Source organism: Rhamphochromis sp. 'chilingali', assembly GCF_963969265.1.
Source record: "Rhamphochromis sp. 'chilingali' genome assembly, chromosome: 2".
In the NCBI taxonomy this organism is placed as follows: domain Eukaryota; kingdom Metazoa; phylum Chordata; class Actinopteri; order Cichliformes; family Cichlidae; genus Rhamphochromis; species Rhamphochromis sp. 'chilingali'.
Genome location: NC_137930.1, coordinates 13,898,328 through 13,958,428, shown reverse-complemented (window position 1 = coordinate 13,958,428; position 60,101 = coordinate 13,898,328). Strand labels below are relative to the sequence as shown.

The 60,101-nt window shown below is 39.8% G+C and overlaps 6 protein-coding genes and 1 pseudogene across 9 annotated transcripts; 1 reads left to right on the top strand and 6 right to left on the bottom strand.

Annotated features, from left to right (window-relative positions):
* The first annotated feature begins 1,720 nt into the window (after window positions 1–1,720).
* Window positions 1,721–3,007, top strand: LOC308392100 (uncharacterized protein). 3 transcript variants are annotated; one of them, XM_080874969.1, is made up of 4 exons: window positions 1,721–2,097; window positions 2,184–2,301; window positions 2,433–2,470; window positions 2,907–2,972. In XM_080874969.1, the coding sequence occupies exons 1-4, from the start codon at window positions 1,996–1,998 to the stop codon at window positions 2,907–2,909; spliced, it is 261 nt and encodes an 86-aa protein (XP_080731095.1). In that variant the 5' UTR covers window positions 1,721–1,995; the 3' UTR covers window positions 2,910–2,972. The 3 variants fall into 3 exon arrangements, with proteins under 3 accessions (XP_080731095.1, XP_080731094.1, XP_080731093.1); XM_080874968.1 differs by having other exon boundaries at window positions 2,910–2,970; XM_080874967.1 differs by having other exon boundaries at window positions 2,433–3,007.
* Window positions 3,008–9,946: 6,939 nt separating this feature from the next.
* On the bottom strand, window positions 9,947–12,645 carry f2rl1.2 (coagulation factor II (thrombin) receptor-like 1, tandem duplicate 2). The gene is made up of 2 exons (XM_080875840.1): window positions 12,088–12,645; window positions 9,947–11,569 (listed from the first exon to the last, which is right to left on the bottom strand). The coding sequence occupies exons 1-2, from the start codon at window positions 12,146–12,148 to the stop codon at window positions 10,479–10,481; spliced, it is 1,152 nt and encodes a 383-aa protein (XP_080731966.1). The 5' UTR covers window positions 12,149–12,645; the 3' UTR covers window positions 9,947–10,478.
* A 2,299-nt stretch (window positions 12,646–14,944) lies between these two features.
* LOC308392675 (proteinase-activated receptor 2-like) lies at window positions 14,945–17,504 on the bottom strand. Its single transcript, XM_080875841.1, has 2 exons — window positions 17,183–17,504; window positions 14,945–16,821 (listed from the first exon to the last, which is right to left on the bottom strand). The coding sequence occupies exons 1-2, from the start codon at window positions 17,256–17,258 to the stop codon at window positions 15,764–15,766; spliced, it is 1,134 nt and encodes a 377-aa protein (XP_080731967.1). The 5' UTR covers window positions 17,259–17,504; the 3' UTR covers window positions 14,945–15,763.
* Window positions 17,505–17,965: 461 nt separating this feature from the next.
* Window positions 17,966–21,884, bottom strand: LOC308392676 (proteinase-activated receptor 1-like). Its single transcript, XM_080875842.1, has 2 exons — window positions 21,771–21,884; window positions 17,966–20,242 (listed from the first exon to the last, which is right to left on the bottom strand). The coding sequence occupies exons 1-2, from the start codon at window positions 21,838–21,840 to the stop codon at window positions 19,212–19,214; spliced, it is 1,101 nt and encodes a 366-aa protein (XP_080731968.1). The 5' UTR covers window positions 21,841–21,884; the 3' UTR covers window positions 17,966–19,211.
* A 7,797-nt stretch (window positions 21,885–29,681) lies between these two features.
* On the bottom strand, window positions 29,682–32,167 carry LOC308391839 (proteinase-activated receptor 1-like; annotated as a pseudogene). Its single transcript has 2 exons — window positions 32,101–32,167; window positions 29,682–30,810 (listed from the first exon to the last, which is right to left on the bottom strand). The product of its transcript is annotated as a proteinase-activated receptor 1-like (transcript).
* A 2,194-nt stretch (window positions 32,168–34,361) lies between these two features.
* On the bottom strand, window positions 34,362–35,522 carry LOC308392756 (general transcription factor II-I repeat domain-containing protein 2A-like; the record flags this gene model as incomplete). The annotated part of the gene is made up of 1 exon (XM_080875957.1): window positions 34,362–35,522. The coding sequence occupies one exon, from the start codon at window positions 35,520–35,522 to the stop codon at window positions 34,362–34,364; it is 1,161 nt and encodes a 386-aa protein (XP_080732083.1).
* Window positions 35,523–48,600: 13,078 nt separating this feature from the next.
* Window positions 48,601–51,121, bottom strand: LOC308391841 (proteinase-activated receptor 1-like; the record flags this gene model as incomplete). Its single annotated transcript, XM_080874595.1, has 2 exons — window positions 51,003–51,121; window positions 48,601–49,835 (listed from the first exon to the last, which is right to left on the bottom strand). The coding sequence occupies exons 1-2, from the start codon at window positions 51,079–51,081 to the stop codon at window positions 48,601–48,603; spliced, it is 1,314 nt and encodes a 437-aa protein (XP_080730721.1). The 5' UTR covers window positions 51,082–51,121.
* Between the last annotated feature and the right edge of the window lie 8,980 nt (window positions 51,122–60,101).

Here is a 60,101-nt window from a genome sequence, read left to right as displayed (position 1 = left end):
CAAAAAAACTCCCAATGCATTCTTGGTTATTTTCCAGTTATGCTTCTGGTTATATCACAGTTCTAGGCGATAGGGATTCATACTTCTGCAGTAACAGTTATTGTGACTTATCTGTCCTTGTTATTCATCACTGTGCGTTCCTACCTGCAGTCTGAACCGGTTTAGCATGTTTTTTGTGCTCAAACATGTTGCGTTTATTTTAGAAACACTGCAGACAGGGCTCTCGGGCACAACTTATTCTTTTGTTAATCCTGTTCTAATTATGGGATATGCATGTTGAGGAACAATATGAATAATGTGTATATTTTTAACATGAACTATTTTTTTTTATTGCAAATGAATATATGTAACACAAGAGTAATATAGGTATTTTCTTTCAGGACAGTATTGAGGTTTAACTTATTTGCCTCAATTCTTATTTGTTTAACTCTTCTCGGAAAAAAAATCTATTCCCTTGAGCAGAAGTTGTTCTTGTTGTAATATTAAATTCAACAAGGTTGTGTTAGGTCTGTTATCTCATTTTCCATATGTCAGTTAGAGCACGCTTCAAAAACATTGCATGTGTAGAGCAATGACAAGAAGTGACATCATCATACACATCACATCTTTGGGGGTGGCTGTGGCTCAATAATTACCTCTTCCAAACCATCAACGTGTCTTTCAGAGCCCATTCCTACAAAACTGCTCAAAGAAGTCCTGCCATTAATTAATTCTTCGATCTTAAATATGATCAACCTATCTCTAATAATCGGCTATGTACCACAGGCCTTCAAGCTGGCTGTAGTGCTATGCAGAGGACACCCAGCTCTATCTATCTATGAAGCCAGATAACACACACCAATTAGGAATGTCTTAAAGACATAAAGACCTGGATGGCCGCTAACTTTCTGCTTCTTAATTCAGATAAAACTGAGGTTATTTTACTCGGCCCTGAAAATCTTAGAAATATGGTATCTAACCAGATTCTTACTCTGGATGGCATTACCTTGGCTTCCAGTAACGCTGTGAGGAACCTTGGAGTCATTTTTGACCAGGACATGTCCTTCAACACACATATTAAACAAATATGTAAGACTGCTTTCTTCCATTTGCACAACATCTCTAACGTTAGAAATATCCTGTCTCAGAGTGACGCTGAAAAACTAGTTCATGCATTTATTACTTCCAGGCTGGACTACTGTAATTCATTATTATCAGGAAGCTAATCCAAAATGCTGCAGCAAGAGTCCTGACAGGGACTAGAAAGAGAGAGCATATTTCTCCTGTTTTGGTTTCCCTTCATTGGCTTCCTGTTAAATCCAGAATTGAATTCAAAATCCTGCTCCTCACATACAAGGTCTTAAATAATCAGGCCCCATCTTATCTTAATGACCTTGTAGTACCATATCACCCTATTAGAGCACTTCGCTCTCACTCTGCAGGCCTACTTGTTGTTCATAGAGTATTTAAAAGTAGAATGGGAGGGAGAGCCTTCAGTTTTCAGGCCCCTCTTCTGTGGAACCAGCTTCCAGTTTGGATTCGGGAGACAGACACTATCTCTACTTTTAAGATTAGGCTTAAAACTTTCCTTTTTGCTAAAGCATATAGTTAGGGCTGGACCAGGTGACCCTGAATCCTCCCTTAGTTATGCTGCAATAGATGTAGGCTGCCGGGGGATTCCCATGATGCATTGAGTTTTTCCTTTCCAGTCACCTTTCTCGCTCACTATGTATTAGTGATGGGACGTTCTGTATCGAGGCTTCGGAGCGTGTGTCGAGTAATGGAGGGGGCGTTTCCGCGAAGCGCGTATCGAGGCTTGCTTCATTTATGGGAGGAGCTGAAAATGATGACGTCCGAAGCCTCGCTGCCCGGCTGTACCACGTGACTGGTTCATGAAGTGGTTCGAACTTTGCCGCGAGATATGACAGCGATATAAACCCCTCAGACTTCATTCAAAATGTGGGTGTTTGATGGAGAGTTGCGGTTAGAGAGAGTTTGGAGACCGTTTGGAGGTTTATGAGAGTGAGGAGAGAAAGTCAGGAGAGAATGGAGCCAGCTAAGAAGAGGAGGATGTCCTCCCCTGTGTGGGAACATTTTGATTTTATTCCTCCCAACAAGGTATGTAAATTTCTACAGAAGATGTATTGTCATGATACTGATGGTGCAATACAATTTATGTTGAGCTGTCTTGACTTTTGTACAAGGTGAAGTGTTTGCTATGTGCCAGGGAGCTGGGATATAACAACAACACCTCATCCATGCTTAGGCACTACAGAGCTTTGCATGAGAATAAGAGGAACACCGATTGTGGAGCAAGACCAGGTGAGCCATCAAATGCAATGATAATATAGCATGCAGTAATGTTACTAAATGATATAACAATATTATACAACTGTTATAAGTTACGTGTGTGATATTTATATTTGTGCTTTGTCTTTATTGTCTTTCCTCAGGAGAACAATCTCAAATAGATGAAGACCTGGTCAGCATGGTGATTGAGGACTCCCAGCCATTTAGCATTGTGGAGGACAAAGGATTCAAAAGATTTGTTAAATCATTAAATCCCAGCTATGTTCTCCCCACTAAAAAGGACGTAAAAGCAGTGAAAATTTAGTTTTTACAGAATAAAATGTGAACAGGCAGGACTGAGGCTCAAAGCCTCAGTGTGTAGCTGTCCATACCTCAACGTTACAAAAGCACAACTACTGTCCACACCCCAACCACACCTCACCTCACAGTAAATGATCATTTCCATTTCAAGCATTTCCAAATAATCATTTCCCATACTGCCACTATAAATATACACAGTATACTGCCATCACTACAATATACATGTTTTACACACTCCTTTTGTTGTTGACATTTACAGGCTGTGTGCAAAATGCCACACTCTTCAAATTCATGCCAGCTATTATTTTTACGTCCAGTAGGTGTCCTGCTAGAGCAAATGAAGCTTCATGAAGCTTCGCGTTGGGGTGAACCAATTGGATGAAAAGCTTCAGTGCTTCATGGGGCTTCATCTGCCCATCACTACTATGTATTAACAGACCTCTCTGCATTGAAGCATATCTGTTATTAACCTCTGTCTCTCTTCCACAGCATGTCTTTTATCCTGTCTTCCTTCTCTCTGTTAGGTATGGCTGTGTGCAGGCAGGAATAGGACCCAAGGTGCAGACTCTGGAGACAGACGTGAACTCAAAAAGGCTTTAATTTAAGACTCAAAATATAACATGACTGAAAAACTCAAAACAAACTTAAACTAGAAAAATGACAAAACACACAGCTTGGTAAACGGTAGATCGCGACACGGACACAGAAAAACACAGGGCTTAAATACACAGAGGGAGCAATCAGGGAATGAATAACAGGAGGGAAATACAGCTGGGGCAAATCAGAACTGACGAGACAAAAGGAAGCGTAAACTGAACACACTAAGACAGAGACCTTCAAAGTAAAACAGGAAACACATAACACAGACTCACATGCAGGCACTACAGAGGGAATAGAGACGTGGGACCAGGGCAGACACAAACACTGACTGAACACGGGGATATAGGAACTAAGGATACATAGAGACGCGAACTAGACAAGGGGATGCAGGTGATAGGGGAGACAGAGCAACTAAAGAAGACAGAGACATAAGCCATAAGACGGAACTCAAAGAAACCAAAAACTAGAAATTATAAATAATAACATAAACTCAAAAACCCTGGGTCGACGACCCAGGCATCCTAACACTCTCACCCCAACCGGTCGCAGCAGATGGCCGCCCCTCCCTGAGCCTGGTTCTGACCGAGGTTTCTCGAGTTGGATGCTCGGATGGAGCCCGAGTAACATGGAGATGGGGAGGAGGTGGATTGAACATAGGTGTCTGCGAGGTGGAATGACAGATGTTGGCGGTGTGCAAAACAAACCATGACATGAGTGGGGCAATGACAAGAAGTCAAATCAGTGGTGAAAAAATTATTCAGACATTTATTAAAATAAAGTTTATTCCTACAATCACAACTTTGCCATTAAATTATCAACTCATATTGAAGAAACTACTTATCCTACTTCACTGCTGAGTGCTGTATTGGACAGACATGTGTTATATTCTTTGTGATCACCGTGTGTAGTGTGACTATATCTCTAAAAAAAATTGTTTTTTCATTTCACAGTGAATTTAGAGTGAATTAAACTATAAAATAGTGACTTATATAAGGGCCAAATGAGTTAGAGTAAATACAAAATACAAATACAAATACAAAAGTGTCCAGATGGTGGATCAACCTTTTGACTAGTTTAAAGTGTGTTTAAATGTGTAACAGAAATAGAATGACTTCCTTTGGTTTAAGCATTTTTTAAAAATTATTTGTTAAATGAGCTAATGTTTTGTCACAACATCCTTATTGAGACAAAACATGTGATTGCTTAATTCTAGGTGACGTGTTATTTAATTCCCTTTAATTCCATTTGTCATATGTGAAAAGTCTTTTGGCTCTGGTCTCTTCGGACCGTAATTAGTTACAGCTGTGATCCCACCTGTTTCCCATGCTCTTGTTGACCTGTGTTGACCCCTGCTGTTTTTAACTTAAAGTCCTAGTTTGAAACCTGCAAGAGTTGCAGGTAGTATATTTATACAGCAAAGGTCACAGTGGTATAAGCATGCTACGTAAAAGATGACAAATGTACAAAATGTGTTGTATTTATAACTAGACGAGGTGTACCTCTTCCTGTATAGACAGAGGTATACTTCAAATAGATCTGTGTATGCATGTGTGCATTTGCTCAGCATAGGGGGGAGGCAGAGTAAAGTGCATGACTGCTATGAAACAACCTCTTTTATTATGGTCAGGACAGGAACTTCATAATTTAAAATTTCCTCCCAATACATCAGTCATAAAGTCAACTATTTGTCCTAGATGTTGTTAAAGCCAAATTAAAGCCGTACAACTATGACAAAATTACGTGTTACCTAAAATCCTGCATCTTCAAATACCGGTATCTGTATTGTAGGGCAATACTGACCTTGCTATATCATGATTGTGTTCAGTATTTACAATCAGCTTAATGAAAGATGTAATAAATAGGTCCAATAAATATGTTATGAATACAAAAGTGTTCTCTTTATCACAGTAATGTGGAGGAGGATACTATGTTATCTCTTCTGTGATTCATATTAATGATCTATGAAAATTCATTTATGTTGGGTTTAAGTGGACCCTGCTGGTAAACAGAACCTGTTGCTGAAAGCAACCACACAGACACCAGTGTACATTTTACTTGCGAGGGGAGCGTTGGAGAGCAGTGAGTGCGACTCGCCTGTCAAGCAACTCCAATTCCTCTGCGTCCGCCTCACTCTTATTGACAACAGAGGTTACACATATTTCAGCTAACCACGTGACAGTTTTAAGCAGGCATATCTGTACAACATCAGTGTCTGTATTCTGTGTGTTTCTAGCTATACCATACGTAGGCATACGACCTTTCAATGAATTTAAACTGTGTATGAGGTATGCAGAAAAGCAGAAGTAAGCATCTTGCTAAAGTATAAAAACAGTGACCCTTCTGTGTTTGTGCTTTAGTGTGTCCTTTCTCCTGTGTCACAGCATCTGTAAGTTCTTTGACTTTTTGTTTTAAACTCGATTAAAGGTCAGTTTAACTTCACCAGTTTGGACATTTCAAAATGCAAAATCTTCATGCATTTTGAACATTTTGTACCTTGTTCAATAGCACACTGTTTTGTAACATCCAACACTCCTGTGCTTTATTAAAACCAGGTTCTCAAGGTCAAGGTAACTTTATTTATACCCAAAGGCAAGGTAAATTTGCTTTACAGAAAAATGACAGCATTTGGCATCCCTTTAAAAACACACATACCTAGTATATATAAAACTCACTGTGGCACATATATAGTAGTTTTGATATTTCGAATCAAAAACAGTTTTTATTTAATTCAGTGACAGCAACGGGGACAAAGCTATTTTTATAACGCTTTGTCCTACATCTCGGAAATAGAAACCTCCGTCCTGAGGGAAGAAGCTGAAATTCACCCCTTAGAGGATGGGAACCATTTTTAAGGATTGATAAAGCCATCCTCTGTACCTGCTTAGAGTACAGGGAGGCTAAACAAGACTGTGGCTCACCTATCAGACGACTGGACCATCTCACTATCTGATTTAGAGAGTTTTTCTCTGTGACAGAGGTCTGACCAAACCATGCCACCAAACAAAAGGATAAAACAGACTCAATAAAAGAACGATAAAACAAAGTTAAAATTTTTTGGTCAATGTGGAAGTGAACAAGTTTCCTAAGACAATAAAGGTGCTGGTGACCCTTTTTACAAACTGATTTGCAATTTTGATCAAAGTTCAGTTTTTCATTTATTATGGTCCCAAGATATTTATATGATTGTACTTGCTCTATTTTCTGACCTTTAATTAAATCTGGTGGTTAATTCTTGCCTCTTTTTGGTTAAACTATCTTCCTTTCCTTTCTTTTTTTCTCTTTTTTTTGTGGCTTACCAATATTATGCAAACTCTATTTCTAATTCTAAGGTGTGAAACCCATGACACACCAACAAATGGTTTACTCTGGGCAGACGTGTAAAACCTGCCATAAAAATGTAAGTCGCCCCTTTACTGATGAATAGCAAATTGAGTCGGGGCCTAAGAAAGAGCCCTGGGGAACACTAGGGATGACTGGGGAAGCTTGTGATGTGAGATGTTTTAACTGTACATACCTGATTACAATCTGAGATTACAATTTACAACATGACACGGAAAGTGCCTTATTTAAAAGAATATCATGAGAGACAATATCAAAGGCAGAGCTCAGATCAAGGAGCATTTGGTTAACAGCCCAGTGTCAGCTGCCAACAGAAGATCATTTGTGATTTTGACCATGCCTACCCCTGCTCTATGAAGTGGCTGAAAACCAGGTTATCTATTTATAATTTTATTTATCAAATAATTCAAAAAGATGATTGCTAATAAGTTGAAGTTAGATCTAAACAACAAGAGTTATTTCCCAAAGGTAAATTAGCATATGGACAATAATTATTTGAAAGGGTCTGTATGGGGTTTCCTAAGAGTTGGCATTATCATTGCTTTAAGCGGTGCAGGAAAAAGCCAGATATTAGGGAAGAGTGAATAATATCAGCTAAAGACAGAGAGAAGATAAACAGGATTTAGCCACTTGAGTGAGAAATGGGTCTTTATTAAGATTTCTTAATAAATCCAGATATTTCCCCAACAGTCAGGAGGAAAGAGTCCTAGTATTCCCTTGAGCAGACCTGATGAGTGTTGTATAATATTCAAATTAAGGTGTAGACAGGGCATCCTTATTGTGGTGCATGTGTTCCTGATACATGAACCAGGGAACATAGTGGATGAAAGAGAGTCTGACAGTTCTGTGAATTTTCAAAGGAGTGAAGTCCATAATTGTATTAAGACACCAGTTTATCAGGAGTACATAAATTATCTCTTCGAAGCAGACTGTCAGTTACATGGGAGAAAGTAGTTATGTCAATATACTTAATGCTTCAATATGAGAGAGTGAAAAGAGTTTGACTTAAATATACAGTTCTTAGGAGTAACACCGGAAACTCAAAAGGGATCAAGAATATGGCCATTAGAGTGAGTTAGGAAATTACTGAATTCTGATTAACGAAAATGATCAAGACATGAGAAAGAATATTGCCTCTGTAAGAGTATCCGTGACATTTTCCACACATACCGTATAAGAACACATAAAGAAAGCAAGGTGCAAAAAGGCAATACTTTTTCCTGTGTGATTTCTCATTCTTACACATAACTTAATTCACAAACATCTGTGATTTTATTTCTTTATATGGGTGGAACACATGGGTTGGTACTGACATCTGGTGAGAATTTTATGTCAATAGCAACTTTAGAAATATATTTATTTAGAAAATTGATGGCGTGTTCATTACTTATTTTACCCTCTGAATATTATTAACCCCCCAAAAAATAGCAGTGTGGGGTAAATAAAGATGTTTATATTAATAAAGGCATGGTTTGGTGACCATTAGAATAGTTTCGGAGAAACTGAGACCCTCACTAACCTTTGATGTACACTATAAGCAGGCCTGTAATATGAAAGAAACTGCTCAGTTCAAAAAAGTTTTAGGCACCTAAGAGTCTAAGGTGGCACCAATTCAGCGTGAGAAATTTATTTTCACCATTTTACATTTTGCATGTGAAACAAAGCTTGCTTTGTCTGCGGTTCAGCATGTCATAACCACAGTGCCACTGGTTTTATTTGGTCTCACGCACTGCTACTTCACTGCTAGTTAAATGTAGCAGTAGTTATTGCCATTATTCCAGCATAGGCAGATCATTCAAAAAAAAAAATGTCTTACGCACACAGAGGTTAAAGTGAAATTTCCACCATGCTCACTGTCTGCATTCTTTGTTTACTTTAATAACATAAAACCAGACTTCTGTTAAGTGGAAGTCTTTTGGCTTAAACCACAGGCTGCATTTCCTCTTTTCTAGTTGGCCCAGCTGGAAACCGTGAGGTCTTTCGGTAAATAAAATGAGTTGCAGAATGAACAGCAACCAATAGCAGTCTTTTACATATACAAATTTACATGGAAGTCTGGCTCATTGGAAGCAACATATTCAAAAAAAATAAGTGGCGATCAAGACATTTGCAGAGTATTGTACATCTTGCATATTGTCTGATATCCACCACTGTAAAGGTCAACAATGGAACACATTGTACTGTAATCATATTAAACAGAAGTACAGAATCACTGCAGCCATTTGCGTTGAGACTGAACCTGTGCACTGACTATTTGGAGAGCTAAATGTGATGTGGAACAAACCATCATAATTGGAGCCTTTCCAGCCTTTTCTACATGAATTCTGTTTCAGAAAATGTGAGTCCTTTCATAAGTTCCTAACTTTAAAGACTCACAACCAAGTCCTACCTTCATGAAACCAGTAATATAAAATATAAAAGAGCTTAAACTCATCATTTATAGAAGCTGAAGCCATATCCATAAAACCCATCTTTGAGTCCTATTTTTTTAGCAGTTTTCTGTACCAGTCACGCAACGCTTTGTTAAAAATAATTTTGCTCAGAGGAAATCCAACAAGTGGTTCTTGAATAAACGGGAACTGTGTCTGTGCCTGTGCCTGTCTGTGGAGCTACGTGAATGCAACCAGGGCAGGGTGTGTCCTGTCCCTGCCCCCAACATGTGCAAAGAACGCATTTTACACAGAGCGCTGACAAAAGGTAAGGTGACACTCCATAACAATCATTTACCTCAGAGCGCTCCCACAACCAGTCGTTAAATGGGAAGCAGCATTCTTGGCCTGTTTGTGTGTGTACGTGTACCTGGGGGGGATGGTGGCAGGTAAATGGGTGGGGTCAGTGTTTGAACCACGGCAGTTTACCTACTCCTTATCTACAGAGAAAAGACTGCAGTAGATTTTCCCTTTATACATTTGTTGACCATATTGTCTTTTAGACGCTGGCAATGTCGACTGAAAAAAAGTGTAACAATACTGGCCTCTAAGAGGACTGCACGCCATTAATTTTTTTTATAAAATACAAAACACTAACTGGGTTAAACCAAATGAATAAAGATGACGTGAAACTAGCTATTTATGTTTCAGAGGTGAAACTAGTCTGCCACTAAAACCACTCGGTAGAAAATGCAATTATATGTAGGTCGTCCTCACTGATCTGTTAATCATTCCTCAACACTCTCCACTCTAAGCTCATTTACCGAACAGGAGTGAACATTAAAAGTTCAAGCTTAAAACGCTGGCCTTTACACTGTGTGAAGTTGCACCGAGTTTCTGCACAACAACATTCCAGGAATTACTGCCCGAGACTCATCAATGACACTGCGTCTCATCCAGATGCAGGACGAAAATGAGAATAGTGACGAGTCACAGGAACGTTATCAGTTACGTAATAGCACAAAAGAAGTTTCACAGATACTAAATCCTGTTGTTTTACCATTTATTTAAGAAACTTAGTAACAATGTCAACTGTTCTCCCTTCATTTTTTTTTTGTTTTGAATAAGCAAAAGCGTGATAAAAGGGCTTTAAAATGACAAAAATAAAACTTGCTGGATGCATGAATTGTGTGTGTATATAAAAAAAAAGCAAATTTATCTCATAAAAATCAATATATTTACAAGCTCTCTGAACAGGTTAATGTGTCTATAGTATAAATGTCATTCATATTAAATTACATTTCTATTGATATTCAAAGATAATCAGTCAAAACCACAGGAAGAAGCACATTAGTCCATTCAAAGCTCTGCATGTCAGTATGAAGCAGGTGTGGACCTGTAACACAGGCACTCATATACATTTCACATTTTAATGCCAAGCGGCTCAAATTATAAATAAAAGTTCATCTTTGGTTACCAGAGTCCATCTGGTATGTGTTTTTTTAGTTTTTTTGTTTACAGTGTTTACACTGTAAAAGCACAACCAGGCCTGGAATCAGAGTCTCTCCTCTCCTTTTCTCACTAACAGGTGCTGCTCTGCGTGGTCCCAACATCTGACACGTATGCTTTGCTCTTCTTGGAATATTTCATGGAACTGAAGGAAACTCTCATTTGCTCCACAGCCCTGCTGCTCCTACACAGCAGAGTGTTCTTCACATGGTTTCTGAAATCCTCAGACACAAAGTAGTAGATGAATGGGTCCAGGCAGCTGTTGAGACTTGCCAAGCACAAAGTAGAGATGTAGACGTTGTAACCATGATTTCCTATACTGTTCTTTTGTAAACCGTAATGCACCAGCAGCATGATGTTACTGGGAATAAAGCACACAAGGAAGGTCACCAGGACGATTCCGATCAACACCACAACTTTGTGTCGGTTCTTTGATGCTGTACTTTCCTCCATGCTTGTCCCCAGAGCCTTCAGCAACATAGCATAGGCTACAATGATCACTATGCAAGGGATTAGGAACACAACTGTTCCCATCATGATAAAGTAGATGAATGGCAACCTGATAGACTCGAATGGAATTTCTAGGTCCTTTATGACAGTCACATCATGACATGTGGTTACATTGGGGTCTTTTAGCTTGGTCGTGTGGTCATACAGGTACAGAGGAGTGGTGGTGACCCAGATAAAAGCCCAGATAGCTACAGAGACACCAATGGCAATTTTATTATTCTTCCTCTGCTGAGAGAGCGGGTGAGCCACAACCCAGTACCTCTGCACGCTCAGGCAGGTGATGAACAGAATAGAGCAATACATGTTCCCGTAGAAGAAGCTCACTAGGACTTTGCAGAGAGGCTCTCCATAGATCCAGTTGTTGCCGTTTATGTGGTAGTGTATTTTTAATGGAATCCAAATGACAAAGAGCAGGTCAGCCAGAGCCAGGTTGGCCATGTATATTGATGAAGGGTGCTTCTTTTTGGTCCTGAAGAGAAAGACCCAGATTGCCATGCCATTGGCCGGAAGTCCAACTGCAAATATGATGATGTAGACGATCGGGAAGAAGACTGTGGTGAGGCTACTCTTAAGCGTAGCTGATACTTCCTCATCCACAACAACTTGGTTTGAATTTTCAGGGTCCTTTTGTCCGATGAACGTCCGGCCTCTCTCTAAAACACATATACAAACGGAAATAAATATTACAGTTTAAATTACTGATTAAACAGCAGACAGAACACCAATGACAGCTTATCATTTAAGTTGTTATTACAGACCCCCCGCCCCAAACTAAATTTGGGTTTAGTTCTGTTGGCTGAGCCAAACAAGTTATTTGAGGCATCACAATGGCCTCAGACAGGAGTCGTTTCATTAGGTACAGGAGTCGTTTCATTAGGTACAGAACCTTTTGGTCTAAAGCATACATGATAATGATAAGGATCTGTTAAATCCGTAAAAACGATCCTGTGTCAAGTATCTTCTTAAGTTTTGAAAAGTAAGCCTTTATTTCCCGAAAGTTTTCTCTTTTGTGAAGTTACTACAATCCCAGTTTAAAAAGAGCTCGGTTAAAATATTTGCTCTTTAGACACCCGTCTTTAGACCGTGACAACAACAACAAAACAAAACATGAGCCGAGCTCGGTATAACAGCACCCTGACATTTCGAGACAGCGCAGGGATTTTGAACTTACGTGATGAGACGGAGCCGCAGCAGAAAATAACCAACAGCCACAGTAACCGTGTTGAACCCATGTTTCTATCACTGAGACTCTCTCGGTGCAAATTCTCCTTTTCTCGACCTCTTAACAGCCAGCTGAGTCTTAAATGTCCGACGACTTCTCCAACATTGAAGGACACACCCCGAGAGTACCTGTTCCTACGCTTGCGTCATGTCCAAACCCGCCCGCCCGGTCCGCCCTCAGGTGCATTTCCTGTTACGGGTTTCTGTGGAGCTCCGTTGATTCAGTGAGAACAAAACACGCAGTAAATAAACATGCCATATAAGTTACAGGCACCTTTACCACACATTATAAAGAATTATTTTATTATCATTTTTAAAATTCCGTTGTCAGTGGTAAATGAAGGGTGGCTGAATTTTATTGATACTGAAGTAGAAACTTATTTCAAATCTGACATTAGTTTTTTGAGTGTTTATCGTTTAGAAAAAAAGAGAAAACATGGCCAGCAAACAGGGGCCCGTTCTTCGTACGTCGCTTACTACATCCAAGATCAAATGACACATCCAAGATCAAATCATCGCGCTAACCGTGAGCTCGCTAATCCGGTTCCCCGAACACACCTGCTGTTGACGATTAGTACAGCTGGACGCAGTAATGTGACATCACTGGGTGTCGTAAAAGGGGCCACGCATCGATAGTAGAAACATTGATCGGCAACCCTCTGATTGGTCGGCGAAAATGTCGACGGAGCGCGCTCGGCTCGGTATTTTTCGGCAGCAGAGCAAGAACTCTTGAGTGAGGGATTTCAGGAGTTTCAGAGTTTAATCAGAACGCAAGGGAACACTGCAAAGGCTGCAAAAGCAAGGAGCGAGGGCTGGCAGGAAGTTGCTGACAAATTAAACTCGTAAGTAATTTAATAATAACAATAATAATGGAGTGGATTGATATAGCGCTTTTCAAGGCACCCAAAGCGCTTTACAATGCCACTATTCAGTCACTCTCACATTCACACACTGGTGGAGGCAGCTACAGTTGTAGCCACAGCTGCCCTGGGGCAGACTGACAGAAGCCAGGCTGCCATATCGCGCCATCGGCCCCTCTGGCCAACACCAGTAGGCGGTAGGGTAGATTTATTATATTACACTATATTATCCAATATTATATTACATTATATTATAATATGTTATATTTTATCCTCTTTCACATTAGAGCCACGACAGGACCCACTAGAACATGGGAACAGGTAAAAGTGAAATATAAGAATATCCTACAGAATGGTAATATTTATCACTTATATTGCTTTTAGTCTCTTGGAAAGAGACCCTGGAATAATCTGTTTGTTTATAACAGCAACCAAGAAAAGGGCAGAGGAAAAAAAGACAGGTGGTGGTCCTGCACCCCCTCGTCAACAAGTTGGTTAAGTGAATAATACCCTCACGGGAAAATCGATATCTCTCTATGAGCACACTGTCGCGCTGAGCTAAAGGATCCTGTCTATCCCGCAATATACGCTGAATTCTGAGGACTCTCCTTATCAATCTTGCACCTTCCGCAATGGGTGGCTCGCGTATACGGACAGGACATGGCTGCGACAGGCTTCCCAAATCCACCTTCGCTTTTATAGCCGTGGTCTCTCATCTTGATTACACGAAGTAATTTACAATTGCTACTCTGAAATATGAATTAAATCTGTAATAATCACATACATGTAATAGAATGTTAATAGTACATTTCCCTTTTTTAGGAAATGACCTGTGTGAAATCAATAAATGGATCAGGTGCTGCATTGTCTTTAGTTACATTGATGTTATTTATTTATGGTGAAACAGTGGTGGAATATCGCTGTTGCTTTCGTATGATGACGCGGACATACCTGCGTGGCCGCGATCTAATCCTGTTTACATAAAGTAAACCTGCTCCCGAGCAGGTTTACGCTTACGGCTCTGTTGCTATGACAGCAAGTCCCGGATGAGCTTCGGGGAACCGACTGATCCAGGATCACGCGAAATCGTCAACAATCTAATCCGGCTAACCTACTTAGCGAGGTACGAAGAACGGGCCCCTGGCCTAAAGTCAAACACGTTAAGTTGACGAATGTTCTGTTGATTGATGCTTTAACTAGTCATTTGGTTTTATTTTCAGAGTTACAGAAACTACAGACCACCGCACAGCAGACAGGAAATATCAACACTGTAAATATATAAATGAACTGTAGGGAAAAGGTGGGTCTTAAGTATGTTTTTGTGTGGCTGAAATTATGATTTTGTGAATACACACTGTTTGTTTTTTGATATCATGCCATCTCTCTTCCTCTTGGTATCTAGCCATGTAAATAATTAGTTAAATTATATGAAAATAAGCGCAAAAGGGGCAAAACATGTAACTGTGTAAGTGATATGATCTGTCTCTCCTGTGTAGGTGTGCCGAGGTGTGCTGTGGTACATTCTGTACAATCCGAGCTTGTAGAAAGAAAGAAAAAAAAATTGTATGAACTCATAGTTCCCTTTGTGAGGGAACTTCAGGAAACCCAACTCTGCTCAAAGGCAAAAATTATAACTGTATATTTAATGCAGGAATTCTCACTGTACTGTAGTAAGTGATCATTATTTGGCAGGTCATGAAAACAAGAAGACCCAAAATGAAGCTCTTTAGTCCTCCAATGAGATATTCAAAGTACATGATTTGTGTATATATCTCTCTCTCTCATATATATATATATATATATATATATATATATATATATATATATATATATATATATATATATATATATATATATATATATATATATACATACATACATACATACATACATACTGTATATATCTCTATCTGTGTGTATGTTAACCCACCAAAAAGAACAGCGGCGGAAATTTCTGGAACACACAGCTGACTGCGTTTTGAAAATAAGGAACATCTAGCTTGACATTTCTAAGTGTTTACCTGATGATACAGTCAGAGGAAATGTTGATGACCAAACAAAGTGAGTAACAGAAACACTTTTAATGCCACATGCAATGGCATTTATGCAACTGCATACTTGTTTCACAAACTGTCAGAAGCATAATGGAAAACTGATAAAAGCAATATCATTTAATATTATATTACATTTTCCAGTTTTATAAAACATTGTTTTTACTTATTAAATTAATGGCACTGAAATCAGAGAACTTCAATTAATTTAAAGAATTGTGCACAAATGTAACCAGTTCGGTTAGCAATAGTGAGCTGATGGATGACACCTAACAAGTATGCAGTGAGAAAGCACAATTAATTGAGGTGATACTTTTATTGAGAACCTTTTAAATATAGTAAAAAGATTTACCAAAAAACAAACAAAAACTGACTTCATCTTCTTTGATATACGCTAAATGTTATGTAAGCAAGGCAGCAAAGCACTCTAGCACAAGCTGTCAGAGTTGCTCTCAATAAAAATTATGGCACAATTTTGGACACGTTTGTAATGTCTAAAGCAATTGATCACATCCTGGATAAATTAAATTAAAGCAGCTTTAAGAAATGTTACACATTAAACAAGAAAAAAACAAAAAAAAACAAATGAAAGCAAAGATTTTACAAAACTTTAAAAATCAGTAACATTAAAAGTCAAACTGACTTGTTCACCTGTAACAAACCAGGAAGTAAAATGATAAAAACAAGTCTTAAAAAAAAATAAATCAAGAATTCACTAACAATCCGTGCTCCGTGTGTTCCCTGACCCTGACGTATACGAGTTGCTTTTTTTGGAGAACTTCAAAGCGCTGAAGGAGACCCTCATCCTCTGCGCTGTCCGCTCACTTCGACACAGGAATGTGTTCTTCACGTGCTCCCTGAAGTCTTCGGAGATGAAATAGTAAACAAAAGGGTCAAAACAGCTGTTGAGACTGGCCAAGCACAGGGTCGTGATGTAAAACCCATACAAGTTGTTGTCCGCCCCTTTAAGCAGGAGGATGTAATGCACCATCAGCATAATGTTACTCGGGGTGAAGCACAATAAAAACATAACAAGGACAGTGACGATCAAGACCACAGCCTTTTTGCGTCTCTTGGCAATGGCAGGATCCTTCATGCTGTTCCTGAGAGCCTTCAGCATGAGAACATAAGATACGATGCACACAATAGTGGGAACGACAAATCCCAGCATTCCCATTGTCAGAAAGTAGCCTGCTGCAATCTTCTTCTGAGAGGGCTTGGTGACATCATGGCAGGTCAGGATTTCGAGTCTTGCTATCTTAACTTCTTGATTATACAGATAGAGAGGGATGCTGATGAGCCAGACCACCACCCAGATAGTGACGGAGACAGAAACAGCTACACGGTTTCTCTTCTGTTGCTGAGACAGCGGGTGAGCCACAGCCCAATAACGCTGAACACTTATACATGCAATAAAGGCAACTGAGCAGTACATGTTGCCGTAGAAAAATGCTACCAGCACTTTGCATAATCCTTCTCCGTAGATCCAGTTGTTGCCATTGAAGTGGTAAGCGATTTTTAAGGGGAGCCAGATGACAAAGAGCAGGTCAGCCAGAGCCAGGTTGGCCATGTAGATCGAAGATGGGTGCTTTTTCTTGGTCCTGAAGAGGAAGACCCAGATTGCCAAGGCATTGGTGGGGAGACCCACCAAAAACACAATTATGTAAATGATTGGGAGAAAGACGGTTGTAAGGCGACCGCTCAGGACGTTTTCGTCATTTGGATTGATCCACAGGCTTCCATTATTCTCTGTACCTGTGAAGCCTCTGGTTTCTGTGAAGTCACAATATGAAAATATATGAAAAGCAGAAGAATAACAGGTTTACGGTGTGTATAGGAACAAATGTCACACCCAGTTCCTTAAGCTTAGGGCACTTTGACCCGTTTGCGTTAGTTTATGAGTCACCTGTATGCATTACAACATCCATTAAACTGTAGCTGTTTCTGACCAATCACACTGATGCAAACAAATGAATGTATCCAAGACTAAAACATCAAGCAATGACATAAGACTTCAGCACTTTAAAAAAAGATCAAATTAATAAATCAAAACATCCAATTATTTTCAAAATGAACAGTTTGCCAGTCACTACGGTATGGTAATAATGGCTAAATCAACAGGTTGAAATATTACCTGGGTGCATCGTCAGGCAAGTTTGTGTAAAACACAAAATCAGGAACAGGTGAATCGATCCTGTAGTCCACGACATGACTGCAAAACTTAGTTTAAAACACAATATTATAGCGAACGCGGTCTATCGGCAGCGACCTTAAACCATGTTTTAACCGCTAGTGCCAGCGAACTAGCTGACAGAGCCCACAGTCAGCTAATTTACATACCAGCGTGATGTCAGGTGACTTTACAAGAGACCTTGCGTAAGACTCAGGCCAGCCCTGTCTGGGCTTGACTTGCGCTTCTAGCCGAAGCTTTATGGCAGTGCTTTTCCAGCTTTGCTGATCAATGTTCAGGGGTATGGCGTGTTATTATTTATTTAAAAATAAATCCGCGGAGAATTTCACGATTTTTGTATGATACTAAAAGCACTGAAAGTTACATTGAAGATTTTACGGACCTAAACAATAGTCAGCGAAAGACAAACACTACCATAAAACAATGGAACCACAAGAAAATTTAACCGGCGGGTGCGGCTTATGCATCCTCTGCCGCCCCAGACTGTGATGTGAAACGCAGTCTCAGTACATGTTGTTGAAGGATGTCTGAATTCCTAAAATGCATCAGAAGGACAGCCAAGATGGATTTGGATTTAATTTCAACTTGACAATGCAGAGTGTTTGTGGAGAGTGTTACTTAACTGTAATGTAGCGCTACCTGCTGGAGAGAAAGGCACATGGACATTGCTGCTTACAGATTAAAAAAAAAAACATCTCCAATGTGTAGATGTTTATTCTACAAGGTTTTGCATGTATTTCAATACAAATAAAAAATGAGTATCCCAGATATTCTGCCTAATAAAAAGGAAAAAAATAGAAGACACATTTTTTTAATCAGATTATCTCAGTTATGCAAAGATGAACAGCCCAATATGCACAAAACGACCTCCAGCAGGACACTGGTCTGAATGTATCTGACCAAACAATCAGAAAGGTCTCAGGCCTGAGCTCCTGATGTCCTCTAGTGGGCACTGTGCTCACTGCCTGGTGCCATGGAGCCAGATTGGCATTTGCCATAGAATACCAGAAATACCAGGGCGACCGCTTGCACCTTGTGCTTTTCACAGATGAGAGCAGATTCCTATGGAGTAGTTATGTTGCCTGTAAATCGTTCAGCATGACAGATTTGGAAATGGGTCAGTGATGCTCTGTGGAGGCATATCCATGGAGGGATTCACAGTGCAGGGTTCTTGTGGTGCAAGACAATTTGAGAATATACAGGCAGTTCCTGCAGAATGAAAGAATTTATACCATTGACTAGACCTCACGGCCGCCTGACTGAAATCCAACAGAATACCTCTGGGACATTATATTTGTGTCCATCTAATTCTAGATAGCTAGAAGAAAAAAAAAACACAATACACATAATAAAAGATTAAAGTACAGTTTATTAAACACAGAAAAAAAATACTTCTGAACTGCCCAAGACCAACAACTCCTGAACCACACGTTGTCTTTATTTTCTAAGATATAATTACTCATAATGTTAGCTTTGCAAGAGATGGGCAACTTGCACAGGTTGGACCCCACCTCTTGTCCTATGGAATGTATATTGTTTATGTAAATGCATATTTTCTCTCCTGGTGTTTTCTTTCTTGTTTCTTAAAAGGATCTCTCATTGACCATGTGTAGCCATGACCCCAAGATTTAAAACTATTTCTGTTGACATGACCGGTTCACAAAGAAGTGGAAGGTATTCAGTTTATTCTAATCATGAATATAGAGAATTTAAAATCTTCCTGTTAGCTACATGCTCTTATGTCAGCAGCTTTGACAAATTATGACAAATTGCTGATGTTATATTATAACTTTAAAATAACAGTTCAGAATCAATGAAAGTGTGACAGTCAGTCAGGCTAGTAGTTTCTTGTTTGGCTTGTCCTTTTTTGGCTTTTGAGGCTTGTTTGGAAAGAACCCGCTCTGGTAACTGAGGTCTTGATTCTGGACTTTTCTGTTTGACTGGATTTCAGCATTTGTCTTTTGCTGAATCTTCATAAATAAGACGGTGAATGAGTGCTATTGTCATTATTACACTTCAACATATTGGATAGTTGTTTCCGGAACTGCGAGGATCCAAAGTAGTAGAGCAGGGGATCCAGAAGGCAGTTCAGACTTCCCAAACAGAGAAACACCAGATAGAGTGCGTAAGAGCCATCAGGTGCCTCCTGGCTCTTCTCTGTGTTAAGTTGCAGGTAGTGTGCGAGCAGCAGGCAGTTTGTAGGCACGAAACACAGTAAAAATATCAATAGCACAGTCAAAGTCATCACTACTGCTCTTCTTTTCCTGTGTGATGTTTCTGGAACATCATATTGGAGTCTGCTCAGCGAGCAGATGACTCCAGTGTAGGACACCAATGTGATGAGGAGAGGTATTAAGAAGAGGAAGCAGCAGAGAGTGACGAAGTATGTCTTTAACCAGATGATCTTATTTGTGGAGTGGACATCATGGCAGGTGGTGATGTTCAACTTAGTTAGGTTAAAAGTCTGATCAGAGGAAACAAGAGGCACAGAGCCAGCAAAGGATAACAACCACATGGTTATGCAGGCTATGACTGTGGTCCGTGAGCTTCTCCAAGCCAGAGAGTCAATGGGATAAACTACAGCAAGTAGACGGTCCACACTGATGCAAGCTATGAGAAGAACAGAGCAATACATGTTCCAGTAAAAGGCAGCAGTGACCACGCTGCACATGGTCGAGCCAAATTTCCAGTTGTTGCCTTCAAAGTGGTAGGAGATCTTGAAGGGGAGCATCAGTGCAAAGAGCAGATCGGCTAAGGCCAGGTTCAGCATATAAATTGCAGCTGGCGTCTTGGGACGGATCCAACAATTGAAGACCATTATGGCAAAGATGTTAATTGGCACACTGATAAAGCAGATCAGTGTGTAGAAGCAAGGTAAAAGGATGGTGGACACAGGGCCAGTAAGAAACTCCAGTGCCTCTTCTGAAGTAACTCTTTCTTTTGATGATGGTAGGACAGCAAAACCTGCTTCAGTTGGTGTCTTTGTTTCATTTTTTTGAGTGCCTAAAAGGAGAAAAAAACACTGTCACTGTGATCTAAGATATAGATATGGAAGCAGAAGGAACATTAAATCTCATAATAAAGGAGGAACTCCAAAAACTAAATGGGTAAAACACAGAAACATGAATAAAGCAAACACAGACGACATGGCACAGAAGGAAGAAAGACTGAAGGAGGGATTAAACTAAAGAAACTGAGAGCTATAGAAAATACGCCAAGAATACACAAAACAAATATGCTGAAAATATTAAACAAATCAGAATAGAACATTTAAATCAACAAAACTTTAAATGACCCAGTGCCTTGACAACATTTTACTGAAAAGTTAGTATCTTGGCTGTTATTCTGAAGCGCCACTCTAGCTTGTAACATGAGCCATTACTTTTTGACACTTTTTAGCCTTAGACATTCATGATAGTTATAAGACATGATCTACAGGCAACTGAAACTCCGGAGGTTGAATGAATGAATTCTTAAAAAATAAACCTGTCGCTAGAATAGACTACTTTCATGTTAATATTTTAAAACATTAGGCACATCCTGAGATTCCTCTCTTTTGTGCACCGACCCCAAATAGGCTGTTGTGGCTGTGTATGATTATTCCACCCTGAAGTACTGGATTGTTAAAAGAAGATTGTTAAAAGAATAGATTGTTTAACTGCCAATGTGTGTTTTTACTTCGACAAATGACATTAAAGAAGAGCAGCATATGCTGTTCACCATCAGCATGAGTACAACCCACATACTCAACTCTGTTGCTCAACCTAAAAATGCATTTTCCTTACAAATTTGGCATTATTTATGTCAGGGGGTTGTGTCATTAACCTTTGGCTCTCGTCCCTCTGTGTCCACTTGCTCTCTCGCCCCGTGTGTTTCCACACCCCTCCTCACCTCTCTGTTTATTTATTGTGTGAGTTTCCCTTTGTTCATCGTCACGTCGTCTGGTCTTCTCATGTCACGATCCAAGTTCCCATGTTCAGGTTTTGTTATGCCCTAGTTTCGTGTTCTATGTCCTTAGCATTTAGTATTTGAGTTCTCCCTGTTTAGTTCTTGTTAGTTTTGTCTTACTGTTTTCCTGCCTTTTGTTTTGTATGTTTCACCAGCCTTATTAAGTGACTCACTTTTTGTTAAGAATTTTTGCTTCCATGCCTCTGCAGTTGTGGACCTCGACAGTTTAGGGGGACAGAAAGAGGTTTTCCAACAGAAATAATATTTATTGGCAAGGAGCATAGTTATCATCAAGAAATAATGAACCAACCACACATTTCTTTAGTTTTTCTGCTAAGGTATTATTTTGTGATTGAAATGTGTTGCAGGTAGATTGTCTCTAGATAATTGCATAAATATCTTAAATAAATAAATAAATAAATAAATAAATAAATAAAAAATACTGACTCTGTGTAGGATACTGAGTTTAAAATATTAATAATGACAGGTAACAAAATCTTATTAATATATTAATATTCCCTCTGTATATGAGTAGAGGGCAGAGACTGAACAGTTCAAGACAAAACAGTGTTTTCAAGCTTACCTGAGGTATTTGAGGCAGAAATGCAGCAGAAATTAATGAGAAGGAACAACAAGAAATGTGGTGAAGCCATGTCTGTAGCTCTCTTGTTAGGAAATTATTTGACTTCCTTAAAGGTTTCCGTCTCCTTAAAATGCCAGCTTCAATGAATACACCCTTAAATGACACGTTTGGGCCTGCTGTTTGCGTCATATCTGCCTGTGTGATCTGGTTCAGGTTTCTTCGGAGCTCCATTTACTCAGTGGGAAAAAATTATCGGTAGCCAGATACATTAAGAACACATACTGAAGAACATTTTCCACACTCATGTATGTATCTTATCATGCTGTCAGTGGCAAAAAATAGTGCTTTTATTTTATTCAAACTAACGTGAAACTCTTATTTTCAGTCTCAGTAAATTTGGCATTACTTTCTTCACTTTATTTATCATTTGTTCATGTTTATTTTTTAATAAATGTTTATTTGTGATCTCACTTCTTAAATTAAATAAATTAAGCATTGTCTTTGCCATATTTTAGGTTATGAAAGCAAGGACAGATGATCTAATCCCATTTTTACAAAATGTGAAATGTGAAAAATGTGATCAATATGCGTTTGCGCTGCCAACGGCCTCACAATTTACTACTTCTACGCACTGTGGGCCTGCACAGGTAAGTTTCCTGGCAGGTGACTTTAGGCAATACCATTCAGGGAAATGAAGTGACTGTTGTGTAAAGAAATTAAATCTCGTATGGTTTCCAAATCCTCCTGTGCTGACTTGTCCTTTCCATTTGTCCCTCTTCTTTGTTGCTCTCTCTCTCTCTCTCCTGCAGGGGACTGCAGCGTTTGCTGTAAACTCAAACAGCTTTTATCCAACTGCAATAACACGTCTGAATACTGCTACAATAAAATCTCCATCACGCCACTCGTATTAATCTATTCGCTGACTGAAGTATGTATGTGGGAATGTATGTGAATGTTTGCTGATACTATTCTTATTAGCACTTTAAGTATTTTATATATTTTATTTTTTGATTTTATTGAATTTTATTGTTTTATTTATATTTTGATATTGTTAGGGATGATGCACTGATCGGGAACCATTTTTAATTTCGTTGTACCTGTGACAATGACAATAAAGACATTCTAATTCTGAGTTTCTGCCCTTTAATTTTGCACATCTGGAGGAGCAAAGTTCACCTGTTTGCAATCATGTCATCTCCTTGCTCCTATTTAAAGTTGAGGTAGCTTTGCTGTTGATGGCTGATTGCTGCACTGATCCTGATAGTGAAACTGGTTCCTTTTGTCTGAATCTTTCTTTCTGAGAAGCCATGTAGATCTGAGGGACAATCTGAACAGTGATGATCCAGACGAAAATTCTCTCAGTACCTTTATTTCTCATATTAATGATAATATCATAAAACTGTTTATTTAAGGTAAACCTGTATTTCCTCAACAGTAAAAAAATCCAGACTATCAACACAGTCATGCACAGTCGAGGAGCGTGTGAGGATACATTTCACTGCATGTTGTACTGGTATAACTATGCATGTGACAAATAAAGAATCTTGAATTTTAGGGAGGAGATTTCCAAATAAAACCCTTCCGATTCACCTTCCTTTTACTACCTCCAATGCCAAAATAAAAGACAAGAAAAAGAAAAAAGGACGATGAGCCACGGATGACAGCAGAGAAATATGACGTTATTCTTAAAAATGAATTAAATACAGCTTTAATATTAATGCAAGGTTGCCACCAGCAGAGGGCAATATACAAAAACTTATCAGGAAAGATGTGTCACTGCTTCTCAGTCCTTCCTTGTTTAAAACACAGTAACAAATGAATGTTTTCGAATCCTGTAACTGAAAAACATTTATTCATATCGTTTCTTTTAAATGAATGTGATGTCTAAAACTTTACTACATACTTTTACACAGAGAGTGCATGTTTTGTTTATGATATGTTCTACATTTGGATCTACTACAGTATTAACGCCCTCAATGCAAAGGTTTTTACTTCACTTCACATGCAGCAACCAAAAGCATCTGTCATTTAGGGGAGGCATGAATTGGGTCAGCTCTGTCTTTAGGGTCAGTGGGTAACCTGGAACTGCACTAACTGAGCTAGATACTTCTAAATAAATATGCAGATCATCAAAAATAAAAGTGGGGAATGACTGCTTCTGAACCACAATGAGCATCACTCTAAGTTGCCTCTGGTGTCCGTGTCTGCTGGTTTGTATTTCCAAGTTCTAAAATTAAAAAGTACAGACATTCTGAGGTCTAAATACTTATGTTAAAATGTACTCTGATAAAAGTTGAAGTACTGATTCAACTTCTTTGCTCAAGTAAAAGTGGAAATGTAGTCTATGAAATGTACTCAAAGTAAGTAAAGTAAAAAGTGGCTCTTTTGAGGACATTTCGACCAGCTTTTTTGTGTGCAAAGATAACTGAACCTTGTATAAGTTAATTTAATACAATTATATTAGTAAATTACAGCCCCTAAATTGTCAGTGGACAGTTCATGCTGTCGTTATTATAGATGGTACAAAGTTGGTATGTGTGGTAGATGAGAAATTTGTCTCATATCATACCTTCATTGTTGTTTTAAATGTTGTTTTGACTGTGTTACATGCAATGGGAATGTAAAGAGAAATGAGTAGTAACACTTTTGCCTTGGTTGATTCTGTATTGACTGGTTGTTAGCTGAGTGTGAGCTGCGTGCCAGTGTGTTCATTCATCTCCCTTTCGTATGTGAGTTAAGAAGACATATTTACTGTTACAGTTCATGTTTTTCAACGGTTTAAACAGAAAAGAAGGTAACTTAGTTTGGACACTGAGTGCAGCATTTGAAATGACCTGACACTTAAAGTTACTCCCTTTAGCTAGATGCTGAAGTACAGTGACCACAGCCTAAAGACATCTCCACTCATTACGTTGCTGTGCCGAACAAACCCAAAATAAAAACAAAACAATACAACGCTATGATGATGCTATAAATTATGCATGCTTTTGCCTCTCTGTATGCGATAAGCCCAGGCAACTGATACACCATTAAGATTGTCTTTCATGTGTTACTGTGCAGACTAAAAATCAGTCTAATGTTTGGCATGCGATGTGAAATAATAACTCCTGTCAAATTTCTTAAACCAGAAGTAGCAAGCCTATTTGAAAAATTTAAAGAGTAGACAGTATGGTATGATGCCATTCTGTCTCTCAGTCTGTCCCATCAAAATAAAGTACCACCCCCACCTGTGGATTCTCAGCAGAGCTGAAGATTTTTTTTTTACTGTGTATTCTGAAAATCAGAACAAATAAACTGCAGAAAATAGTTTATATGAGAGCTAAAATAAATTTGAAAAAGTACAAACCTACTTTTTTTCCTATTTTATTTTGTCCATCTAATCATACAAAACTCAACAAGTGACTTGTTACGAGTCTAGCCTCCTGTTTATTTGATGCTTTGCTATCCAAGACATCTCAGTTTGACTTTTCTGGCAAATTTGATGTACCCTGAAACTTCATCTTGTATGTAATTTCTCTCTGACATGTTTTACCCTAAAGAATTTATAATTATAAAACCATGAATGAATATAAAATCAAGTTTCTATATAATTATAAAAACCCGTTCACAGGTGAAACTTGGATGTTGGACAAATGATGTCTTAATAATGCATAAATACACATGTCCCTATAGTACAGCTACAGCACATGGTTTGGCCTTATTGTGCTTAAATCTACAAACCCTTCCCTTAAACTTTTCCTTCTTGTTTTCCTTAAAACCAACAGTGTGTGAAATGCTTGTTGACAACCTTGAGAAAACAGACCCTAAACCTACCTGCTGTACCTGTTGATTTAGTAATATCTTCCTGGATGGCCTGGTTCCAGGTTTTCTTGGAACAGTGAAAACCAATATTGTAAATAAACAAACAGACGATTAATTCAACATGCATTCTGAAGGAAAACTGACACATGCAGCATAATAGACTTGTGAGAAAAAAAAACATAAAAAGCTTCTGTTACTGCACGAACTGGTCTAGATAACTAGGAAGAAATATTCCCATCATAAAAGATAAAAGTAGAATTTACTGAAAACATAAGTAATGCTTATAACCTGGGCAAGACTGCTCCTGAACCACTATGAGTTTTTGGGTTGGTGTTAGAGCCCCTTTGTGTTTCTTTTTTTATTTCTGTGTTTGTTTTATAAACACTAAAAATGGTTGCCCTGGAACAGAATGGTGACTTGCCCGGGGTTTACCTTGCCACTTGGCAGCTGGGATAGGCTGCAAGAAGGAGACGGTATTCACTTTTAGGACTTCCTGAGCTTTTACAGGTCCAATTGACTGCACAAAGTCGCACAGTGGTGAGGCTAGCCTTCAGTGTATCTGATGCTGCATGTGACAAAATGGGTGAGAGTACCACTTGTCCATATTCTTAGTTAACATTCTTGTTTTGATTTAACCATATTTCATGTGTAGTCTGCAATAAACAAACCCTGGATAGTAGATGTTTGCCTATCTTTTGCACTTTTGCAGATTATATAACATCACATCTTGGTTTAAATCAATTTTTGACAAGTTTGTTAAGTTAACATGTTATTTAGTTCAACTGTTAATTCGTCTTGTTTAAACTCACCTTACCTATCTGTGTTCCAGGAACAAAAGGAGGAAGGCTTTACTTCCTGTATTTATACTGTAGCTTACTGGTTAATCTGAGGTCACAGGAAGAGACCAGGAGGAGAAGGGGGAGAATCCTTGTAATTTAATAAAGTTGATTTTAGAGTGTTAGTAGGGAAATTGATTTGTTGTAATATGTATTGACTATACCTTAGAGCTTTATTGCTAGGAAGAGTAGCAGTACAGGTTGGAGTATAGAAGAGTTTGACTTACCTACCTTAATCGATTAGTACAGGGGTGAATGAACTATTTAAACAGATGAACGCAGGTGTTCAGGGAGGAAGGATCAGGTCAGTGTAGCTGTGTGCAGTTTGACCTTAATTTCCGTCGATTTAAGTTCAGTTATGTTTATTTGAACTGAGTTAATTATGGAGTTGAGTTTTTTTATTTATTTGTGTAAATATTGGTCACAAAATGGTGAATAAATCATTTGCTCACTGGACAGTATCTGTCTCCTGCACTTCTTTGGCTGCTTAAGTCAAGTCCTACCACACTGCACTATCATATAAATATTTGAAAAATTCTTTTTTTTTTACATTTTGAGAGCTCGAAATTATGTTTGGGTTTTTTTTTCTAGTGCTTTCAACACTATCGCAGACATAAATTTGAAAGACAAGCTGGAGTGCATCTCACCACATGGATCCTGGACTATCTTACCAACCGCCCTCAGTATGTAAGGATCCAGACCGTGTGTCTAGTAGAGTAGTTGTGCCTGCAGCAGACACTCCACAGGGAGTGTCTGCTGCAGGCACAAACATTCTCTACCTACACCACTGAACCTAGGTGTTCACATGACTTGACTGGACACACCCTCTTGACCCAGTGGAGGTAGCCATAGGGGAATGGTGGTCAAACTGTCATCCCTGCTGGAGAACACCTCCCACCCCCAGACAGATCACCCGGACAGCACTGAGCAGTTCCTTCAGTGACAGGTTGCTGCACTGAGCAGTGAATGTACAGATGTGAAAACACACCACATATGCACAGACTGTGGTCTGTACATATCTTAGTGTGCAGTACACAATACCTGCAGCTAATAACAGCCAACCACTGCATTGTGACACGATCTGTTTTCCTGCTACTAGTAAACCGTATCATTTTATCATATACACAAAAACACATTTAATGTTTATGTACATATATTAAAATTATATTTCTTCTACCCTGTATAGTGTATATTTTCTTCTATTTTTGCAATATATTATTGTTGTTAGGTAAGTTGCATCTATTTATTCCTGTCTACTTTGCTGTTGTAACAACTTCCCCATGTCTTGGGCTAATGAAGGCTATCTTCTATCTCATCTTGTCACTGATAAATTAGTATCACTGGGTTTGATACTGTTGACTGAGCCAGATGAGTTATTTTGAGGCATAACACTGGGGTGTCTTTTCATTTTTATCTGACACGTTTTAGCCTGAAACATTGATCATAATGCTAAAAATCATCCACGGGGAACTGAAACAACAACACTGGGTAAAAAATAACTGTTAAAATATATATCCACAATTCTAAAAGAAAATATAAAAATTATGACCCACTGTAAAATGTAAATAGTATTAGAATTAAATCATTTGCAAATCTCATAAACCCATAGTTTATTCACATTGAACAGATATCAAATGTTTAAAATGAGAAAACGTATCTTTGTAAGAAAAAAAAAGTCATGTTGAGTTTGACAATAATTCAATTTAATTTTATTTATATATCAGTTTTATATTTTCTTTTTTGGCTTCCTTAAAGCCAACTGAAATGTCTGCTAACAGTTCCAGCCTTGAAGAACACACCCTAAACCTACCTGTTTGTACCTGCTGTTTCAGGCTTCCTGCCTGGCCTGGTCCCAGGTTACTTTGGAACACTGTTAATCTAGTGAAAACAACTCTACTCTAAATAAACAAACATACAACCTAAATTCAACATGCACTCTAAAGAGCATTCCAGGAAGTCTTTAGCGAGCATGATTGTTCTAAACTGAAAATCCTGTGTGTGAAGAGAAATAGGTTATGATGCACACAACAGTGGGGATTACAAATCCCAGAGATCCCACAATCAGGAAGCAGACTGGTACAGTTTTTTTTATTAGCGGGCTTGGTGAAGTCATGTGCACAGGCGAGTTTAGATCCATATAGTATCATCCTTAAAAAGAAGTATAGAGATATTAGGAATTGCTCTGACATCTGCTTTCTCTGTTATATTTTACTTCCTGATTACAAGGGGTCACGACAGCAGGTAACCCCACATGTGGCGACTAAATTTAAAATTTAAATTTAAAAAACAAAACAAACTTCTGATTAGAAACGGTTTATTATGAATAGTACAGATCCCACATATTTATCTGATCAACCTAAATGGTGGCACTTTAATATTACTGCATTAATATTACTGCAGTTGATGATGATAACCCTTTATTTCAGACATATAAAAGTTCAACCAAAGACATGCAAACATGAAACACATAAAGGTTGAGGGAAACTTAAATACAGGGGAAGAAGACACAAGGGGAATCTAATAAAGAAATGAACTTGGCTAACTTAATGAACTTAAACATAAACATCAAAATAAACTAAAACTTAAACGCTGGGTCAACAGACCCAGGAATGTGACATTCTGTTGATTTACCTTATCCATCATTACCTCCACTTCCCCTCAGCACTGGCATACGCTTGACACAAAGAAAAAAAAAGAAAGGAAAATCGATGTATAAATGTAGATATAATGATAAATATAATTCAGATCAAAATCAGCAAATGGAACTATGAGGGAGGATGTTTGAGGCTTATTTTTTATATGCAGTGGAAAAATCGTGTTTATTTTTACGATATGTCCTAGATTTGGATCAGTTTTTAACATATACCAGTTCAAAGGTTTTTTACTTAATCTGCACTAACTGGTCTAGATAATTAAAAATAAATATTCACATCTTAAAAGATACAAGTAGAATTTATTGAACACATAAAAACACATCAGGGTAAGCCTGACTGCTCCTGAACCATCATGAGTTCTCCTATTGAGGATTGGTGTCAGTGTCCCTTTTGGCATCTGTGACTGATCATGTGTGTCTATGAAACAAAGATTTAAAGCTGTTTCTGTTGAGATAGCCGTGGAAGGTATTCAGTTCATTCTGATCATGAAGAATGATATGCCCAGAACTCTAAACGCTCCTGCTAGCTACGTGCTCATGTTCACAGCTTCTGAAATTTCATGACAAATCACTGATGTTATTTTATAACTTTAACAGCTAAGAGTCATTTAAAATATCAGCTCAGAGGAGTAGTATTTTCTTATTTTGGCTTCTGAGGCTTGATTGAAAAGAACCCCCTCTGGTGGAGATGTTTTTTCCAGACGACCTGAATCTCCATGAAGAAGTTGCTGACTGAGTGATATCTCTGCGCTGTGTAATGCTCTTACACTTGACCATGTTGGATAGTCGTTTCTGGCACTGGGAGGATCCAAAGTAGTAGAGCAGGGGATCCAGGAGGCAGTTCAGACTTCCCAAACACAGAAACACCAGATAGAGTGCGTAAGAGCCATCAGGTGCCTCCTGGCTCTTCTCGGTGTTAAACTGCAGGTAGTGTGCAAGCAGCAGACAGTTTGTGGGCATGAAACACAGTAAAAATATCACCAGCACAGTCAATGTCATCACCATTGCTTTTCTTCTCCTCTGTGATGTTCCTGGAACATCATGTTGGACTCTGCTCAATGACCAGATTATCTGAGCGTAGGACACCACTGTGATGAGCAGAGGCAGGAAGAAGAGGACACAGCAGATGGTGAGGAAGTATGTCTTTAACCAGGCGATCTTATCTGTAGAGTGGACATCATGGCAGGTGGTGATGTTCAACTCACTGACGTAAAATGTCTGGTGGATGGTAAAAAGGGGAATCGAGCCAGCGAAGGATAGCATCCACATGATTATGCAGGCTATGACTGCAGCCTGTGGGCTCCTCCAAGTAAGAGATGCTATAGGGTAAGCTACAGCAAGTAGACGGTCCACACTGATGCAAGCTATGAGAAGAACAGAACAATACATGTTCCAGTAAAAGGCAGCAGTGATGGGCCAAATTTCCAGTTGTTGCCTTCAAAGTGGTAGGAGATCTTGAAGGGGAGCATCAGTGCAAAGAGCAGATCAGCTAAGGCCAGGTTCACCATATAGATTGCAGCTGGCTTCTTGGGACGGATCCCCCAAGCAAAGACAATCACGGCACAGAAGTTAATTGGCACACTGATGGAGCAGACCAGCGTGTAGAAGAAAGGTAAAAGGATGATGGACACAGTGCCAGTTAGAAACTTCAGTGCCTCTTCTGAAAGTCCAAAAGATGTTTTATTTGATGAATTATGTGGTGAATTATTATTATCATAGTTAAAAACTGCTCCAGATGCTCCATGCGCTCCTGTTTTAAAAACAAAATAGACTTGTCAGTGAATTCTAAAAAACAGAAATCAAAGGTTATTTGCTGGATATAAAACTATGATGGTAACATTTTCTTAGAGTTTACAAATCAGAAACAGACGCAGTTTTAAATCTGTTTGTCCGCTGAATTTACTTTTTAAACAAAAGAATTAAAACACATCCAAAGTCTTCTCTTGTCTAGTTTTGCCCTAAAACTTGCACAAAGCTCAGCGACTGGGATGGTTTGCCAATTAAAGGTCTCTCATCTCAGTTGCAAGCAACTGCAACCAACAAATAAAGCTTATCCATCCATCCATCCATCCAAAATAACATTGATGAGGCTAGTCTTCGGATGCTGCTGTTTGGTCACAACAACTCAGTCTGACCTTTACGTGTGCACAAATTTGACAGACCCAAGAACATTATCTCAAATATATTTTAAAAGGAAATGCATATCACAGTTTCAATTTCTGAACATGGTGAATATAATCTGATGTAAAATTTGTGTATACCTTTCAACACTAATGTTCCTCTTCAGATGTGCAAGCTGCCAGTGCCATAGCCATCAGTGCAAGACTATACATGCAGGCTTTTGAACTAAGGGCTGATAACATGCCTGATGTTTGCTTTCCTTTTTAGTCTGTACCAAGGTCATTATAGTTAACTAAAGCTAAACTAAAACTAAACATGGATGTGAAAAAAAAAGCATTTTAAATAATTAAGATGAAATAAAAACTACAAATTTGAACAATTATGTGAAGTTGGAAACTAAAATAAAACTAAAACTAAGGTAAAATATGGATGAAACATCTTTGCTTTCTGACATATGTCCTCCATCCAATAATTATAATTTAAAAAACTATAACAAACACCGAAAGCCATTCAAAATGAACTAAAACTTAACATAAAAAATTGAAACTAAAACAAAAATAATCCCCCTCTCGTCACTAACTGACACTAAACAAAACGGGAAATCTTTAAAAAAATCATTAGAAAATATAAAAATATAACTCTTGTCTGGAGAATGCAGTATTTTGTTCTTTTTAAAAAAGATTTTGAAAGCTTGAATCGTCTCACCACAAAATAGTTTTGTCCATTTTAAAATCTAACATTGTTCTTGAAATAGTACACTTTTTTATGTCAGGATTTCTATTGAAAATTATTGCATTCACCAAAACATTTTTTGAATTAGTCTTGTATTTGTTCTAACACAGATAACAATAAGTAATTTATTTGGATTTTATGAGTAGAGACCAACCAATTCAAGACATCACAGTATTTTCAAACTTACCTGAAGTGTTCGCGGCAGAAATACAGCAGAAACAAAACAGAAGTAACAACAACTGTGTTAAAGCCATGTTTGCTTCTCTCTTTCTTTCCTTTTTGGCATCCTTTAATTCAACAGTGTCTTAAATGTCTGTTTTAGAGAACAAGAAGAACAAGAACATGCCCTTAATGTACTTGTTTGTACTTGCTGGCTTTCTGCCTGGCATGATTCCAGGTTTCCTTGGAACTCTTACACAGGGAAAGGAAAATTCCTGGATGTTGGATAAATTGCTTCTCAGTTCTACATGGGGTGGCAAAATATCCTTAGGCAATATACTAACCCCAAGTTGCCTTCCGATGCATTCATTGGAGAAAAACACGTTTTTTTGAGTCAATTTTTACAACATTTACAACAATATTTGTAACTTTTTATATTAAAATCTAAATGTTACGTCTAAATAGAGCTGGGCGATAGAACGATAACGATATGTATTGCGAAATAACTTTTTCTCGATAGAAAAATTTAACTATTGCGATAGGCCTCACCGCTCTTGTTCTCTTAAAAAAAAAAGAATAAAAAGAACAGCCAATCCAAATTAAGTAGTGCAGAGCCGAACCAATCACAGCCGCAGCGGCACGTCACGTGACTTGTTACATACAGCACAAGTGCCAAGCCGCACATGTGTATTTGTTTTGGGAAGCAGCCCGCCGCCGTGCCGCCCCGGTAATGGAGGAAATGAGTGTGCCGATTAGAGAAAAATCAACCGAGAGTGTGACCGAAGGTTACCGAAGAGAAAACAGATGATGGCTCCAATGCCGGAGAGATTGTTGAACGGAAGAGCCATAGAAGTTCCGTAGTGTGAAGGTATTTCTGCTATTTCAAGTCAAACAGAGTAGCGCGCACTGTAAATTGTGCCGAAAGCAAGTCTGGAAATACAATAAAGCGGTGCATGCTCAATCTCTGACTGGAAGCGCTAATTCGTCATTCGGCTTTTGTCAGACTAAAGTAACTGTTAAAACTGTTTGAAAAGCTAAGCTATACAACAAGGAGAGATTGAGAATTTCCTTTGAGTTCTCAGTTTATTTGATATTGACAAAAGTTAGTCAATTTTGTCTGTTCTTCTGTAAAACAAACTAAGATTTATTTTTAGAATTAATATTTTGTTTCTAAGTGGAATTGACAATTTAGTAGTCTGTTTTGTTTGTTCTATTTTGAAACGCTTTAGCGGCTGCCTTTTGTGTAGTTTGCAATATTTGCCATTATTTATCTGAAAAAGTCTCATGTTCCTTAAGTACATCTACCCTGTTGAACTTATTATGGGAAATAAATATTTAAATAAAAACAAGCTGCTGATTATTTCACATTTTACTTGTGAGCAACGGCACATTTAAATCTTACAAATATAGTTATTTGGCTTATATCATGATATATATCGTTATCGCCTGAAATGAAAAAAAAACATATCGTGATATGAAAAAATCTTATATCGCCCAGCTCTACGTCTAAATGTTTAGCTAATATGCACATTTATCCTGCTGGTCAGAGGAAATACCAAAATAAAAGCTTTGTGAAAACTGTGCCTGTAGTGGCGAGGATGTGTGACTGTGGTCCCCTAACGGTTACTTCTAACCGCCATATGTTGCTTCAGTTATTTCCTACGAGCATTTCTGGTAACTTAACTGAAAACATTAGAAGAGCCATTTTGGTGGTGCAATTTTAGTGGATGCAGTCTCCACAATCACCAAAGCACTTGGTGAGTTTATTGCAGGGGTGGGCAAACTTTTTGATTCGTGGGCCACATTGAGTTCTAACATTTGACAAAGGGGCCGGAACAGGAGTAGATAGATGGCATGCTTTGAAAACATCACCTCATTGGGGGAAAAATACACATCTTGGGATATGGAGAAAACATGTGCTTTAATTTCCAATGAAAATGAAGAAAAGCATTACAATAAAATCTCTGACTTCGAAATGAGCCTTTAAACACTGAAAATCAAATAAATGAACATTTTATTTTAAAGCACTGAAAGTTCTGTTATCCTTCAGGATATCACATCACTCTCCTCCTAACTCTTTTTTTTTTTTTTTTTTTTTTTCAAAAACGGTAGGAGATGCAGATGTACTTGTCCTGTTCCTTTTATTCAATTTGTTTCCCCGGTGCCAAAAGTCAACAACGACCAGTGCAAGGACGAAACAGTGTCAGCAAGTCAGTCTGTGAAGCGTTATATTTGATCTGCGCGCACTGTTCATTTTAACAACGTGCGCATCACGGAGAGACACACATTTTAATGGGAACAGTGTTGTTGGTCTCCTTTTTTAACCAGCGCATCAAAGTCTGGAGTTAGTTTTGTTGTGGCGATTCTCAGGATTGATCTGAGGTGTAGGTCTGTTAACTTGGATCTGTGGCTGGCTTTGTTGATGTTCATGACGCTGAATGTCTGTTCACACACGAAGGTAGAGCTGAACAAAGCCAACATCATCTGCGCTTTTCGCCTTAGATTTGGAAACGCGGCATCATTGAGTGAAGCATAGAAGTCATTTAGTTTCAGAGAGCTGAATTTCCCTTTTAAGGCAGGGTCGGACTGAAGGTCGATGAGTTCGAGCTGAAGCTCCTCTGGAGCTGTTTCGGGGTCTTGTGACAGAGGAAAGGCCACCAATTGAAGTGACTTGTCAATTTTATCGAAATCCAAAAACCGACGGCAGAATTCTCTGTGCAGTGCATCCAGTGACTCACTGTATTTCTTTACTTTTGCTCCGGCCTCTTTCAGCGTGGCTAGTGTAGGAAAATGAGTGAATGACTTGTTCAAAATCTGCCTGGAGAATAAAGCCAGCTTTAATTTGAAGGCTTTCACGTTTGTGTGCATGTCATGCACAAACTGGTCCTTCCCCTGCAGTTTCACATTGAGCTCATTCAAGTGTGAAAATACATCCGTAGCAAACGCGAAGTCACACATCCAGCTCTTGTTGCTCAGCTCAGGAAATTCATCAGTCTTCCCCTGCCGCTCCAAAAACACGCCAATCTCCTCTTTGAGCTCCCACACTCGTTGAAACACTTTGCCCAAACTCAACCAGCGGACACGGGAGTGATAAAGCAGGTCCTGGTGATCCAGGAACGCAATGAACTGACGGTGCTGAAGTCCCCGTGCGCGTATGAAGTTGACAAGTTTCACCACAGGATTCACAACATGATTCAGCTGTAACACCGATTTACATAGAGATTCCTGGTGGAGGATGCAGTCGAGGAAAATCACATCCTGGTCAGGGTTTTCATCTTTCACTTTATTCTGGATTCTCCTCAGCAGGCCAACGTTTTTTCCCGTTAAATTTGGAGATCCATCTGTGGTGACGTTAACAAGCTTACTCCAGGGAAGCTTCATGTTTTCGATGGCAGCAGACACTCGTTCAAACAAGTCCTCACCCCGTGTTTGTCCTTTCAGAGACTCCATTGTCAAAAACTCCTCCGTTATTTCAAAGGTTTTGTTGATTCCTCGGATAAAAATGAGGAGCTGAGCAGTGTCTTTGACATCATTGCTTTCATCCATTAAAATAAAATATGTCTTAAATTAAAATAAGTAAACTGTCATGTTTATTGCTGCCAAAAAAAAAGTTAAACACATTTGGACAGTGAAGGAATGTCAGGATTCTTGCTCAGAAAAAGGAGCTGATCAACATGCTCTGAAGTCAGAGCATGTTCCAGTCCACGAAAAAATTATTTGTAACAAAATATCGATTTCTGCTGTCCCTGTATCAATACATTATTAGCAAACAAAATATCACGATACTACACAGTATCGATTTTTTCCCCCACCCCTATGAAATAGTCAGTAAAAAAGTAGAATATAACCGACAGGGGCATGTGATAGGATGTGGTACTGCAAAAGAACAAGAGCAAAGTAAAGAAAGAAAAACCTATTGTGTTTAGTTTTGATAAATTAAAATTAAAATGTATCATTACACTCAGAGGATCAATATGAAATCATAAAATATGCAACTTCTGTATGAAGCACATGACTGATAACTGTTCTGTCCTGAGCTTTTTGTTTCCTATAGCACCTGCTTGACCATAACACCACGCCTAAGGAGGGTAATTGCAAATATTCGAGGGAGGAATATCACCAAAAGTGTGAAAGGTAAGCCCTGATGGGGGTGATAACACCATGAATTTCACTTATGGTCAAATTCTTAAAATTCGACACCAAACATAAAATTTCTCCAAAATTTAGAGACAGAGTGGAGCTCATCTAGATTTGGAGGGTTTGAATCTATAATATTTTGAAATAACACTCAATATAATGTTGACCATGTTGATTATGTTTATACTAGTGTGCAAAGGTTGGCTAATCTGACCAGGGAATGCAATAAACAGGAGTGTCGGAAAAGTTGGTGTTAAAGCCACCTCTGACAGTCCAGACTAGGATGGCGTTGGACATCCTCGGATGGGAACAGGGTTGGTGTGACCAAGGTGTGGTTTGGCTGGTTGTATGTATATTTCAAAATAATACAGCTACCAGTTACCAGGGCATGGAAGAATGACAGACATTATTAAATGAGAAGGAATTTTCTGGGATTGAAGATCCTCTGGGTAAGTGTTTGACCAAAGCATGCATAAAATAAAAGCTATCATTTTGTTATTGATTGGTAGTAGATTGATAATTGGCCACATTCAAAGCTGTATTGACTTGTTGTGGATGCAGTCTACGTCATGTTTAAGAACTCTAATTAACAGATTGAAAACAGCGACATTAAGGGAAGAATATGCAGTGCCGCACAATCAGATGCCAGTGACGGTTGGGCTCAGTGATGAATCAGGTGAGCTGGATTCATGGCTGAATCAAGACATAAATTCCCCTGCTGTGGGCAATAAGGGAAAAACAGTGGGTAAAAAGGGAGTTACAAATGTGAAGTTCATATTAACACACAGGTTTTGTTTCTAGGCAGTTCTGCGGACGCAGGCTCTGGGCGGAGCCAGATCTAATATGATAATTAAATTGATTTCATTCCCTAACACAGGATGACAAGACTGGAGCAACGATACTTGAGAGAAGAATTTCTGATTTTTATATTATGATAGGATGTCACTAACCTTTTCTTTTAATTTTCTCCGATGAATTGACACATGGGAGTGTGTCAAAAAGGGGGGAAGTTGAGTTTTAACATCAAACAATGGTTTTATGAACATTTTTATGACTTTAGTTGTGTTTTTACTAATTTAAGTATGGTAAAACTTCAGCTTATAATGATCCAAAAGTTCCCAGACATTTTTAGAGAACCAATGAGAAGCATATAGCATTATTTTCATGTTTAAGCATTAATGATTGAAATAAACTGAATAGCGTTTAGAAGATAAAATGCCTGTGTTCATGAGAAGCTGAGTATCATACTGGAGAGGAAACTGTGGGACGGCAGGCTGAATGAAACACATGATTTTTGTGAAAAAGGTGGCAAATGTTAGAATTAAAAATGGTTAATTTGTTTTTGATTTCTTTTACTAAACTAAGTGGTTATCATTAATTTCAAGGTTCAAGGTTCAAGGTTCTTTATTTGTCACATGCATAGTTATACAAGTATAACACACAGTGAAATGTAGCCTGACACGCTCCTCGACATGTGCAAAAATTGGGGGGGGGGGGGGGTGTAGAGGAAGAACATTTTATATATATATATATATATACATATAATGTTCTTCCTCTCATATATATATATATATATATATATATATATATATATATATACACTCAACAAAAATATAAACGCAACACCTTTGTTACTGCTCCCATTCCCCATGGGATGGACGTAGAGACCTAAAATTCATTCCAGATACACAATATAACCATCCCTCCCAAACAGTGGTCACAAATCAGTCCAAATGTGTGGTAGTGGGCACATCTGCTATATTGAGATAATCCATCCCACCTCACAGGTGTGCCACATCAGGATGCTGATCTGACATCATGAGTAGTGCACAGGTGTACCTCAGACTGCCCACAACAAAAGGCCACCCTGGAATGTGCAGTTTTTTGCGCTATTGGGGGTCTGGGGACCCAGAACCGGTCAGTATCTGGTGTGACCACCATTTGCCTCATGCAGTGCAACACATCGTCGCATGGAGTCTATCAGATTGTCAATTGTGGCCTGTGGAATGTTGGTCCACTCCACTTCAATGGCTGTGCGAGGTTGTTGGATATTCGTGGGAACTGGTACACGCTGTCGTATACGCCGGTCAAGCACATCCCGAACATGCTCAATGGGTGACATGTCTGGTGAGTATGCTGGCCATGCAAGAACTGGGACATTCTCAGCTGCCATCTGCCCTGAACAATGTGAACCATGATTCATCCGTGAAGCGCACACCTCTCCAACGTGCCAGACGCCATCGAATGTGAGCATTTGCCCACACAAGTCTGTTACGGCAACGAGCTGGAGTCAGGTCAAGACCCCGATGAGGACGACGGGCATGCAGTTGAGCGTCCCTGAGACGGTTTCTGACAGTTTGTGCAGAAATTGTTTGGTTGTGCAAACCAATTGTTCCAGCAGCTGTCTGGGTGGCTGGTCTCAGACGATCTTGGAGGTGAACCTGCTGGATGTGGAGGTCCTGGGCTGGTGTGGTTACACGAGGTCTGCGGTTGTGAGGCCGGTTGGATGTGCTGCCATATTCTCTGAAACGCCTGTGGAGACGGCTTATGGTTGAGAAATGAACATTCAATGCACGGGCGACAGATCTGGTTGACATTCCTGCTGTCAGCATGCCAATTGCACGCTGCCTCATTGCTTGTGGCATCTGTGGCATTTTGCTGTGAGACAAAGCTGCACATTCCAGGGTGGCCTTTTGTTGTGGGCAGTCTGAGGTACACCTGTGCACTACTCATGCTGTCAGATCAGCATCCTGATGTGGCACACCTGTGAGGTGGGATGGATTATCTCAATATAGCAGATGTGCCCACTACCACACATTTGGACTGATTTGTGACCACTGTTTGGGAGGGATGGTTATATTGTGTATCTGGAATGAATTTTAGGTCTCTACGTCCATCCCATGGGGAATGGGAGCAGTAACAAAGGTGTTGCGTTTATATTTTTGTTGAGTGTATATATATATATATATATATATATATATATATATATATATATATATATATATATATATATATATATACATACATATAGTATATACACTGGGTGAATGTGCAGTAGTAGCAGCAAGCAGGTGAATTCTGTACATTAATATGAATAGACATCTGAGTATTTTACAAGATAGACAATATAAACATATTTAAAATTAAAGGAATTGAAATGTACATTGTGCCTTGGTTTAGAGTGTCTGGAAGAGAGTCCTGTCTCAGTCAATTATAGATGATGTGAGAGGGCGGGTGTGTGTGTTTAGGGCACGGATGGCTTGGGGATAGAAGCTCCTCTTGAGTCTCTCTGTCCTTGCCCGGAAGATGCGGAACCTTCTACCAGATTGCAGAAGTTGGAACAGTTTGTTGCCTGGATGGGACGGGTCCTTCAGTAGCTGCGCTGCTCTAGTCCGGCATCTCCTGGTGTAGGTGTCCTGAAGCGGGGGGAGAGCAATCCTGCAGCAGCGTTCTGCTGTACGGATCACTCTCTGGAGAGCTTTTTGGTCCTTCACACAGCTGTTCCCGAACCACGATGTCATGTTCTGTGTGAGGATGCTCTCCACAGCGCCTGTATAGAAAATCCTGAGGATCTTTGGAGAGACCCTGAACTTCCTCAGTTGTCGTAGGTGATACAGGCGCTGCCTAGCCTTTTTGGTCTGGACCTGAATGTGGGCAGCCCATGTCAGGTCTGAGGAGATGTGGACACCAAGATACTTGAAGGACTGCACCCTCTCCACTGGAGCTCCATTGATGATAATGGGCTTGTAGTCTCTGTGCTGACCCCTTCTGAAGTCCACCACCAGCTCCTTGGTCTTGCTGACGTTCAGCTGGAGGTGGTTGTCCTGGCACCACGATGCCAGATTCTTCACTTCATCCATGTAGGCCGCCTCATCGTTGTTGGAGATGGCACCCAACACCACTGTGTCGTCAGCAAACTTCACAATGGTGTTGGAGCCATGGGTGGCCACACAGTCTGAAGTGTAGAGGGAGTAGAGCAGTGGCGAGAGGACACATCCCTGAGGTGCTCCTGTGTTGATGGTGATGCTGTTGGAGAAGCACCTGCCCACCCTCACCACCTGAGTTCTACCAGTGAGGAAGTCCAACACCCATGCACACAGACGGCTGTTAAGTCCCAGATCCCTCAGCTTTGTGAACAGTCTGCAGGGCACTATTGTGTTAAACGCTGAACTGTAATCAACAAACAGCATTCGCACATAGTTACCCTGTTTCTTGTCCACGTGGCTGAGAGTGGTGTGTAGGACGTGGGCGATGGCATCCTCTGTGGATCTGTTGGATCTGTAGGTGAACTGCAGCGGATCTGTGGTGTCTGGGATGGAGGAGGAGATGATGTTCTTCAGCAGCCTCTCAAACACCTTCATTACTACCGAGGTCAGTGCAACTGGCCGGTAATCGTTCAGGGATGAGGGTTTGCTGTTCTTGGGCACAGGGATGATGGTGGATCTTTTGAAGCATGTGGGGACCACAGACTTCGCCAGGGACTCGTTGCCTTCTGAATAGGAAGATGTAGGTAACACCAGACTGCAGATGAGCTGCGTACATGGCTGGACTGGGACAGAAAATTGGCCCGGACATTTTGACTAGAGACTGGCCGCCATTATAGCAAAAATCATAAAGCCTTTGAATGAAAATAAACACTGTTGTGACAGTGATGTTCACTGTTTTGATGGTATATATGCATCAATCTATCAATTGTTTGTTGTAAGATTCAGATAATTATTTTTTAAAAGCTAGACATTTTAAATGAGAATAAGAAAGTATTTCTTTGTGCCCCCCTTTCCCTGTTAATGCCCTACCTGCCCCCTGGCAACACTTTGCTAGATCCGCCCCTGCACAGTTACCAGCTGTCAGCTACATGAAAAAAGGATCCTGGGGTTATTTGTCTCTCAGAAACAGTTCATAACTTCCCTTCAACTCATTCATGTCACCTAAAAGGTAAACCTGTTTCTCCATCACCTGCTCAGCTCTGATGATCCAGTAAGGACATCTCCTGGTTTCATCTTCATGTTTCCCTCTCACCAGATATCCAAACCATATCATGACCAGCAGCTTTTTTGCAGCTGTGGCTCCAGCAAACATCAGCTGATACTAGAAATTAATGTTAAATAAATTCTAACAATAGCTGATCAAGCTTAAACGTGCTGCTGCTGTTTAACGCGACATCAGCTGGTTTCCTCTTTCTGGCGCAAAGTGGGCGATAAACAAACAAGAGAGCCGATCAGCTGATCATTGATCAGTTTCATGATTGAAGTAGAAACGGGAGAGGGAGGGGAGAGGATGAAAGGAGAAGAGGCAGCTGTGCAGCAAAGACACAGAATAACTCCAGCTTTGTGTCTTTTTCATTGTAGCTGAATTACGGGACAAACTGTTCCTTTTCACCTCAATAAGAAACGTGTAATATTTTCTCTGAATACCAGACGGGATGGTTGGCAACTCTAATAACTTATGAACAAAATAAAGTGCAACATCAGTAACATCATAGCACCACCCAGCTGTATAGAAACTCCGTCATGCTAGCTAGCACGCAGTACGGAAAAAGTCAGAATAACGAAAATAAACTCCGCCTAAACTTGGTTCATATCTGACCCAGAGAGACTGCAGGTCATAACTTCTTACCTGAAGTTCGTTCACACTTGGACCGGCGGCCGCCTCGGGTCTCTTTTCCTTCTGCGTCCCTTTTCCTTCATCCACCTGCTGGCCTCCACCACTTGCTAATGTTACTGAATCTGTGGAAGCCACCACACGAAGTAACGAGTAACGACCCTATCTAAATCCCAGTAACAACTAACGCGTTCCTGATTTTGGCATAATAACTAGTTACCGTGCTCGTTACCACAATAATAACGTAGTTACTGTAACGCGTTACTTAATAACGCGTTAGTCCCAACACTGATCAACACTACAATGAGCGGGTGGAGGGAGGTTTGGAGTCTTCTCTCTCTGGGGGGGGGGGGGCTAGGAGGAGGAGTTGGCCGTCCAACTGCGGTCTGGAGTGTGGGGCCTCCCTGCTGCTGCGGAGTCGGGGCGGTCCGCCTCTCCCCACCGCAGGGAAAAGGGTAACACCACCTGGGTCTGGGTGCAGTTCCCCCCTCCAGGGGCAAGGGTACCTAGACCCGGTTCGTAGAGTACGCTTGGGGAGTGTGATTGTGTGTACAGTGTCTGTCTATGTCTGTCTCCACGTTGGTTGAGTGTGGAGTAAGTGCATATGAGAGCATGAGGGTGGGAATGGATGTTTGTATCTGTGTGTGCCTGTATGTCTGTGTCTATATGTCAGGTTGGGTATCAGACGCCACCTCTCTGGGGACATCTCAGGCCCTCCAAGGTTTGGAGGCCTATCTCCCCCCACCACCACTTCTCCTGCCAGTGGCAGACTCCCTCAGACATCAGTGCGTTGGTGGTTCTTTGTGTCTGGGGATGGGCATCCAGGTACACACCGGCTCACTCCTTGGCGGCCGCTTATCGGGGCCTGGAGCCTGGGGCTCGCTCGGGCCACTTCGGAGGTGGGGTGCCCCCGGCCTCTCGGCCTGGGGCTCGGTCACTCAGGCACAGCTGGCTGCTGGCAGAACTCACGGACGCGTCACTGCAACACCCCCTGGCTTCTGCTCCGCGGCTGCTGAGTGAGCCCTCATCTGGGACTCTCCTCAGCTCTTTCTGGGACAGTGGCGCGGCTGCCCCTCTGTTAGTCTTCCTTGGTCTCTTGTGTTCTGGGGGCCTCTGGATGTCTGGAGTTTTGATCTCCTCCATACCTGCTTCATGCCCTGGAGGTCGGGGCTGTGGCCCCCCCACACCCTCTAGCAGATCATTACATGAAGGAACCTTTTAAAAAAAAAAACAAGCGCGTCCATGCTCACAGGTGTACACACGGGTGATCACACCCACAAACTACACCCTTTTTGGCTCCTACCTCAAAGCACACTGTGTTCTGTTGATCTTATGTGCTGCACAATAATGTTTAACATTTAGTATTTACTGTCATATTCCCATATATCATTGTGATGTTGTTTATTCTATTACTCTTGTTCTCTTCTGCTTCTTTTCTTTTTTCTTTCTCAACAGGTGATCCAGGTGATTGATATATGCATTTTTTTTCTGCCCATTCTGTTGGTTTTTGTCTTTTGCCCTTCTCCCCCGTCCCTCTTCTCAGCTGTTTCTCTTTCCCTCTTTCTTTCTCCCCTTCTTTCCTCCAGTCCAGTCTGTCCCGTATTCAGCAAGTGAAAATAAAATAAACAATAAAAGGTGAATCAAATGGACCATTATGGCAAGGCTGGGATGGTCAATTTGGTAAAGTAAAGGTCATCTCATATATGATCCACCCGTTGAAGGGGGACAGAGGGCCTTAGGGGTAAGAAGAAATGAACCCTGCAACACTGGATTGCAAGGTGTAAGTGATCTCTTTAAAAAGAGATCAAAGGGGGAATTGTGAGATTATTATATTATCTTATGCCACGTTAGACCCCTAATTAAAGATTGTGAAATCATTATGTAGTTTTAATTTGCATTATTCTCCTGACTTAGAAGAGGTGATAACTATTACACTTATTAAACTGATTTGTATTACATTAGACTGCTGATTTATTGTGAATGAATGATATTGTTCTATGATGCATGATACTGCTGAGGTATAAGAAATACTGTTTTCAGAGAGTCATCACCTTATTTGTCTGATTAGAAAAGAACAGAACATACCGCACAGGAAGCCAAGGTCATAACTTAGGCTCACTGAGAGAGAGAAAGAACGTGAATGTTTAGGTTTCATGACTAGGTGGAGGGGGGGGGGGGGGCTGAAGCTATAAGAATGTGAGGCACGCTCAGGGATTAGGCGGACACCCTCCCGCGCTCATCTCCCCTCCGGATGGTTTATGCTCATAAAGTGTTGAATTGTATGGAATAAAAGATTGTTGATTGAGCATTTATACACAGAGTCTTGTCCTTCCTTCAGCCCAAAGATCAAAAGAATTGGTAGTTGGTCCAGCAATGCATCTGGACCAACTACATAGACCTACTACCTCCACTGGAATATCATAGTGCTTGGTAGGCTTAATTACTCATGTAAATTAGCTGGCAGAATTTTATATTTCCGTGGTATAATATTGCAGTTGATTCATTTTAAACTTGCATTTTATAATTGTCAAAGTAGTAATTCTGATTCAGTATACATTTTTAACTTCTTACAGCTCTAGCATGAGCAGTGTCACATCAGCACCAACAACATTAATCCCACTCACGTGCCTGCCTAAAATACAAATCTCTAGCTAATCTGTCACAGTTTAATTACCTTGAATTGCCCATCTTTTGTTACAGAACTATGCTTATTGGCATAATATTTGCTGTGTTCTAGGATGGTTACCAAGCAAACCAGGCATCAAATTTCCAACGTTTCAAAATGTTAATTCCCTAAAAACATCTTTTACTGAAGCAACATCTTGTCATGGTCAGGGTGAGTGCAGTGTTTTTCCATAGAGCTGGGGCTCCACCTCAGGCCAGAGTCTCCATTAAGCCATCTCACCTGTCTGCAATCAAGCTACCCATATTTAAGACCAGCATACTCAGAAGTTCTCCACCAGATCTACAGCTAATCAGTGTTAGGCTGCCAAGCTAACTTGTGATTTCCTCAGTATTCTCGCTTATTGTGTTTTCTCTTTTCTTGTAACCTGGCTGGTCATCACGTTGCTTTTTTGAACAATACTCAGCTTGATTTTGGACGCCGGTCTTCCTCCAATCACACAGTCTGGTTACGCTCACTTCCCCGCTGCACTCCACCTGCCTGCCTCCCTGCCACAGCTTCTGGAACAGTACATCTTGGGTTCACTCAGGACTGAAACTTCACCCAAACCTTTGGACTGCGCCCCTTCCACACCGTACTCCACTTGCAACGTGTAAGCCATTAGAAACATTTCCCATCATACTTACCGTTAATCACTGGAACCTAGCAGACTCCCTGTTTACTCTCATTCTAGTGACTCTGCACTTTTCTGGCCGTGCCACAGCCCCTTCTTCCCCCATTGGATCACTTTCATGGACTTTTGAATTTAACATTAGTTCACAAATTACGCTTCTCGTTTCTGGTTTAGTCTCATAGTTCACAGTTCATCGTCGATACCTTAAAACTATTGTCATAGTTCACAGTTTATAGTTGTCACCTTAAAGTCTTGTCTCACTTTGTAAATAAAGCACTGTTTTCACATCTACTTGAGCCTCAGGCTACGTCCACACGTACCCGGGTATTTTTGAAAACGCAGATTTTTCTATGCATTTGCATCTTTCGTCCACACGTAAACGGTGTTTTCGGTCACTGAAAACAGAGATTTTTAAAAACTCCGGCCAGGGTGGATATTTTTGAAAACTCAGTTTTTGCATTTATGTGTGGACGACGAAAACGGAGAAAACGCAGCGTCAAAGGTGTGCGCCTTTTTTGACGTCACACTGTGCGCCACGTTATTGTTTCAGTGAAATGAATTTCTACAATACTGTTACTGTTAATTGTAGTCTCTGAAGTGTTTAAATGCTTACATATACACACACAGTTACTGTCCTTCCACACATACGACTCGGTTCTGCTTCTATGCCCCATCCTTGTTTACTATTTCCCACCGAGGCTTCTATTGGCCAACATTTCTACACGGTTAGGAATATATCGCCACCTGTTGCTTTGGCATGTTCCTAGCAGCGTTTTCCTTCATTTCTGCGTTTACGTGTGGACGGGATTATTTTTTTAAAATAATCCGAAAATCTCCATTTTCAAAAATACCCGTGTACGTGTGTACTTTTAAAAAGTCTGTGTCTGCTCTTTAAGTCCTTGCACCTAGTCTGACCTCTCAGTTGTGACATGTCTATCCTTTCCAAATTTCTAAGAGTTACTGCAAGACTATAATATCTGTGTCAAAATTCAATATAATGACTGACAATACTTTGGATCAGATAGTGTTCAAGATAAAAACTGAAAATCCAAATGATAGAGAAGTGATGCTGAGGCGAAGTCTGTGTTCTAAAAACATAGTGGTTCAAAGACAGCATGTAAGAGAGTCACTGTGGAGGGTGTTCTATCTACAGAAAAACTGCAATAGTGAGTTTGCTGTTCACGGTGCATGGTATGTTTCTTCAGTGCTCCAACAATAATCGAGCTGAAACCATTTACTGCAATTCTTGGACAATTTGGCAGACCCCTGCACATCAGGACTGATCATAGAGGAGAGAACCCTCAGATATGGAAGAACGTGTGAGCAAGCAGGGGTGAAGGCTCGGTCTTAATAGGAAGTTCTGTGCACAACTCGGATCGAGCATTTTAACCGACACTTAACCAGCAACTGCAGCCATATTTATGCACCTGTATTTTATGAATTTGAATAGCTTGGTACCCTACAGGGCAGGGATAGCTCAGTAGGTAGAGTGGTTGCCCCATGATCGGAAGGTCGGGGGTTCGATTCCCCTTAACAGCTACCCTGAGGTACCCCTGAGCAAGGTACCGTCCCTACACACTGCTCCCCGGGCGCCCAATGGCTGCCCACTGCTTCACTGAGTGAATGGGTTAAATGCAGAGAGCAATTTCCCCACGGGGCACAATAATGTACACACTTCTTATCTTCTCAGATTTTCCTTCACTTTTACCAGGAAGAAACCAGGCTCAGGGAGCGGCAGCCATCTGCTGTGACTGGTTTAGTTAATTTACCTCTAACATAAAGCGTTTGTAACTGGTGTTTGTATTGCCATATTATGATGAGAGGAGCCTAATTAACATACTTGTGCAGGCATGGTACCAAACAAGCTATCCTGATTTTTGAGCTTGGGAAAAATCGGGTGATTTGTGAATGAAAAACACATCAGGGCCTTTGAAGAGCCAACCACCACTCACTTTTTTCTGGCTCTGTGATAATTAAAATGTTCATTTGTTTTCAAATACAAATATTTGTATGATCATGTATGTTGAAGTTACAATTATTAATAGTATTGCTGCAATTGAGCCAAGTGACTTGATGACTGACAAAAAAAAGTCATGTATTCTTCTTTTTCTTCCAGGCAGCAGTTTATGTGAAGAGAGTCAGTTGAGGCTTCTTTGCCTTCTTTGGAAAAAGCTTCCCTGCGTCAAACAGAAAGATTCATGTCAGCGAACACCGGGGCCCTGTGCCTGCGTCTGTGAATGGGCAAGAAGACCTCTATTATGAGCATACATTGCAGTTAATGAAATTGCTGGCTTATCACATTCACATGTTTTGTGCGTGGAAAATACGTTTTATTAGTAAATTATAGTCAGGAATATAAAATACATTTTTCACATTCATTTGGATAACGTCAGTCTAATTTGAAAATTTTTATGTTCATCATTACTCACCATTAATCATTGCCATTATTCATTTATTCGACATAAGGCATGATTTTTGCTTTAAATTCATGTATAACAATAGTTTTTCATGTTTTCATGGTAGTAATGTGGAAGTAAAATCCTCACATCAAAAATGAAAAAGAAGTGGCAGTTCCGATGGGATAAAGAGCCAGAATAAAGATGCCTGTATACTAGAGAAAACATGGAGTCAGAACGAGTCAAAAGGGAACATCTGTTTATTTTCTTGCAAGAGAATAACTCACAGGTTTCAATACAACCATGCATTTAATAGGAAAACACCAAGCAAGCCATTTAGATATGACACACTTTAACTGATATTTTCCTTTTTTATCTACATCAAGGCTTTTATTACATATTTGCTGTGATTGTTATGCCCCATACTGCCAGTAGCTGTTGAGCTTGAATAACTATGCTGTAACTCGTCAAAGCTTTTGAGGTTTTCATGCAAATGTAAGAAGGATAAATGTTAGTTATTTATTTTTTAAGACTTTTTGGGTGTCTAGAAATGTCATATATCATTTGATGGTATCCCAACGTCTAGGTTTCAGTATAAGGGTGTGGTTTGATGGTTGTACAAACAAAAACAGCTAAGGAATTGCAAGAGAAGATAACTCTATTTGCTGCTCTTTCTCACAGAAAACACTAAATATCCATTATAAATACTCATTACTTGCAGCCCAGCACAGACGTAAGATTAAGAGCTTACACAAATAGGCAACCTCACTTATGATACTATACTTTTACATATTGACATATCTGTTAGCATTATTTTGATGCTCATATTAATACATTGTGTTATTCCAAATAAATCAATTCATCAAATAAAGAAGCTTGAATTAAATATACAATAATTAATGTAAAGTTTGCACCAGCAGGGGGAAGCATAAAACAAACTATTTGGGCAGATATTTCACTCCATCTCAGTACTTCAAGCTCAATAACAGTTTAATCAACAAACATGCATTCAGAAAGAAAATCATTAAAGAATAGAAAAAATAATTTTACAATGAACTTTAACTTTAAATAAACTTTAAAATTATACATAAGAGTTAATTAAAATGTCAGCACAGTGTGAGAGTTAGTCAGACTAGTAGTTTCTTGTTTCGGTTGTTGAAGATGGAAAGAGTCCACTGATGTGTTTAATTCAGAGTGTTTGGTATTTTGCAGGTTTCTGGGTTTCAGCATTGTTCTTGCGCTTAATCTCCAGGAATCAGTTGTTGAATGAGTGATATCTCTGCTCTTTGACACCTTGTTACACTTCAGCATATTGGATAGTTGTTTCTGGCACTGCGAGGATCCAAAGTAGTAAAGCAGGGGATCCAGGAGGCAGTTCAGACTTCCCAAACACAGAAACACCAGATAGAGTGTGTAAGAGCCATCGGGTGCCTCCTGGCTCTTCTTGGGTTCTTCTTTTAATTGCAGGTAGTGTGCAAGCAGCAGACAGTTTGTAGGCATGAAACACAGTAGAAATATCACCAGCACAGTCAATGTCATCACCATTGCTCTTCTTCTCCTCTGTGATGTTCCTGGAACATCATGTTGGACTCTGCTCAATGACCAGATTATCTGAGCGTAGGACACCACTGTGATGAGCAGAGGCAGGAAGAAAAAAATGCAGCAGATGGTGAGGAAGTATGTCTTTAACCAGGTGATCTTATCTGTGGAGTGGACATCATGGCAGGTGGTGATGTTCAACTCACTGATGTGAAAAGTCTGGTCAGAAGAAACAAGAGGCACAGAGCCAGCGAAAGATAACACCCACATGGTTATGCAGGCTATGACTGTGTTCCTTGGCCTCCTCCAAGCCAGAGAGTCAATGGGATAAACAACAGCAAGCAGACGGTCCACACTGATGCAAGCTATGAGAAGAACAGAACAATACATGTTCCAGTAAAAGGCAGCAGTGACCACGCGGCACATGGACGGGCCAAATTTCCAGTCATTGCCTTCAAAGTGGTAGGAGATCTTGAAGGGGAGCATCAGTGCAAAGAGAAGATCGGCTAAGGCCAGGTTCAGCATATAGATTGCAGCTGGCTTCTTAGGACGGATCCCCCGAGCAAAAGCCAGCAGAGCACAGATGTTAATTGGCACACTGATGGAGCAGACCAGTGTGTAGAAGGAAGGTAAAAGGATGGTGGACACAGGGCCAGTTAGAAACTTCAGTGCCTCTTCTGAAAGTCCATCTTTTAAAAATGTTTCATTGGATTTATTAACTATGGTCTCATATGTCTGATATGTTAAACCTGCTCCAGATGCTCCGTCCGGTCCTCTAGTATTGTTTGAAGTGCCTAAAACGAAGAGAGAGATTTAAAGAAAAAAATGTGTCACTTTAACATATGTCAACTATGTAGCTTTAATATGGAAATTAAAGCTACATCATTGAGATTATTGGATAAAAGCTCTGTTAACAGAAGGTAAGAATGTTATTATGAAACTAGTGATTTAAGAAGTGAAATGAAATACAGATAATTTACTGGCTGATTTCAGGTGTAAATATCTGAATATTTATTATTATTTTATTTTTGTATTATTATTTATTTTTCCAGGTAAAAATCGAATTTCCAAGAGAGACCTGGCATCATGACAGGAAAAGTTTAAACATTGCAAATTTAACAACTGGTCACAAATGAACGACTTTCATTCTACAACTTATAAACAGGTTGTTAAGTGCGCTCTAAGTTTAACATATGATGAGTTAAAGCTTTCTTATAATTATTGCTTGCAGGAAAGATACACATGGTTAGTGTGTAAATACTTCTTTTTGCCTCTTTTTATATTATTCAATAGTCTTGATTTAGAAAATTGTTTATAAAAACTATGATAGTTGATCTTTATAATTTTTTTCACAGGTTACATGACAAATAGATTAGTTGAAGCTCTGAATCAGTAAAAAAGAAACATGCCAAATATTCTGTTTTGAACTTGTTGAACAAGATTTTAATGTTGCATATTTAACAATTAATGAAAATAGAGAGAATTGGGAGAACAAAATGAGAGACTGGCAGATAAAAACAAATTGTTTGTGTTATTTTTTCAGTGGTTAACACATGCAGTAAAAAGTAAGTCCATCACAACTAGAAACAGAAAACTCACTTACCAGGAATGTTTGTTTGTTTTTTCTTTATTATTATTGTTATTTTCTTGTTATTTTCTTCTTAAATATAACTGCACACTTTCTATAGGCTCATGTAAAGCTGAGGAACACGAGCCAATGAATTTAATTATGAGTAAATGTGGCTACACTGTTTATCTGTATATGACAATAAAACTTCAACCATGAAACTATTATTTCTGCTTGATAACTGTCAAAATTAAATTTGTTTTAGAAAAAACTATAATATTATGTAGATTGACAAAATTATAAAATAGTCTGATTTCATCTCTAACATATCCATCAATTGTTTACTAAAAGTGCCTGTGTTAATTTAACATTAAATAACTCAAAGCTTTCTTACCATTGTTGCCTGCAGGAAAGGCACATGCACACAACAGAACCCACAGAAGATGTTTCCGAGGCACTAAAACCGTGGCCATTAGGATAATGGTATTAAATTCAATTAATCTTCGTTCACGTTCCTACTGCTGGATGTTCAAGTAAATGAGCTCTGCCCAAAGTCCAACCAGTCTATTCCAAACGCGCTCCTCCACCAGTCAGAGCAAACTGCACTTAGAGACACTGTCTGCCTTTTCTCATTTCACAATCTCTACATCCTTGATATTCTCAGTGAGACTTCCCTCTTCACGTCCCTCCCTTTTAACAGCAAGAAACCTCTAGCTGAACCAGGCTCAGGGAGGGGCGGCCATTTGCCATGACCCGTAATTTACTCATAAATTATCATTTACTGATAAATTATAATGCACTCATGAATCACAATTTACTCATAAGAGTGAGGCCTTCATTGGAAAGACACACACACACAAACTGCAAAAACACAAAATTAATATCATATCACAGTAAGAGGTTGGGGAAATGGAAATGTTTATTTAAATATTTATTATGCTTACAGTATGAAGTCATACCATCTTCTTGATAGGCCAATTTAAATGCACTTAGCCTTGCTATAGTTAGGACAACTGTAATGTCTCTCTAATATGGGACAAATGAGAGAGGTCAATGAGCAAGGGGTTGTTGTACCAAACAATTCTTTAATTACAGTGCTTTTTCCAATTCTTCATTTAGTATTTCATTGTGACGCAAACAAATTTTGTCTTTTGGTAGTGGTAATGGCTTCCTTTAAATGCTTAATTTAGCAGTTTTGTGATTATTTTACAGTCATCTTGAGTTTCCACTTGGTGAATGTATATATTTTTTTTAATTGTCTTTGTGACCAAGAACAGAGTAAAGGTTTCTCTAGCAGGCAACTGTGAGTTAATTATATACATGTAAAATGAATGTCAACCACTTCCTCAATCTGCCAGTGGTATATACCACGAAGGGGCTTGTCCTTACATGATGGTTCCTCCTCTTCCTCCTTTTTCTTGGGTTTCTGCAGTCCGAGGTAACAGAAATTCTGACCTCTGGCTCATAATTCACCTAATCCTGTCAGTCCCAAGAATTACTTCCTGGAACCATGTCGCACAATCATGTCCCTGCCACTCAAGTTCATGTAACCTGTGCTAATCAGTGTTGGGACTAACGCGTTATTAAGTAACGCGTTACAGTAACTACGTTATTATTGTGGTAACGAGCACGGTAACTAGTTATTATTCCAAAATCAGGAACGCGTTAGTCGTTACTGGGATTTAGATAGGGTCGTTACTCGTTACTTCGTGTGGTGGCTATCGCGGAGCTTCCACAGATTCAATAACATTAGTAAGTGGTGGAGGCCAGCAGGTGGAGGAGGGAAAGGGGTCGCAGAAGGAAAAGAGACCCGAGGCGGCCGCCGGTCCAAGTGTGAACTGAACTTCAGGTAAGAAGTTATGACCTGCAGTCTCTCTGGGTCAGATATGAACCAAGTTTAGGTGGAGTTTATTTCCGTTATTCTGACTTTTTCCGTACTGCGTACTAGCTAGCATGACGGAGTTTCTATACAGCTGGGTGGGTGCTATGATGTTAACGATGTTAAACTTTATTTTGTTCATAAGTTATTAGAGTTGCCAACCGTCCCGTCTGGTATTCAGAGAAAATATTACACGTTTCTTATTGAGGTGAAAAGGAACAGTTTGTCCCGTAATTCAGCTACAATGAAAAAGGCACAAAGCTGGAGTTATTCTGTCTTTGCTGCACAGCTGCCTCTTCTTCTTTCATTCTCCCCCCTCCCTCTCCTGTTTCTACTTCAATCATGAAACTGATCAATGATCAGCTGATCGGCTCTCTTGTTTGTTTATCGCCCACTTTGCGCCAGAAAGAGGAAACCGGCCGATGTCGCGTTAAACAACAGCAGCACGTTTAAGCTTGATCAGCTGTTGTTAGAATGTATTTAATATTAATTTCTAGTATCAGCTGATGTTTGCTGGAGCCACAGCTGCAAAAAAGCTGCTGGTCATGATATCGTTTGGTTATCTGGTGAGAGGGAAACATGAAGATGAAACCAGGAGATGTCCTTACTGGATCATCAGAGCTGAACAGGTGATGGAGAAACAGCTTTATCTTTAGGTGACATGAATGAGTTGAAGGGAAGTTATGAACTGTTTCTGAGAGACAAATAACACCAGGATCCTTTTTTAGGTAGCTGACAGCTGGTAACTGTGCAGGTGCGGATATAGCAAAGTTTTTCCAGGGGGGCCAGGTAGGGCATTAATAGGGAGAGGGGGGCACAAAGAAATACTTTTCTTTCTTATTCTCATTTAAAATGTCTAGCTTTTAAAAAATAATTATCTGAATCTTACAACAAACGATTGATAGATTGATGCATATATACCATCAAGACAGTGAACATCACTGTCACAACAGCGTTTGTTGTGAGACTTTATGATTTTTCCTATAATGGTGGGCCGGTCTCTAGTCAAAATGCCCGTGCCAATTTTTTGTCCCAGTCCAGCCCTGTATGCAGCTCATCTGCAGTCTGGTGTTACCTACATTTTCCTATTCAGAAGGCAGAATTTCAGAGTTCTGAGTACAATCGAAAGCACCGCGACTTTCGTTTAGTTTTAGTTTTAGTTTAGTTTCTACATCTATAAATAGTATTGCCACACTGTTGTATATAGCCCCCTCACTCACTCCCATCTCATTAGTGTCTGTGTTCTCTCGTAAATTAATTAACGTCACACTTCGAGTACTTGTGTGTTGTATCTGCCCTTTTAGTCCACTCTGCCTGACAACCGGCATTGACAACAAGACTGGAATGAAACTCAAAGTTGGTTTTGTTCAACTTTTGTTTTCTGAAAACGCTACATCCAGATGAACCAAAGCAACTTTCGGAGATTTACTTACCTGGATGATTGAGCATGCATCAAGACGAAACTCAAAGTGTTGATCTACGTGATGGAGAACTGGTTAAGCACTAATGGAAAATAGGGATGGGTACTGGTATCCGGTGCCATTATGGTTCTGACATAAACGGTAGTAACCAGACCGAAAAGCAGCGCACATTTCGGTGCTTTATTTCGGTGCTTTTTTTTTTCTGAGATGTCATACACTTTGTATTCTAGCCAATCATTTTACCTTTGCGAGCATAGTAGGCGGGCCCAGGTACGTACGTTCTTTTAGAGCAGAGCTACAGATTAAAAATGCCCAAAGCGAAGGGGTCAAAGTCTGGCTGTACTTCACAGCAAAAGATGCAAACTCAGCAGCCTGCAACAAGTGCTTTAAGGTGATACTGTGCAAAGGAGGTAACACCTCGAATCCAATGAAACACCTGGCGACGTATAGCATTTTGTTAAAAGCCGAGAAATGCACCATATTTGATAACTTGCTGCGAGACCTCACACCGAGCACATCTACTGCGCGTGGGTTGCCTGTTATCTGACCCGGAGCAACATCCCCCCAAAACCCGTAGAGGAGAGTCCTGGCCCCCAGCCCTGCCAGTGTAGCAGAAATGATGACGGATGATGATGCAGCAGCAGCCGTTCTTCTCTGCGTGAGTAGCTTAATGTTGTTCGTGTGTAATTCACGTTGAGTAGGCTAACCACGTTATTACATTAATGCATATAAGGTGAACTAGCAAACACCGTCGTAGTTACATGCGGCTGTCTTCTTGTTTGATGGCAGATACTCCCTTCACCCTGGCCAAAAAGGCTAAAATGACCAAAGAAAAAGTGGAAAACAACTAAACATGAGAGGTTTTTGGACAAAGTTTGTTTTTTCCATTGATTAAGCACTGCTTCCAGCCAAGAGTGATGTCATAAATCCCCTATAGCTGCAGAAAAGGCTAACATTGTTATCTTTTTATAAAAAAACAGCTGAACATGAGAGGTTTTTGGACCAATTTTGTGTTCTCCATTCTTTAAGCACTGGTTCGAGCACCGTTTGAGCACCGGCACCGTTTCAAAAGTACCGGTTTGGTACTGGTATCAGATAAAACCTAAATGATACCCATCCCTAATGGAAAACAGGAAACTAGAAGCCTAGAAAAGAAGTCTCCTGAGCATCTGAACCATTAGCAAGGCAATTAAGGCAATTTGCCGAGAATTACTTTGTGTCCATGTTTGTTGACATATATGGGTAAGTCTTATATTACAGACTAAATTTTCCTGAAAACTATAAACAAACAATGGTGTAGTGGTGAAATAATGGCTAAATGGCTTTGCTAACCACATTCAATCACACCCAGGCCAGTTTGGTACTGGGTGCAGACAACAACGTCTGTTGTCCTGCTCGTGAGATAATTTCATATATCAATTCTTAATGGCCTGTTAGTATGTGGGAGACATATCTTCAGCTCTGCTGAGAATCCAGTCATTGGGTGGGACTTTATTTTTATGGGCACACCATACGTCAATCACATTGTGTGAAAGAAGGAAGGTGGGAGACCTTTCAGAGTGTAGTGGTATAGGGCAGGTACCCAGAGAGGTGGGGAACACCCTTGATTTAAATACAAGTGTTTCAGGAAAAAGTGAAATAAAAGAGTAGCACCTGGCTGAATTTCAATGATATTGGAGACAGAAAAGCTGAGTGCCAAATTTAAAAAAAATTAGGAGCTTTCTAAAGTGATACCTGTTTCTATTTTCAGCCATTTTCCATTGTGGGGGGCAAAAGGTTTCAAACTTGTCCAGGCGTTAAACCTAATATCTGTATCTATTACTAATAAATGCATAAAAATACGGCTCTTTTGAAAACACTGAATAAAAAAATTGCTTCCTTGAACAAGACTACATTTGCAGTCCTGTATTGAATATTGCATAAAATAAACTACCGGTATATACAATGTGTCTTTGAATGGCTGAGATGCAGAAATTTCTGCAAGTAGCACAGAGCCATGGCTCAGTTTCTGAGTGTCTGCATGAATCTCACAAGCCTGAATGTGCGTTTTAAACTATTTATAGTTCTTACTGTATGTCACGGTTTGTGGGGCAAGCTGTGTGGTGTTGTGAAAAAAGGACCCAAGATGCAGGCAAAGGCTGTGATGCAAGTGAGCTTTATTAACAGTGAATGATAACGAACAAAAGCGAGGATGGCGAGGCCAGAACTAAGACATAACCTAAACTGGGAAAATAATAAACGAACCTGGAACCATAACATTCAGGGTGAAACACGGGGCGGGAAGCAGAGAGATGCAGAGAACACCATGAAACACAGATGGACCGACAACCAGCATAGACAAACACACACTATATATACACATGGAGGGAAAGAAGGAAGGGCAAAAGAGGAGGGAGGCACTGCTGATCATAATTAGAACTAGCACTTAGAGTCCCCCGAGAGCAGCAGTGCCCAGCCTTCAGTGTCCAAAGCAACTGTTCTTTTCTTGCCTTCTTCCCAGCTACATGAGAGTGAGCCAACTCTCTTGCAAGCTCCACCGGGAAGTCCACCCGTCTTTCCTTCGTCCCGGTGCATGCTTGATACAGCACATGTGCATTCAGTGCTGCCATGTCAATCATGTTGTAAAATACGGCAACTGGCCAGCGCCGTGTTCCTCTGCAGACAGTGTACTCCCGAACCATCTGGTCCATCACATCCATGCCACACTTTGTTTTGTTGTAAAGGGTGACAGTGTTTGGCTTCCTTTTGGTAGTGTTGGGAAGCTGGGAAGAAGGCAAGAAAAGAACAGTTGCTTTGGACACAACCCTCCACACCTAGCCCTGGAAAAAGAGCCATGTGTCAGGTCAAACACAAATGCAAGAACAATCATGCCACTGTGCGATGTGTTCACTGCTACAGATACACATGTGGTAAATGCAGACTACAGATACCATGGCAGTGCCAGGATTGTGAGTGATTGCTGAAAATGTTGAAATGTACTCACTCACTTTTTATTATTATTTGTAAATATGTGTACAAATGGTTGGTTTTTTGTACTGTTTTTTATCAATAAATCTCAGCAACAAAGGACATACACCCATGTGTGTTGATTTCTCCCTAAGATGGCAAACTGAAACACTCCAAGTTTCCTTGTGGCTCAGGAAACTAACCACTCCAAGTTGGTGACTTTTGGAGATTTATTTCCCTGGATGATTGAGAATACATCAAGACGAACACAAAAAGGAAGTTCACAGCTTTTAGCAGCTCCCCCACCCCCTCATTCACACACCCCCACTCCCCTCCAGAATTCTCAGGTAACAACCTAATTTACATATGAATGACTAGACAATTTAGCTTCCACTTGGCTGAAGCTAAAGCCTAGCTAAACACCTACCAGCCATTTGGCTGGAAGGCGGGTTTTAAAGGTAGAAAAGCCAAATGGCTGCTCTCGGGGGACTCTAAGTGCTAGAAAAATTTGCATTTCCTGCGAAAATGCTCTGTAAATGCTGTAAAGCTGAAGCTGTCTGCTGAAAACAGCTGAAAATAGCTGAAGAAGCTTAAGTCAGTGTTTGAAAAGTAGGTGAACTTGTAATCGTTTTGCTCAAGCATAGAAACTTAGTAAAAATATAATAACTTGGCAGAAATGGTACAACACAGCAGAAGAATTGTAATTCAGAAGAAATGTTAATATTTAGCACAAACATAACAGCTTGGAGGACATGGTGTAACAGTATAATAGTATAACTTTGCAGAAATGAAGAATAAGATAAAATATATAAATTAAAGTTGAAAACAGTTATTTTATTTTCAACTTTAATTTATATATTTTATCTTATTCTTCCCAGTTAAATTTACCCTTCATTCTAATTTGTGTTGTACAGTTATTTCATTTTTAACCTTAATTTATATTTTATTCCTTCCTAGTTAAATTTACCCTTTTTAATTTTTCATATTTATTTCCTATCTTATTCATAGCCTTTTCCTTTTTTGTTTTCTTTAGGTCACGAGCAGTTGTCCAAGCATTTCACTACATATCGTACTGTGTATGACTGTGTACGTGACAAATAAAAATTTGAATTTGAATTTGAATTTGAAATGTAACATAGTAGCAGAAATAGTATAATTTAGTGGAAAAGTAACTTAAGCAGAAATATTGGAAAAGAAAACTGGCCAGCTGAAAAAAGCTGAAGTTTTCTCAAAACTACTTGTTTTTCAACTGTGAAAAATTGGCAGAAACATTAGAAAAGCAAGAAGGAACAGCCAGCAGATACACAAAATTACAAATATGGACACATATGCACGCACACATGCACACAGACGCTCACACAAACACACAGACATGGAGCACGGAATGGCAAAAATGACATGCCTAACAATGTTTACAAATATGGACACACACACAGAGAAATGCAGTGACACATAACCCACATCCACAAAGGAATATTTACAAACATGGATGCAAACATAAACACAGACATAGAAACATACACACACAAGGGCACACAGAGACACACAGAGCATGGAGTGTCCTGTGTGTTTCTATGCCAGTCAACAGTGTTGGGGAGTAACGGAATACATGTACTGCCGTTATGTATTTAAAATACAAAATATGAGTAACTATTCCGTTACAGTTACCGTTTAAAAGGGTGGTATTTAGAATACAGTTACTTTGTTGAAATAAATGGATTACATGGCGGTATTTTCCTGTTTCATATTGGCGGGTCAGGACTATTTGGGCTTTGTCTGACAGCTACGTTCTGTAGTTCCAGGCGGCAGCATTACGGTTGCCATGGTTACAGGGCAACCCGCTCTCTCTGCGACTGTGTGTTTCCTGGGTGAGAGAGCTGTAAATGCGAGATTCTAGCTCTGCATGAGTGTCGCCTGCAGTCAATAAGTAATATACAGATCAAAAAAGAGGTGAAGTATCTGGGCATTGTAATTTGCAAGGATACGATATCAACAGAAAATAAGAATATCTGTGCCAATATAGAAAAGTGTAAGTCAATTTTAAACAGGTGGCTGCAGAGGGACATAACTTTGTTTGGGAGAATCTTGCTAACCAAAATGGATCTATCCAGCCTTTTCTCTGCCCTTACCTCCAAAACTAATTAAATCTATAAATAATCTTAATTTTAGGTTCATATGGAAGAACAAATGCCATTATATAAAGAAAAATGATATTATTAAAAATTATGAAGAAGGTGGGGCTAATGCCATTGACTTTGATGTTATGAGTGGTGTACTAAAATTGAAATGTTTAAGATCTTTCATTAGGAACAAAAATTCCTTTTGGAACATTATTTCCAATGTGATTTTTGGCAAAATGGGTGGAACAGACTTTTTGTTACGTTGTCACTTTGATTGCAGTTCGTTACCTGTTAAACTCTCAGCTTTCCATCAGCAGGCCCTTCTCTATTGGAAATTAATCTATAAACATAACTTTACTCCTCACAATACCCCTATATGGAACAACAGGTATATCCGTTTGTGCAGGAAATCTGTGCACATGGATGAATGGAGATCTAAAGGGATTTGGGCTGCAGCTCATTTTATGGACGAGAATGGGGTCTTATTAAAACATGAGACGTTTTGTGAGAAATTTGATGTAAGATGTACTGCTAAGAGATATAAATCCCTAATAAAAGGCTGGTGGAACATTTGCCATTGGTCCTTTTGAGATCAATGATAAAAGAAGATATTGTGCACTCTAAAATTTCTCCTGGACTGAGACAGCTCTGCATAGCTGGAGTTGAATTTGGTGACAGCAGGTTTACAAACAAGGTGATCAGGAATATTTTGATAAATGAAATTTGCCCTAATCCAGTTAAAATAAATTATATTCTTAAAGAATTCGAGACCATGGAGGTTAAGGCGATAAGAAGAAAGTACACTCAACAAAAATATAAACGCAACACCTTTGTTACTGCTCCCATTCCCCATGGGATGGACGTAGAGACCTAAAATTCATTCCAGATACACAATATAACCATCCCTCCCAAACAGTGGTCACAAATCAGTCCAAATGTGTGGTAGTGGGCACATCTGCTATATTGAGATAATCCATCCCACCTCACAGGTGTGCCACATCAGGATGCTGATCTGACATCATGAGTAGTGCACAGGTGTACCTCAGACTGCCCACAACAAAAGGCCACCCTGGAATGTGCAGTTTTTTGCGCTATTGGGGGTCTGGGGACCCAGAACCGGTCAGTAT

Bases quoted from the DNA above. Each gene is read 5' to 3' on its own strand.
- f2rl1.2 (XM_080875840.1), bottom strand. From the start codon at position 12,148: ATGGGTTCAACACGGTTACTGTGGCTGTTGGTTATTTTCTGCTGCGGC. The intron at 11,570-12,087 runs GTAAGTTCAAAA...TATGTGTTTTAG, and splicing joins CTGCGGCTCCGTCTCATCAC to AGAGAGGCCGGACGTTCATC.
- LOC308392100 (XM_080874967.1), top strand. From the start codon at position 1,996: ATGAGAGTGAGGAGAGAAAGTCAGGAGAGAATGGAGCCAGCTAAGAAG. The intron at 2,098-2,183 runs GTATGTAAATTT...CTTTTGTACAAG, and splicing joins ATTTTATTCCTCCCAACAAG to GTGAAGTGTTTGCTATGTGC. The intron at 2,302-2,432 runs GTGAGCCATCAA...GTCTTTCCTCAG, and splicing joins CGATTGTGGAGCAAGACCAG to GAGAACAATCTCAAATAGAT.
- LOC308392675 (XM_080875841.1), bottom strand. From the start codon at position 17,258: ATGTCGTGGACTACAGGATCGATTCACCTGTTCCTGATTTTGTGTTTT. The intron at 16,822-17,182 runs GTAATATTTCAA...GTGACTTCACAG, and splicing joins TTGCCTGACGATGCACCCAG to AAACCAGAGGCTTCACAGGT.
- LOC308392676 (XM_080875842.1), bottom strand. From the start codon at position 21,840: ATGGCTTCACCACATTTCTTGTTGTTCCTTCTCATTAATTTCTGCTGC. The intron at 20,243-21,770 runs GTAAGCTTGAAA...TTCTCCTTTTAG, and splicing joins TTCTGCCTCAAATACCTCAG to GCACTCAAAAAAATGAAACA.